Genomic DNA, 72,089 nt, shown 5'->3' with positions numbered 1-72,089 from the left:
GCCATTTATTCTTCCATATACATTAGAATCAGCTTCTCATGTTCTTTGAAAAACTGAGTTGGGATTTTGACTTAATCGATTGAATTACATCTATAGATCAATTTGGAGAAAATTGGTGTGTTTATGACAGACTTCCTGTCCATAAAGATAGTATTTTTGTCCATTTAGATATTCTTTAATGCTTTTTGCTAGTATTTTATAATTTTCTGTGAATAGGTCTTGCACATCTTTTGTTCAATTTTTCTCCCCTAGAACTTTTACAGATTTGTGAAATTGTAAATAGCATATTTTAAAAAAATTAGGTACCTAATTGTGTCTGGCATATATAAATAAAATTGATTCTATTAAGTCTTCATTATATCTAGTCACCTATTTCTAGTTTCTCTGGGTATTTCCATCATGATCTGCAAATAATGACAGTTTTATTTCTCCTTTTCAATCCTTACATGTTTAATTTCTTTTCCTTGATTCATTGTGCTGCATAGACCTCTGCAAATTGCTGAATAGGAGTGATGAGAGCAGACATCTTTACTTGGTCCTTGATTTTCAAAGAACAACTTCTAGTGTGTTTCTATTTAGGATAATTTTTGTTGTAAGGATTTGATTTAAAATTGGATTTTAATGAGGAATAGAATTTTAAATTCTTAGGGAATCCAAACTCTCTGGAGCAATTGAGGCTGGATGAACCCCTGAAAGTATTGCCCTGAGATAATCTTTAAAGCTTAAACCAAAAATATCCCCCGAAGTCTTCTTTAAACCAAACAATAGATTAACTTAATTAGTAGAGAATATCTACCCTGAGCATCATGTTCTTTCAAAGAACTATTTTTATGGGATCAAATTGACAACAATAACTCAAAAGATTATACAGGAAGCTTAGAGGGCAGGGAGTTTACATTAATGAGGGAGGAACAATTTGGAAAAGGAGGGTAGGAATGGTTGCACAACTTGAAGAATGTAGTCAATATCACTGAACTGTACAAGTAGAAATTGTTGAATTGGTGTATATTCAGCTGTGTATATCTTCAACAATAAAAAACAAAATTAAAAAAACTGGATTTTAATAAGACTTTTGATGTTCCATATACATAGCATTCCAATTTTCATTCCAATGGTCAGAATTTAGCCACAAGTAGCTACAAGGGAAGCTGGGAAATACAATCTTTTAGCCAGTGGCAACAGGCAAATGGAGTTCAGTTAACTTGAAATAGAAGGGGAGAATGGATATGTGGTCAATAATGAGTAGCCTCTGCCACATCTTGTGGATGTTGCCCAAAAACAAGACATGCAGTTAGACTACTGTCAAAAATGTCTTAGGGCTTTTCATAAAGTTATAAAAACAAACAAAAATATTATAAAAAATCCTACAAGGGAACTTCCTTACCTACCTACTTACTGATCTCAGGTTGCCATTCTGGGCCAAGCGCCAGACTCTTCACTTGTTGGGAAGAATAAAAACTGTATCACTGATCATTTCTTTAGATTAGATATCCAAAGTGGAGATACCAGGACAAAGGATATGAAGAGTTCCATGGCGGGATGAAAATACGAGGTTTTTACCAGTATATTCTTCACTTTCATCACCCCTACACACATACTTTCTTGTACTCTAAAGGCATCTCACCAACCCAGAAAGCTTAAGGTAGGTTGTTTCCAGAGAAATGTTTTGTTGTTTGCCATTGAGTAGAATCTGACTCATAGCAAACCTATATGACAGAGCAGAACTGCCCCATTGGGCTTCCTAGGCTGAAATTTTTCTGGGAACAGATCGCCAGGTCTTTTCTCCCACAGAGTGGCTCGTGGGTTTGAGCTGCCAACCTTTGCACCACCGAGGCTCCTTCCAAAGAAATGTAAAGGGAATTGAATGAATTAATGCTCAGGTACTGAGTTTCAAAATATGCTTTTGCAGTCCTTGGTAGAGAAAAGGTTTTGAGTTAGAAGAGTATGGGTTTTTAAGCACACTGGGCCTAGGTACTGGTATAAAAAAAAAGAAAAAGAAAAATTAATCAGACTAAGATATCCAGGCCTGGGAGAAGTAAGAAGAGAGACTCAGACACTCCTGGGAGTCTCTAGGAGAGGGCAGCTCTGGTTGACCTCCCTGGCAAGGGCATGTGGGTGAGAGATAATAGAGCTCCAGAGAGTTTTAGGGATCTGAGGGCAGAGAGCACCTGTGTCTGCTTCCTGGGTAAATAGTAGGATAGAAATGCTGGTAAGGTGTATGCAGGCAGTGGGAGCTTGGGATAATTCTCATCTCTCATGGCCTCTCAGTAGTGCAGAAACCTCCAGAAAAAGTGGTTAGGAAAGTGACCAAAAGCAGACAGGCAGACTTGAAGGGGCCTTGAGGAGGTGGTATTGAAAATAACCTAGCTCCCAGTTACTGGCTCCAGGAACTTATGTCAATGTCCTTCAGCAACTATTTACTAAATAGCTACTAAGTGCTCTGCCACGTGCAGAAGTGGGGGTGGGCTGGTGGGAAGTTGGGGGGTAATTTCAACCAAGATCAGATGAGGGACAAGACCATCAGGGACAGATGGTGGCTATTAGGGCTATGATGAAATGCAAACCCCCTTGAATCTAAATGCCACCCTGGGGAGGCCAAACCCACTAAAACTCAAACTCACTGTCATCGAATCGATTCCAACTCACAGTGACCCTATAGAAACCCTATGGAAACCCTAGGGTTGTAGTGGTTAAGTGCTACAGCTGCTAAACAAAAGGTCGGCAGTTCGAATCCATGAGGCACCCCTTGGAAACTCTATGGGGCAATTCTACGCTGTCCTATAGGGTCGCTATGAGAGTTGGGAAGGAGGAAAGGGAAATAAAAACATTGAATTGACTGAGGTCAACCAAAAACAACTGAATTTACCAGAATATTATCTAAGATTATATAGATAAATCCTCAAAATGAAGATTAAGATGAATTATAAAAAATAGGAAGTTATATTTTTACACACCTACCTGTATAGTAAGGAGCACTGGTGGTGCAACAGTTAAGCACCCAGCTGCTAACTGAAAGGTTAGTGGTTAGAACCTACTCAGTGGCTCTACAGGAGAAAGACCTGGTGATTTTGTCTTGTAAAGATTACAGTCTAGAAAACCTTATAGGGTAGTTCTACTCTGTCACATGGGGTCACCGTTGTTGTTATTAGGTGACGTTGAGTCAGTTCTAACTCATAGTGACCCTAAGTAAAACAGAACGAAACACAGCCCAGTCCTGCACTATCCTCCCGATCACTGCTATGTTTGTGCGCACTGTTGCACCCACTATGTCAATCCATCTCATAAGGGTCTTCCTTTCTTTTGCTGAACCTCTACTTTACCAAGAATGATGTCCTTCTTCAGGGACTGGTCCCTCCTGATAACATGTCCAAAGTACATGAAATGAAGTCTCACCACCTTTGCTTCTAAGGAGCATTCTGGCTGTACTTCTTCCAAGACAAAGTTGTTCCTTCTTCAGGCAGTCCATGGTATATTCAATATTCTTTGCCAATGCCATAATTCAAAAGCATCAACTCTTACTCGGTTTTTGTTACTCACTGAAGAGCTTTCAAATGCATATGAAGTGATTGAAAATACCATGGCTTGGGTCAAGTGCACCTTAGTCTTCAAGGTGACATCTTTGCTTTTTAACACTTTAAAGAGCTCTTTTGCAGTAGATTTGCCTAATGCAATACAATGTTTAATTTCTTGACTGCTGTTCCATGGGCTTCTTGTTGTTAGGTGCCGTCGAGTCGATTCCGACTCATAGCGACCCTATGCACAACAGAACGAAACATCACCTGGTCCTGCGCCATCCTCACAATCGTTGTTATGCTTGAGCTCATTGTTGCAGCCACCGTGTCAATCCGCCTCGTTGAGGGTCTTCCTCTTTTCCACTGACCCTGTACCCATGTCCTTCTCCAGGGACTGATCCCTCCTGACAACATGTCCAAAGTATGTAAGACGCAGTCTCACCATCCTTGCTTCTAAGGACCATTCTGGTTGTATTTCTTCTAAGACAGATTTGTTCGTTCTTTTGGCAGTCCATGGTATATTCAATATTCTTCACCAACACCACAATTCAAAGGGGTCAATTCTTCTTTGGTCTTCCCTACTCATTGTCCAGCTTTCACATGTATATGATGTAATTGAGAATACCATGGCTTGGGTCAGGTGCACCTTAGTCTTCAAGGTAACATCTTTGCTCTTCAACACCTTAAAGAGGTCCTTTGCAACAGATTTACCCAATGCAATGCATCTTTTGATTTCTTGACTGCTGATTCCATGGCTGTTGATTGTGGATCCAAGTAAAATGAAATTCCTGAAAACTTCAACAACTGCCTCTTGATCTATGTAAAGTTTCCTCATGAGCACAATTAAGTGTTCTGGAATTCCCATTCTTCACAATGTTATCCATAATTTGTTATGATCCACACAGTCTGTCTTAGTCTGGAAGCCCAGCTGAAACCTGTCCTTTATGCGTGACCCTGCTGGTATCTGAATACCGGTGGCATAGCTTCCAGCATCACAGCAACACGCAAGTCCCCACAGTACGACAAACTGACAGACACGTGGGGGGCTTCATGGGCACTGATTGTGAATCTAAGTAAAATGAAATCCTTGACAACTTCAATCTTTTCTCCGTTTATCATGATGTTGCTTATTGGTCCAGCTGTGAGGATTTTTATTTTTTCATATTGAGGTATAATCCATACTGAAGGCTGCAGTCTTTGTATCTTCATCAGTAAGTGCTTCAAGTCCTCTTTTCTTTCAGCAAGCAAGGTTGTGTCATCTGCATATCACAGGTTGTTAATGAGTCTTCCTCCAATCCTGATGCCATGTTCTTCTTCATATAATCCAGCTTCTTGGATAATTTGCTCAGCATAGAGGTTGAATAAGTATGGTGAAAGGATACAACCCTGATAAACACCTTTCCTGATTTTAAACCACACAGCATTACCTTGTTCTGTTCGAATGCATGCCTCTTGGTCTGTGTACAGGTTCCTCCTGAGCATAATTAAGTATTCTAGAATTCCCATTCTTCACAAAGTTATCCATAATTTGTTGACCCACAAGATTCAATGCCTCTGCAAAGTCAATAGTCAATAGTAAACATCTTTCTGGTATTCTCTCAGCTAAGATCCATCTGAAGTCAGCAATCATAACCCCATTCCCTGTCCTTTTCCAAATCCCACTTGAATTTCTGGTAGTTCCCTGTCAATGTACTGCTGCAACTGTTTTTTAATTATCTGCAGCAAAATTTTACTTCTGTGTGATATTAATGGTATTGTTCAATAACTTCCGCGTTGTGTTGGATCACCTTTCTTTGGAATGGGCACAAATATGGATTTCTTCCAGTTGGTTGCAAGGTAGCTGTCTTCCAAATTTCTTGGCAAAGATGAGTGAGCACTTCTAGCATTGCATCCATTTGTTGAAACATCTCAATTGGTATTCTGTCAATTCCTGGATCCTTGTTTTTTTGCCAATGCGTTTAGTATACGTTGGACTTCTTCCGTCAGTTCCACTGGTTCTTAATCATATGCTACCTCCTGAAATGGTTGAATGTCAATTATTTTTGGTATAGTGACTCTTGTGTATTCCTTCCATCTTCTTTTGAAGCTTTCTGTGTCGTTCAATATTTTGCCCATAGAATCCTTCAACATTGCAACTCAAGACTTGAATTTTTTCTTCAGTTCTTTCAGCTTGAGAAATGCCAAGTGTGTTCTTTCCCTTTGGTTTTCTAACTCCAGGTTTTTGCACATTTCATTATAATACTTTACTTTGCCTTCTCAAGCTACTCTTTGAATTCTTATGTTCAGTTCTTTTACTTCACCATTTCTTCCATTCACTTTAGCTGCTCTATGTTCAAGAGCAAGTTTCAAAGTTTCTTCTGACATCTATTTTGGTCTTTTCTTCCTTTCCTGTCTTTTTAATTACTTTTGCATTCTTTATGTATAATGTCCTTGATGTTGTTCCACAACTTGTCTGGTCCAGTCATTAATGTTCAATGTGTGAAATCTATTCTTGAGACCGTCTCTAAATTCAGGGGCAATATACTCGAGGTTGTACTCTGACTCTAGTGGACTTGTTTTAATTTTCTTCAGCGTCAACTTGAACTTGCATATGAGCAATTGATGGTCTGTTCTGCAGTCGGCCCCTGGCTTTGTTCTGACTGATGATGTTGCTTATTGGTCCAGTTGTGATGATTTTTGTTTTCTTTATGTTGAGGTGTAATCCATACTGAAGGCTGTAGTCTTTGATCTTCATCAGTCTCTTTCCATAAATAGTCGATTTGATTCCTGTGTATTCCATCCAGAGAGGTTCACATGTATAGTTGCCATTTATGTTGGTGAAAAAATGAATTTGCAATGAAGTCATTGGTCTTGCAAAATTCTATAATGGGATCTCCAGCATTGTTTATATTACCAAAGCCGTATTTTCCAGCTACCAATCCTTCCTCTTTGTTTCCAACTTTCACATTCCAATCACCAGTAATTATCAAGGCATCTTGATTCATGTTTGATCAATTTCAGACTGCAGAAGTTGGTAAAAAATTTAAATTTCCTCATCTTTGGCATTAGCGGTTGGTGTGCAAATTTGGATAATAGTCATATTGACTGGTCGTCCTTGTAAAAAAAAAAAATATATATATATATTTTTGTAGGCATATGGAAATTATCCTATCACTGACAATACTGTACTTTAGGATAGCTCTTGAAATGTTCTTTTCGATGATGAATGCAATGTCCTTCCTCTTCGTCATTCCCCACATAGTAGACCATATGATTAATTCATAATGGCCTATAACGGTCCATTTCAGATCACTAATGTCTAGGATATTGATCTTTATGTGTTCCATTTCATTTTTGATGACTACCGGTTTTCCTAGATTCATACTTCATACATTTCATGTTCCAATTACTAATGGATGTTTGCAGCTGTTTCTTCTCATTTTAAGTCATGCCACTTCAGCACATGAAGGTCTCAAAACCATGACTCTATCCATATCATTAAGGTTGACTCTAAGGAGGCAATTCTTCCCCAGTCATATTTTGAGTGCCTTCCAACCTGAGGGGCTCATCTTTCAGCACTATATCGGGCAATGTTCACCTGCTATTCATAAGGTTTTCACTTGCTAAGTTTTTCAGAAGTAGACTGCCAGGTCCTTCTTCCTAATCTTTGCCTGGAAGCTCCACTGAAACCTGTCCCATGGGTGACCTGCCTAGTATTTGAAATACCTGTGGCATAGGTTTCAGCATCACAGCAACGCGCAAGCCACCACAGTAGGACAAACTGACAGACAAGTGGTGGCAGGGAGTCGCTATGAGTTGAAAATCAACTTGACTGGCACCTAACAACAACAATGTGTACAGTGAGAAAAATATTTTACTTTCTATGTTTTCAAGACTCTAGGTATGTATTGCCAAATTACCCATCAAATTATGGGCTCCTCAATTGCAGGAATAGTGTATTAAACATATTTGTATCTCTTGCATCTAGCAGAGTGCTTAGCACTTAGTATATATTTAGTAAATATTTGTTGAATGATATTGTTTTCCAGAAAAGTTACAGCCATTTGTTTCTACTTTGAATGTTGATCTTTACTACTCTTTGAATGTCACTTATTTAATCCTTTGGAATTTATTTTGGCGAATAACATGAGACTCTAGCTTGCTTTTCTCCTAAATGTCCACTTTTCCCAATATGAGTTATTGAGTGATGCAGCCATTATCCATTGAGTTTGGATGTTTTCTTCTGTGTTGTTGTTGTTGGATGCCATTGAGTCAGTTACGACTCATAGCAACCCTGTGTACAATAGAAGGAAACACCGCCTTGTCCTGTGCCACCCTCACAATCATTGTTATGCCTGAGCACAATTGTTGCAGGCACTGTGTCAATCCCTCTCTTTGATGGTCTTCCTCTTTTTTGCTGACCCTCTACTTTACCAAGCTTGATGTCCTTCGCCAGGGACAGGTCCCTCCTGATAACATGGCCAAAGTATGTAGACGAAGTCTCGCCACCCTCGTTTTTAAGAAGCATTCTGGCTGTACTTCTCCCAAGACAGATTTGTTTGTCCTTCTGGCAGTCCATGGTATAGTTAATATTCTTTGCCAATCACCACAACTCAAAGGCATCAATTCTTCTTTGGTCTTCCTTATTGTCCAGCTTTTGCATGCATATGATACAATTAAAAATACCATGATTTGGGTCAGGCACACCTTAGTCCTCAAGATGACATCTTTGCTTTTTAATGCTTTAAAGAGGTTTTGGAGCTGATTTGCCCAAAGCGAGTCGTTATTTATATGAGGGTGTATTTTAGGGCTAGTCAGCCATTAACAAACTGGCTTTTATAAGGAATAATTACTCCTTCGCTCAAAACCCTGCACTAGGCATTAAAAAGCCCAACTCCTTCCAAGACCTCATGTTACCTTGGTCCCAATATACGTCTTTGACTTCATCCCTTGTTACTCCTCCCTACCCACGCTGGCTCCAGTCTGGCCACACTGGCCTCTTTGCTGTTTTGTAATTTTAAAGCGTGTCCATTTAGTTTAGTTGGAACTACGTTTCCCAGAATTCCCTCCCCTTATTGTTGGCAAAGGCCTCAGGAGAACCTGGTGTAAAATTGGGAAGGCAGCAGAGAAGCAGCCAGCATGCTGTGAGTGTAGGTGCAGCGTGCCAGGTGAGGCTGCCTCTCCTGCGTGTTGTTGCTGATCTGCTGGCTCGGTCTGTATTTGTGGGTGTAGGCTGCCAACCTCAAAGCTCTTCCAGCTCCTGTCAGATCCCCTTCATCTTCTGACTCCTAAGCCAGGCATAGGCAGCTCTGTGGCTGCGGGGTGGGGTGGGGGGGTGGGTTCTCATGATTTCCAGTTTGTTCTGGGGAACGGGGTTCCCATTTGGCTCCACAGATTCCAGTTTGTTCTCCTGTTTCCAGTTCCACCTGTTTCATGTGCAGGTTTCCTTCCCTAAAAAAAAAAAAAAATTTTTTTTTTAGTGTGGATCCTGCTGATCTACCCTGACTCAGGTCTACCACCAAACGTAGAGAAGTCTCCTTCAATAGGCTTCTTCACCAGCTCTCATGATTGCAGGAGACCTAACTTAAGAAATAAATTTCTTGTCCTATATTGGTGGTTCTGCTTTCCTAAATGAACTCTGATACACTAATTCCCATGAGACATGCTCCTGTCTCAACGCCTTTGCATTGGCTAATCCTTCTGTCCAGGTGCCCTCCTCCTAGATATCCTCGTGACCAACACCCTCACTTCCTTCAAGTATTCAGCCCAACTTCCAAAGCGGCTTGGCTCAGCCAACAACTTAAAATTTCCATCTCTCCTCCTGACCTCTCTGCCACTTTTGAACCTGATTTCTAGCCTCTCTTTGGTTCCTGTTACAAACCACTACATAATTTTTTTCTAACCCACTACCTACTTTTATTTTTAACCCCAGATTGTATTTGCTTGTTGTCTCTCCCTCTAGAATACAAGCACCATGAGGCTCCTTGTCTGTTTTGTTCAATGATGTATTCCAACTGCTTAACACAATGCCTGGCACAAAGCAGATACTTAAATATTTGTTGAACATATGGATTATTGTATTTCTGTATTTGTACACGATATCAGGGGCATAAAAATACACCCTTTACTACAAAGCAAAAACAGAAAAAACAAAACCCACAAGACATTAAAGAAGACAGCCATATGATTGATTAAACAAATCAATAAGGACTCTTTCTCTGTGTCTATGTTTCTGGCTAGTTGTCTAACCCTTCCAGCCAGGTCACATCATTAATTATTTTGGTTGCCTTCCTCCTGGAGATATGGCAGGGTCAAAAAGTCACATATAAGTAAGCGAGTTCCATTTTTTCTCCAAAGTAAATTATAATGTGTGTGATTGGGGGTGAAAGAATTGAGAGCAGGAGTGATGTTACACCTGAAGGTAGAATTCAACCAGTAGAGAAAGAACAAACAGTATGTGTATATTTGAAGGGGGAGAAGGCAGAGCTGTCTTATGGGCAGCCAGAGAACAACACTGTAACTCAACCCTAATGCCAGGAACAAAGTGGTTTTCATAGTAATGGGGAGGCTGAGATGGAGGTGGGAGAGAATGGAGGCAGGAAAGCAGTAGGAAGACCCATGGGCATAGAAAGGTGGCAAATAAGCATGCACGATGAGCTGGAGGGTGTTAATCAGGCAGCAAACAAAGCGTTACGCTGAGAAGAACCATGGGTGGGCACCATTTCCACTCACAGCCCTTCTCTACAAATCTCATTTGGCACATTACCATATATTTTCATTTAGTTTTCTCATCACCTAAAGATTTTTATTGCATAATTTTTAACCAAATATATGAATGTTTTTGCTTATTTTTGAGCTTAATAAAAGTTTCACATTAGTCTTTAACCAGAAAAACAAACAAACAAACCAGTTATTGTTGATTCCAACTCATGGCAACCCCATGTGTTTCAGAGTAGAACTGTGTTCCATAGGGTTTTCATGGCTGTGATCTCTCAGAAGCTGATTGCCAGGCCTTTCTTCTGATGCATCTCTGGATGGGTTTGAACCACGAAACTTTCAGTTAGTAGCCCAGTGCTTAACCATTTGCACCACCCAGGGACTCCAAAAGATGTATTCATTTTCACTGCAGTATAATAATCCAATGCCATCACTGGACTATTAATACACCTCCTTTGACCCCATGTCCTGCTTTAGATATTCCATTTCTATGCTCCATTTTGTAGCAAAACAGCTCAAGTTATCCATACTTGCTAGTTTTCACTCTCTCACCTCAAATCATTCTCTCTTGAACTACTGTAATTAGGGTATTCTGAAATTCCACTGAAAACAGTCCTTGTTAAGGTCACCAATAACCTCCACATTGTAAATGCAATGGTTGATTATTAGTCCTTATCGTGGTCTCTCAGAAGAATCCAACAGTTGATCTCTTTGTGTGTATGAGTATAAATACATAGGGTGTATGTATTTATTATTTACAATTTTTTTTTTTAAAGAGGCAAAGCATTTGGGTGCACGATAAACTACCTAAATCACCAAACATGTATTTTCTGTTATTTGCAGCCAGATCCATTTCTTACTGATTTATAAGTTTATAGAGCCTTCTTACAAGTCCCAACCACAAACTGGATACCTAGATTAAATGAACAATTTCTTAGAAGCACACAACCTACCCAAACTGGCTCAAGAGGAAATAGAAAGTCTCAACAGACCTGTAACAAGTGAAGAGATCAAATCAGTGATCAAAAACCTCCCAGCAAAAAAAGGTCTTGGACCAGATGGTTTCACTGGAGAATTCTACCAAACATTTAGAGAAGACTTGACGCCAATACTGTGTGAACTCTTCCAAAAGAGAGAGAAGGAAGGAATACTCCATAATTCATTCTATGAAGCAAATCATAACCCTGATACCCAAACTAGACAAAACCACCACAGGGAAAGAAAACTGCAAGCCAGTATCTCTGGAGTTTAAATACAACAATCCTCAATAAAATACTAGTGAAGAGAATCCAACAGCATATTAAAAGTCATTCACCATAAACAAGTGAGATTTATTCCAGGAATGAGGGATAGTTCAACATTAGAAAATCAATGTAATACACCACCATCAGTAGAACAAAGGAAAAGAACTACATGATCATTTCTATGGGTGCAGAAAAAACCTTTGACAAAACCCAATACTCTTTCTTGATGAAAACCCTAAAGAAGACTGGAATAGAAGAGAAATTCCTGAATATGATTTTGGTCATATATTAAAAGCCAACAGCCAACATTATTCTTAATGGAGAAAGACTGAGTTTTCCCCTTGAAATCCAGAACAAGGGTGCCTACTCTCACCACTTCTATTCAATATTGTATTAGAAGTTCTAGCCAGAGGAGTAAGACAAAAAAAAAAAAAGTATCCAGATTGGAAAAGAAGATGTAAAATTATCTCTATTTGTGGATGATATGATCCCATATATAAAAATCCCAAAAAATCTGCAAGAAAACTCATACAGCTAAGACAGAAATTTAAGAAAGTTGGCAGGGTATAACGCCACCAAACAAAAATCAGCTGGGTTTCTATACACACCAGCAATGAGAAATCTGAAAAGGAAATTAGGGAAACAATTCCATTTACAACAGCATGTAGAGAATACCTAGGAATAAATCTAACCAGGAAAGTGAAGGGCTTATATGATGAAAGAGATTAAAGAAGACTTAAACAAATGGAAAGATGGTCTGTGTTTTTGGTTCGAAGACTTAATATTGTTAAGATGTCAATACTACCCAAAGTGATCTACAGATTCAATGAAATCCCAATCAAAATTCCAATAGCCTTCTTCACAGAAATGGAAAAACCAACCTCCATTTCATGTGGAATGGCAAGAGGCCCCAAATAGCTAAAGCAATGTTGAAAGAGAAAAAGTAGGACTCACACTTCCTGACTTTAAAACACATACAGCTACAGTAATCAAAACAGCTTGATACTGATATAATAATAGACACATTGATCAATGGAACAGAATTTGCATCTGAGTGGTGCAAACGGTTAACACCCTCAGCTGCTGACAGAAATGGAGGTTCAAGTCCACTCAGAGGTGCCACAGAAGAAATGCCTGGCGATTTAATTCTGAAAAATCAGCGATGGAAAACCCTATGGAGCAGAGTTCTACTCTGGCACACCTGGGGTCGCCATGAGTTGGAGGCAGCCTGACGGCAACTGGTAAAAAGGTATATACAATAATTAAACGGTGGTGCAGTGGCTAAACGCTCGGCTGCTGAGAGGTTGGCAGTTCAAACCCACTAGCTACTCCATGTGAGAAAGACGTGGCAGTCTGCTTCTGTAAAGGATTATACAGCCTTGGAAACCCTATGGGGCAGTTTTACTCGGCCCTAAAGGGTCACTATGAACCGGAATTGACCTTTTTTTTTTTTTTTTTTGACAGGTATATGGCTAGATATGGTCTTGGAGTAGAGCATACAGAATGGGATACGAGTAATAAAGAACTACAAATAATATGGGAACCTGACATACAACGTAAGTGAATAAAAAATAAAAGATGAACTTTTTAATAAAGCTTAATTTTCTGATGGTTTAATTTTATGTGTCAACTTGGCTTGACTATAGTGCCCAGTTGTTTGGTCAAACACTAGTCTAGATGTTGCCATGAAGGTATTTTGTAGATGTGATTAACATCTATCATCAGTTGACTTTACTGAAGATGACCCCTGATACTGTGGGTGGGCCTCATCCAATCAGCTGAAGATCTTAAGAGGAAAAACTGAGGTTTCCCGGAGGAGGAGTTCTGCCTCAAGATTGTAACATACAATACTTGCTTGAGTTTCCAGCCCACCCTGTGATTTCAGGCATCAGACTGCATCAACTCTTGCCTGAGTTTTGAGCCTACTGGTTTCTCTGAAGAACACTGACTGATGTAAAGGGTATTACGAAAATTAAGTATGACTTACAACATACTTGAATTACGATGAACTGCACTTTTTTTTTGTAATCTTATCATTAGTAATATGTACCACAATGTTGCAGTGTGTAATTTGCTAATGTCATAGCTATAAGTTTATATGTAATGTTTCTGATCCCCAAAGACAAATGAAGACTGAATTTATAAAAGATACCGACAATAAAAGGCAATAATGAAAACAAAAAAAAAGAGGTATTCAATTTACGTCAGAACTGACTTATGATGGAGTTGGAATGCAAGCCTGTCAATAAGTCGGGGACTACTTGTATTGAAAATGATAAAAATTATATCCCTTCTTCAAAATATATACAAAAATACATGGCTTCAATGGCATAAAGATCTAAAAGTGAAAAACAAAACTAATGTATTTAGGAGAAAATGTGCATGAATATCTTTATGACATTGACAAGCACAAACCATGAGGAAGATAGAGAAATCAATTATTAAAATACAAAAACTTTTGTATGACAAAAATCTAAAATGAAAATACAAATTATGGATAGAGAGAAGACATTTGCAACTTATATAAATGTCAGAGGATTAGTGTCTAGAATATGGGAGTACCTCGAATCAATAGGGGAAAAGACAAAACACCACAAATGAAAATTAGCAAAGGATAATAGGCAGTACATAGTAGGGGAAACCTAAACAGACAATAAATATAGACAAAGATCATCAATTTCAACAGCAATCCTAAAAAATACAAATTACAACAATATCAAGGACACGATTTCAAATCCATCAGATTGGCAACAGTCCATTAACATCAAGTATTGGCAAGAATATGAGCAACAGAAACTCTTACATGTTACTGTTGGGAGGCAAAAATGGCACTTTGCTGAACAATTTTGTAATACCGGGGTTAAAACAGAAAATATGAATATCTCACATCCCAATAATCCCACTTCTATCTCCCAGAGAAGCTTTCACACACTACAAGAATGTCTGAGTGCTACTGAAGCTGCCACGGAGGCGTCCTCCACTCCACTGCAGTTTCTGCCCTTGCAGCCCACCAACCTGCTGTTTCTAACTGCAGCTTGGCCCAACCTTGCTGGGGGCCCTAACGGCAGTTTGAATTTGGTGCCGAAATCCCATGCTTGCACAAATTGAGATCTCTGAGCATGAGCAAGACCTGAAGATCCACCCCTGAACTCGACCCCAGACCTGAACTTCACTGATGTTTTCTAGCACAGAGCTGCAACTAACCTCAATTGCAAAGCGGAAATTCCCTTCCTTTGCAAATGACTCAGCACCTGGTTCTCCAAATGTGGACATGGGAGTGATCAGGGTGTTGGATTTTGGGTGCCAATCCCACCCCCTGGGGACTGGACAGCATAAAAGCTCCAAGCTCCCTGGGGCTGGGAGCGAACAGTCTTTCGGCTGCTAGGCCCCACGATGCTTGTTTGCTTGTTTGCGCAAGCAATAATTTCGACTGTCTGTTTCCCTTGCAGGTGGTGGTGTGGTGATCTGTCTTACTTTGATCAGTTACACTATTTGTAATAGTAAAAAAAAAAAAAAAGTAAAAGGTGGGGAAAATCTAACTGGACTTTAATAAGGAAAAGGCTCTACCTGCAATGTTATATTTCCTTAAAAAAAGAAAAAAACTGACACAAATAAAGCAAAATGTTAACATATTTAATCCAGTGGCAAGGACTGCTATATGTCATATTGTTTCCTACACTTTTCTATCTGTAATATATGTAATTATATTACATAATTTAAAATTTATAAATTGGGAAATAAAACTTAAGCAATTATTATCGTTAACATTTACAATAGGTTAAAAATTACTTTTACTTGACCTCAATTTACAAAAACATTAATAATGAGCAGTGATCTGTTTATATAAAACTCTCTACAATCTATCACACAGTAAGCCAAAGCGTTTATTGCTCCTTAGACATGACCTTATAAAATTTCTAAAGGCTGTAATGTTGGCTCAAAGGCAGGGAATGAAAGGCAAAAAAACCCTACTCTTTTCTAAATCTAATCTCAATATGCATTATCTTTTAATGTCATTAACCTTATTAACATCTACTATCAGTATAAAAATAAATAAGCCAAAACATCTGGGACATCTTTGAGGAGTAGAAAGACCCATATAATCCTGAAGTTTGTCTTGTTTTTCTAAACTACACCAGGCTGGCTCCCCCCAAGTCCCATGGACTCCAAGCTAAGAATCTCTACATTAGATGCTCTCAAGTCAGTAATGACAGCTGGCATTTATGAAGTGCCTACTATACGCTGAATACTGTTGGAAGAACTTTACATTTAACTCTTCATCCTCATAAAACACTCTTTGAGGTCAGTACTCTTATTATTCCTATTTTTCAGATAAGGAAATAGAGGCATACAGAGGTTAAATAATTTGCTTAAGGTTAACTAGCTAATGGGGGTGGCAGTGATTCAATGGCAGAATTCTCACCTTCCATGTGGGAGACCGAAGTTCAATTCCTGGTCAATGTACCTCAAGTGTAGCCACCACCTGTCAGTGGAGGCTTGTGTGTTGCTATGATGCTGAACAGATTTCAGTGGAGCTTCCAGACTAAGATGGACTATGAAGGAAGGCCCAAAGGTCTACTTCTGAAAACCAGCCAATGAAAACCCTATGGGATCACAATGGTCCAATCCAACACCATAATGGGGATGGCACAGGGCATGGGGTTGCCATGAGCCAGGGGCTGACCCGACAGCAGCTAACAAGAACAACTAGCTAGTAAGTGCTGAAGCCAAGATTCAAATTTAGGCTGTTTGGCTCCAGAACATATATTCTTAATGAGAAATCTTTGCTGCCTAATCAGACAATCAAAAAAAGTTCATCAGGAAAACCACCTGAAAGTTACAAATGAGTATTTTTAAAATTAGATTGAAAGAAAAAAGGATAGAACCAGGGTCTCCAAAGCATTTTTAGTCTGTTTTATTCCTCTGCTAAACGTTAAAAAATAAACTATTGTAATATTCTATATCTTGCTTTGAAAATCAGTCCCATTTTTCATTGTTCTTGCCTTTTAGAGGAAGGTTTCTTTGTAATATAACAATCAGTGCACTTTTTCTTTCAACTTCTTTATTAAGATGGTTGCATAAAAGATATACATTCTCATATTGACAATTCTTGTCATGAACAAAAGCAACAAAAATAAAGCAATAATAGCGAGATAGCTTCACATATAAACAATCATGTTTTAGGAAAAGGAGATCTGGATCCCTGTACATTAGGAAGCAAAATGTGAATAGGCCCTGTACTCAGAATATACCCAAATGTGTGTGCAAAGACTGTGTACCCATAATATAGCTCATCTAGGTTCCTTTGTTTACAATGCATAATTCCTTAATCATCCATTTGTGAAATAAGAATATGAAGAAATATGAATTCCAAATCGCATTTCATTTCACAATATCAATGCTAAACTCGAAACAGCAACTTCATTGACTCTGACTGTTAAATGCTTCAAAAGTAAAAGGCAATCTTAATTTTTTTTAAAACACTGAATGGGGTCTGCCAAAAATGATGGATTATTTCACTCCACTTGGAAGGAGGCAAGGTCTCAGCCCATGCTTAAGCAGCATGAGCAACAAAGGACAACAAATATCACTAAGATTAATGCCCAAACATATCAAAATACCTAGCTGAGCCATGTTCTTCTACTTACATGGCAAGCCTACTGAGCAAACAGCATAATGGAAGCTTACACCTCATGTGACAGAATTACTAAATTAACTATACATCTATCAGAAATTTCCAAACTCCTGCTCCCAAAACAATTTCAGTACACCTATTAAGTACTGCAGGTCATGGAAAAACAAAGAAATAAAGTATACACCCAGTCTTTGCAATTAAAAAATTTTCATAACATGAACAGTGCTCAGATATAAATTTTGAACTAAAAGTTTTTTCTAAATATGATTTATATCATCAAGGCTTCCTTAAACAAAGACAGGTCTTAGGTATGTGATCTGTACAAACTTACAGTAGTGTTTACTCCAAATAAGGCTTTTCTTCCTATTATATGATGACAATATAACTGTTTTCTGAGTAAAGATACATGCTCAGGCTTAAGGTGTAAACATTTTGGAAGGCAAAGAACTTAGTGAAGAAATTACTGTTCATTTAAAAATGTGTATCATCTCATAATAGGCTGCTGAACTTTCAAATTGACATGAGAATACATTTACATCTTAAATTTCTAGGAAAGGCACAAGCTTCATGAAGAAAGAAAAATTTTAAACCCACCAATTTACTGAAAGATCCATTACTTTTATTATAGAAGCAAATAATTGCTTCTCAAGATGTTGTCAACAGGTCATAACATAGACATATATTTCATACAGTGTATTTCTCCCTTTAATTACATTCCGGCAGGCGATGGGATACCTCCTTGGCCATGTGCAGCAGAAGTACTTGATGGACTGTGTAAGCTGGTCTCCTTGTACACAAACCAAGCATTTCCTCCCCAAAGTATCATATTCAGAAATCCAAAGATCTATGAAAGAGAAAAATAAATATAAAAATCTAAAACCTAATTAAAAATTAATTTCCGTCCCAGTTTTCCTTTACAGATTTGGCATTTCTAGGCAGTATACCATTATTTAAGGCACCCAGGTGATGCAGTGGTTAAAACAATTAGCTACTAAATGAAAGGTCAGCGATTCCAACTCACCAGCTGTCCTAAGGGAGAAAGGTGTGGCAGTCTGCTTCCGTAAAGATTACAGATTTTGAAATCCTATGGGGTAGTTCTACCCTGTCCTATAGGGTCACTATGAGTCAGGATCAACTCGACTGCAGTGGGCTGTTTTAAGTCATTATATCATTTAAAGTTTAACACTACTTACAAAATGGAATAAAAAAAGGAAGGTTTTCTATTTTAATGTACCAAATTTGGACTTATAATGACTTGTTACCAATGAAATAAAGCTAAACCTCTAAGTCTGTAACCTATAAAATGACTAAAAGAAATTTTATTTTTACATGTCAATTATTACCAAAAAGATGGGATAAATTTGAGAAAATGAACACTCTCTAATACTTTTTATTTAGACTGATGCTTCAGGTTGCAGAGAACAACAGGAATCCATATTTCCTTCTTCTGGGGACTTGTACTTTTCTCCCATTCTGAAGGGTTATAAACTGTTCTTGTTTACCTTTTCTTATTTCCCTCCTTTCTCCCTCTAGTACTATATCTCCCCTACTTCAACAGTTGCAGCCAGAAGAGGAATCACAAACTTTGATTCACATCTGCATTAGTCAACCTAAAAGATATTCTTCCCAGATATAAATCTGACAGTATGAAAGTAAGTCTCAGAGATGAATAAATGGAAACTAACCTATTTTAACAGACTATCTTATAAATGTAATAGTGACTTATGAAGAGTGGAGTGAAGACGCTTATAAGAGTATTACCATTATTACTGAAGGCCAAATGCTTCCTATCTTTTTACATATTTGTATACAAAAATAACATTTCTAAAACTGTTCATCTCATACCACTGTCAGTACAAACGCAAAAAACAAAAGTGACTTTTAAATTACAAAGTTATAAAACAAAAATCTGGGTGAACTGCTTTACAAGGCAGTGTTAACTTCATCCACTGAAAAAAATACTTTCTTGAGAAGACAGCAGACCTCTCTAAGCATGTATACTCCGTATTAATGATGTTCTATGCTATATCCTTGAAGTACGTAATTAATAGTACACTTTATTTTGTTACTATTTTGGTAACATGGCAGAGTAAATAATATCTAACACTTCATATAACTAAATTTTATAGATTATTTACAAAACCATAATAGTATTACATTAATTTAGAGAAAAGGCTTTGAAGTCAGATTTGGGTTCAAACCTTGGCTTGCCACTTATTAATTATGTCACCTTGGATGAATTAACTTCCGAGCCACATTTTCTTCCCCAGCTGTAAAATGAAGAACATTAAGACCACCTTCTACACTCCTCTTAGGATTGCTGAATGACAATGCTTGGCACACAGTTTTAATAAATGTTAGCAACTATTATTAGTGCCTTTGGGTAAAAGACCTTCCTAGTCCATTTTAATTAAAGTAAGATTCAATCATGATTTTGTTGAAAACTGTTTACAAGTAATAGCTTACTTAACAATTTTTTCTTAATGTTATAAAGATATTAGCTGTTGTTGTTAGGTGCTGTTGAGTTGGTTCCAAAATCAAAGTCACCCTATCTACAACAGAAGGAACTCAGTCTTGTGCCATCCTCACGATCATGGCTATGCTGTTGCTGCCACTGTGTTAATTCACCTCGTTGAGGGTCTTGCTCTTTTTTTTGATGACCCTCTACTTTACCAAGCATGATGTCCTTCTCCAGGGACTGGTCCTTCCTGATAGCATGTCCAAAGTAAATGAGATGAAATCTCACCATCCTTGCTTCTAAGGAGCATTCTGGCTGTATTTTTTCCAAGACAGATTTGTTCATTTTTCTGGCAGTCATGGTATATTCAGCATTCTTTGCCAACATAACTCAAATGCATCAACCCTTCTTCAGTCCTCCTTATTCATTGTCCAGCTTTCACATGCATATGAGACAGCTGAAAATACCATGGCTTGGGTCAGGCACACCTGACTCTTCAAGATGACATCTTTGCCTTTTAACACTTCAAAGAGGTCTTTTGCAGCAGATTTGCCCAATGCAGTACGTCATCTGATCTCCCAACTGCTGCTTCCATGGGTGTTATAAAGGTAAACACTATATAGTTAGGATTCTGATAGCTTAGTAAAAATAAAAACCAATAGTATATTCACCCAGAAATTTATTAAATATTGCTTTCTTAAATTACTAGTTAGGTTTTTCTAATAAGTGAAATAAATTTTTTTTTTTTTTTTAAGAAATAATGCATACATACCACAGATACATTTAGAGATCCCATACTGGTCACAGAGTGAAAATAACACTTCACTTGTTCCTTAATACAAGGCTCAAGTTCCTGAATAATGTTGTCACCGGTAGCTATTTTAATATCTGTAAGAGCTTTAGCCCAGGCTGAAGTGCTCACCAACCACAAAAAAGTGACACCAAGAGTAACAATAAAGTCCTAAAGCAAAAATAATGAGTTAATAATGAACAGTCAACTTAAAAATACTACATTTCAAAGTCACAATGAAGGAATTGAGATTGTGTTTAAATTTATGGCACTGAAAAAAAAAATGGCCTACATGATATACTTAAAAATAAAAGTCACAGTCAACCTAGTAAATGCTGCTGTTTACTACTAACTAGCATACTGCCTAAGATACAATAGTAAACAAGACTCAATCATCACCTCAAGAGCCTGAGATTATATACTGGAAACCAAAGTTTTAACTAGTCCTAACCACAATCTAAGGAGCCCTGGTGGCGAAGTTGTTAAGTGCTTGGCTGCTAAATGAAAGGGCAGAGGTTCAAACCCACCAGCTGCTCCATGGGAGAAACATGTGGCAATCTGCTTCCATAAAGATTACAGCCTTGGAAACACTATGGGGCAGCTCTACTCTATCCTATAGGGTCACTATGAGTTAGAATCATAATCTTACCTCAGTCACTTACTCCTAGGCTCATACCTTAGACCTTGTCATCACCAATAACTGTACCTGTCCGTAATCTCTATTTCAATCATCTTGCTCTCCAACCATCACCTTTCTTTCCAGCTCACTCTTTGCGGTACCTCAATCCCAAAAATCTTTTGACCCGACCGGACCTACAATCTGATTCTACCACCTTTTCACTCTCAGCCTCATGTGTGTCCTCATTTCCTTCCTTAACCGGTTTATATTCCAAAGTCTTCATTATAATCCCATCCCTGCATACAATCTCGACTCCCTCGTCCTGCTCCTGCTTCCTTATACTGCTCTGGCAAAACTAACGTTAGTTAAATCTTTCTCAGGGAGCTAGATAATGAAATGGCAAAAAGCACACAAACAGGCTGACATGTCTCTCTTTAAATTCATGACAATGAATTTCAACAATGCTCATTATATTAAGAAAAAGACAAAGAAATATTGTCCCTCAAGGCACCTTAGCACTAGTAACTTTCTACTAAATCTTTTGGTATTTAATTTCCAAGAATAGGACTGAAGATTTTAGTATTTGAATAGCTTTTTACTGAACTAAGGAGAAGAGAGGGAAAAAACATTGACTCTCCTTTACCCAATATACCCTTTCGAAGAAAAAACTGTCCAATAACATTAGCTACAAAGACTTAAGTAACACTTTAAGTATGCATTTATATAAAGTATAAGGCCTGCTTTGTTTGACCTTCCCTCAAATTAATGACCAAACTGGGAATAATGCACATTCTAACCATTATTTGATACTCTGAGTGTATGGGTACGCTCAAGGCTATGGCTTCTTACACTTCTCTAGCAAAAAAAATCTCTCACACCTCAGAAATGGGTTTTGGAGCTTATCACAGAAGGGCTCTGTTTCTGAAATAAACCTGATTAGTTTTTAATTAGCTTTGCCAGCAAGTGTTTACTTATTTCTTTAGACAAAAAGAGGGCCCAAAACAATTCTACAGGAATTATTCTGTGACAGAAGTCTAATAAGCTATAAAACTAACTTTGCAAATACGGGGGTACTGGCATTTTACAATTGAGCTCTTTGCTGCCATGGTCCTCTTAAAAAAAACGGATCAAAGAGAAAAGCTTAGGAACATTAAAGCTTAATCTTTTTCACAGTGGGAGTCCTCTCCTTTTGCTGCTGTACTTCTAAACACTTGCTAGATTAAACACAATGACTTCTAGGGAACTGATAAGTAGTATAAGGTTATCACATGTTAAGCAAGTTCTCTCTGGACTAAGGTTCATAACTTTGACCCAATACACGTCAAATCTTCTAGTTTTTCATCCCTCCAAGATCCTAATAAAAACACACTTTTTTTTTTCTGATCATGCTCATGGCTTAAGGTATGACACTCTTTTATTTCAAAAACAGGTACTTTTCTTTGCCCTAAGATAATCTTTAAACCTTTTATCCCCTACAGTCTTCTTAAAACCAAACAAGAGCCGTGCTTAACTTAAAAAAAAAATACCTGCTTTGAGCATTATGCTCTTTTATGAGCTATCTGTACAAGATCAAAGTGATAGCAGCAGCTCGAAAGGTTAGACAGGAACCTGAGGAGGCAGTGAGTTTATATTAATGAGGAAGGAACCACTCAGAAAAGGACGGTGAGAACAGCTGTACAACTCGAATATAATCAACTTAAATATAATCAATGTCTCTGAATCGTACGTGTAGAAACAGTTGAACTGGTATATGTTTTGCTATGTATATTCTCAACAACAACAACAAAAGAAGAAACAAACCCGTTTTCATCAATTCTATTTTGACTCACAGCGACCCTACAGGAAAGGGTAGAACTGCCCCATAGACTTTCCAAGGAGCACCTGGTGGATCTGAACTGCCGACCCTTTGGTTAGCAGCTGTAGCACTTAACCACTAATGGCACCAGGGTTTCCAAAGCAGGTACTTTTCTAAAAATGATCCACAAAGTAACCCAAGGTGAGGGAAAGTAGGGGGAAAGCCTGCTGTCCGAAGATGGTCTGTTTTCCTCAGGACCCTAGGCTCTAGATACATTGCCATCTCTGTGAGCAGCGCTGCCTGGCACTCTGCAATGCATAACCTCGGCGGCCTGTGGCAGCCCTGGGCCCTCCAAGGACATAATCCGTAACAGATTTTTGGAATTTGAGATGCTCAATCTTTGTCTGGGGTAATTTTACAATATTCCTGACTCTGCACATCTCCTACAACCTTTAAGATCCCATTACTAAACACAAAAAAGTGCTATGTTACTTAAAAAAAAAAAAAAGAACTTAAGCAGATTTAAAACTTCACAATGGAAATACTCCTAAAAATACCTCAGCCCAGAATTGAGAATACTTCTAAAAAATCATGTCATCTTTAACAAAGAGTAAAAATTTAGGTATCTCAAAAAAAAATCCAACTTTTTAAAACAACATTTATGTGGTTAAAATTAAAAACAGAATTTAAAATTTAATTTAAAAGCTGGACTTTTTACAGATAAGAAAATATCCATTATATTTCAATAAAACAGTCACTCAAGAAACTAATTCTGTATTCTCTCTCTATATGACCGCTAAATTGATACTCTGAGGTAGGGAAATTACTTTCGACTTTCTGAATGATGCAACTACATCAGTTTTATAGTTTTATTAGAAAAATCCTCTACAAAAATAGATCTAAATGCTGCTTTAAGAAGCACTGTATTCTTAAAGTTTACTGGACAAAATATAAGAAACAACAAGCTCACTGCTAGATTTAATATAAATTTTTTTTTTGTTGGGATAATGACAACATGACAAGAAATGTGTTCACTTAGAACTTAAATTATAAAAAATTTTAACAAAACGTAAGTATCTGTATTATCATCCTACTCCCCTTTTAAACAAGGCTTTTCTTGAGAAGTCTGCAGAAGTTATGGATTCCTAATATATAATTCCTGTTGAATAAGCAAAGCAAGTTAAAGTAATTGATGTCTATCTTTTGAAAGCTACCTAACAACCAAGAAATGCTTTATGAACATCTGGTTTAAGAATCTCTTCTAAGACATAAGAAACTGAACAAACATGAATGAGAAAAGATTGCTGTATTTTATACGTACCATTTGCATGCTTATGATCCAGGCAGCAAAAATTAAAAATAAATAAAGCTTTTTATCTTACTTACTAATTCCTTCACACCTAAGTAACCTTTAAAGTTCCCCTTAAAGCAACTGCACAAATATTCAGCAGAAGTTAATGTTTTCTCATAGACGTAAATGACCAGTATCACAAAACACCTCTGTTCTCCCTTCAAATCAACAGCACTAGAAATGAGTTTGTATTTATTTTGTAGTGAAGGTCCAGCTTAACACTATGGCTTATCTCTGGATTTGCCACCAACAATCGTGAGGAAATTCTACTAACTAAATCTCATAGATTATTTTTTATTTTTAGCTCAACAGACTTGAAGTCAACATGGTACCAGGATTTCAAATTCAAATCCTTTGTTTGTACCTCAAAGACTTAAAATTAGCTCATGGATGCCACTACTGCTGAATATAAGAATTATCTGGGTCAGATTTCAAATTAAGGCGTGTAGGGATTTTTTTTTAGGAATATAGACCAGGAGTCGGCAAACTTTCTGTAAAGGGTCAGAAAAGGCCAAATATTTTGTATCTCTGTCACAATTACTTAACTCTGCCATTATAACACAAAAGCAGTCATAGACAACGTGTAAATGATTGGGTACGACTGTGTTCCAAAAACATTTTATTTTAAAAAAGCAGACAGCAAGCCAGATTTGGCCTGTCAGTCATAGTCTGCTGATGGCTGATATAGACTATGAAGTTCAGTAAAATACTACAGAAGCATGAAGGAGGCCTTCTGAAGAAAAGAGATAAAAGAGAAGTAAGAACACAGTTATGACATTACTGGTATAATCAGCAATTCTTTAAACCAAAGACATTCATTAGGTTAGAAAAAAATCTACTTAATTTCTCTGCTACTTTCAACCTAATATGCTTCATCACATACCTGAGTTTTCTTCTAGGTTAAAACAGAGCTAAAAACAAACCTTTCCTTAAGGACACAAAGTGTTGAAATAGGCTAAAATAATTAGATTCACTGTGATAACAGGAGAAAGCTTGACCTTACGGCAAACACAGGTCACATGTCAAACTGGCTTACATCAAAAATTTTTATTCCCTGTGTAAAAAAACTATATTTGAATTCAAATGTAACTTATACTTAGCTGAAATTGTTTTTGTATCAAAATGGGGTGATTACTTACAATCATTGGAAGCTTTGGACTATCTCGATATAGGTTCGTGTAACCAACATAAAGCAGAAGAGCAGCAATGCAGTACAGGAAGACAAAGACCGCAAATGTAACATAGAACTGTGCAGAGGAAGAGTAATCTCCTATAAGGACATATCTGCTCCATGCTATACCACACACATTTACTCCTGAAGCTGCCTGAAATGATGCGTGATTCAACCTATTAAAAAAAAAAAAAAAAAACTCAAATAAATTCATGAATTACTAGACTCTCCCAACGGAAGAAAAAGCCTAAAATATTTAGATAGAAATATATAAGCAAAGTATTGAAATGGCATTTAAAAACATACTCCCCAAATATAATCAAAACATTATCCTTTTGGAAGGAAAAAGTAAAATTCAAATATTTAAGGACATCGAAATTTTAATAATAAATGTACATAAATTATACTTGGCAATTTGGTTGGCAATAGATTGAGTATAGATTTAATTAAAGACTTTCAAACTCAGAAACTATCTTCCTGCAATAATACCTTAGCAGATTAAGACATATACCAAATAACAATTTATGATATTCTATTCTAGGAGGCAGAGTCTGTGACTAGCCAATTATAACAATGATAGACGTTTTAATGCTAGATTAGTTGCTAACTTTGCACCGTCTTTACTTTTCCCCATCCATAAATGTGAAAGTACTTAACATCAAAGATGCTGGTACGACAGGGAGAACAGAGGGGAGACGAAGATGCACTGATAACCAAGCACTTGCTATCAGACACTATCTTGATATAAGATTTTATTTAATCATCAAAACACCCTTAATAGTTATTATTTCCAATTTACCAGAGAAGAAAATTGAGTCTTAGGGAGGTCAAGTAAGTAGAGTTACATAAGTGGAAGAAGATTCATACTCTGGCTAGTATACAGGACAGATTCAATAAACTTTCTAATGAATACTGAAGTTAAACAGAAGAAAGATTTTGCAAACGAAATATTCATTTTATTTTGATAGTAAGAAAATAAGGTTTTATGCTAATAAAAGAAATACAGGAAATCTTCACTTTTTATAAACACATGTCTTAAAACTATATAAAAAAAACTGTCGCTTAGTCATTACAAAAACGTGAAAAATCTGGATTTTTACAAGTTGTGTTACTTCTGCATCAGGGCTTCTTCTACTAAGATGAGGGAGCAGTCTATGTTTTATCTTTTAATTTCCAATCAATTGTGGGCTGACACAATAAAAATGTCAAGGCAATGTCAAATTGCTCTAAAACTTTCCAAATGCTTACTCTCATTTTCAGTACGTGTATGACCACAGACCAGTCAAACAGTCTGCAGAAGGCACTGGTCCATGTGCCACAGTTTGAGAAGCACTGATCACTTACAAATGAACATGCAACCTAGTATTTTTTATCCCCCGTGATCATTACATTGCTGGGACTCTTAATGAGTCAACATGAAAGTAAAAAGAGTTGTTAAACCATAAAAACAAATAAATAACTCACCTGAATGGATAACCAAAAGCAGCTATAAGAGTTTTATTGTCAGAAACATTAGTACAACGCACTTGAATTTCTGTTTTGCCCTTAAAACCTCCACAGGTGGCAAAAGCAAAGATGGAAGCAACCTACACAAAGTGAGACAAAAGAAAAGGAGAAGCATTACCATACCCACATTAAAACCCAGTGCCATCGAGTCAATTCCGACTCATAGCAACTCTATAGGACAGAGTAGAACTGTCCCATAGAGTTTCCAAGGAGCACCTGGTGGATTCGAACTGCCGACCCTTTGGCTGGCAGCCATAGCGCTTAACTACTACACCACCAGGGTTTCCATACCCACATTATGGGTCATTAAAACTCTAAATATGTTGATTACTCAAAACTGGCTCCACTAACATTCTAGAAATTCTTCCTCATAAATTAAATGTAGATGGCGAAAAACATTTCCAAATGCATTTGCAGCTCTCAACAAATGTGATTTTATTTTCCAGAGCACAACAGAGAAGTTAATATACCAGTCCTCGAATGATAATTTGCTCATGCTCCAGTGTACTCACTAAATTTGCCTGAAATTCAGAGGAAGACTTACTTATTAGTATCAAAATCAAAATGGCTGACGACAAAAAGACAAACCAATCAAAAAATGGGCAAAGGACTTAAACAGACATTTCATCAAAGAGGATATGAAAACAGCCAGCGATCACATAAAAAGATCCTCAAAGTCATTAGCCATTACCCACCCACTGCCATCAAGTCAATTCTGACTCAAAGTGACCCTACAGGACAGAGGAGAACTGCCCTATAGGGTTTCCGAGGCTGTAAATCTTCACAGAAGCAGACTGTCGTATCTTCCAAGGAGCGACTGGTAGAGTCGGACCATCAACCTTTTGGTTAGTAGTCGAGCACTCTAACCACTGCATCACCAGGACGCCTTCATTAACCATTAAAAAAAAAAAAAAAAACCTGCTGCCATCAAGTTGATTCTGACTCACAGAGACCTAAAGAGTTTCCAAGGAGCAGCTGGTGGATCTGAACCGCTGAGGTTTTGGTTAGCAGCCAGCTCGTAACCACTGCACCACTAGGTCTCCTCATTAGCCATTTTGAAGTTGTTAGATGCTGTCCAGGCGATTCTGACTCACAGCGACCCTATGTAACAAACAGAACGAAACACTGCCTGATCCTGCCCCATCCTCACAACTGTTGCTACGCTTGAGCCCACGGTTGTAGCCACTGTGTCAATCCATCTCATTGAGGGTTTTCCTCTTTTTCGATGACCCTCTATTTTACCAAAAATGATGTCCTTCTCTAGGGGTTGATCTGTCCTGATAACATGTCCAAAGTATGTGAGACACAGTCTTGCCATCCGTGCTTCTAAGGTGCATTCTGGTTGTACTTCTTCCAAGACAGATCTGTTTGTTCTTTTGGCAGTCCATAGTATATTCAATATTCTTCGCCAACATCACAGTTCAAAGGCAACAATTCTTCAGTATTCCTTGTTCACTGTCCAGCTTTCACATGAGTACGAGGCGACTGAAAACACCACGCTTACATCAGGTGCACCTTAGTCCAAGGTGACACTTTTGCTTTTCAACACCTTAAAGAGGTCTTCTGCAACCAATCTGCCCAATGCAATGCGTCCCTTGATTTCTTGACTGCTGCTTCCATTAGCCACTGGTGAGCTGCAAATCAAAACTAAATGAGATACCTTACTTCATTAGAATTGCAATGATTTAAAAAAAAAAAAAAAAAACAGAGAAACTGGAGCCCTCATTCACTGCTGGCAAGAATGGAAAATGTTACAAGCAGTATGGAAAAATTTTGCAGTTCCTCAAAAAATTGAACATAGAACCACAGAACCACCATAAGATCCAGAACAAGTGAAGACTGGAATGCAAACAGAAACCTGTACACCAATGTTCACTACAGCACTTCTTACAACACCCAAAATGTGAAAATAACTGAAATGTCCAACAACAGATGAATGGATAAACAAAGGTGGTATATACACATGATGGAATACTACTCAGCCATAAACAGAAATGAAGTCTGATACGTACTAAAACATGGATGAACCCTGAAAACCTGCTGAGCAAAATATGAGTCACAGAAGGACAAATACTGTATGATTTCACTTATATGAAATAAGCAAATATATAGAAACCCATGATTAGTAGTGGTTACAGGGGTGGAAAAGAGGGGGAAAAAGGGAGCTTTTGCTTAGGGGGCACTGAGTTTATGTTAATGGTGGTGGGATGATTTGAAAAAAGATAGCAAGAACGGTACACAACTAAAAGAATGTAATTAAAGTCACTGAATTGGGCGTGTAGAAACTGTTGAGATGACATGTTTTGTAATGCATATTTTCACCACAATTAGAAAAAAAAAAAGGATGATCTAGTGGTACTTTTTTGAAACCTCAGAGTAGACTGTAAAGTCAAGAGGTTGCAAGCAGCAAAAAAGTGCTACTTCATGAATTTTCAAGGCCTCACTCGTGGGTATTTCCAGGTCTCAAAAAAACTGTTAGCAATTTGTTTTCCTGGTCCTTAATATGCTTTAAAAAAACATAATGATGCTCTCTCAAGTCCTATCTATAAGAGAAAAAACCCAGAAGTATCTTAAATGTGATGGGGAAGCAAATAAACTGTAATTCATTCATACAATGGAACATTATGGAACCATTAAAATGTTGGGGAATAGCTAATGATATAGAAAAATGTTCACTACATGTAAAGTTTTTTTTTTTAAAACAAAAACAGTATTTTATTGTGTTTTCAATGAAGGCTTACATAGCATTTTCGGTTTCCATTCAACAACTTCTATACAAATTTTTCAGTGACACTGGTTACATCCTTCACAAAGTGTCAATGTTCTCATTATTTCCATTCTGGTTGTTTGGCATCCTTACCTTCTCATGTTTGTTTTAAAGTAACTGTTGACTGTTTGGTCTCACACAGATGATTTTTTAAAGGAGCACACTACTCATGGGCAACACATACTTTATTTGGTGAGGCAATTTGTTATGTAGCTAAAAGGTGACCCCAGGGGCTAATTTTGGCTCAAGGTTTAAAGAGTACCTCAGGTAAATAGCCCCAGGGAGTCCTCCAGTCTCAGCCAGTACAGTAAGTCTAGATTTTTAAAGAATCTGAGGTTCTGTTTCACATTTTTCTCCCATTCTATCAGGATCCATCATTGTGGCCCTGATCAGAATGACTGGTGGTGGTAGCTGAGCACTATCTAGTCCTTCTGGTCTCAGAGTACATGAGGCTGTGGTTTGTGTAGACTAGTTTCTTATTTGAGTCTCTGGCTTCCTTCTTTCTCTTTTGTTTTTAAGATCTCCGACATTACTCACCAAACTAGGATGTAGAACATAAACTTATGAATTATATTACGGCAACGGACCAAGCTGTCCCAAGAGACTTTGGTCCTAAGCCTTCAAACAGAAAACCAATTCTGCGAGGTGGTTGTTTATGTGTAAGAAGTATTTGTAACTGTGCCCCCTATGTGCTGTATTATATACAAGAATATATATGTATACATACACATACACACACAGGCGTGTTTCCTTACTTTGTAGAAGAGAATTTTCCAAATATTTAAGTCATGGTTTCATTTTGTGCAGTTCACCTTTTTTTAATTCTTATTTTTTATTGGGCTTTAGATGAAGGCTTACAGAGCAATTTAGTTTCTCGTTAAACAATTTACATTTTATTTTGTGACACTGGTTGCCAACCTCAGTACATAAACATTAAAAAATGCACTGTGTATGTTTCTAAATTTATGTATACACACAGAACAAAAATTACAAAGGTTATACACCAAAACTTGAACAGTGGTCACCTCTTAATGGAAAACAAAGGATAATTTCTTTTTCAGCTTATACCTTCAAAGTTTTCAACAAAACGAAACCCAGCTATGTTGTAGTGACCCAGAGCACAATCCTTTAGCAAATCCTGATGACTGGTTTTAAAACATATTTGGAATCTGACCACTTCTTAACATTACCCTCACCTCTCTCCTGGACTATGCACCAAGAGCCTTCTAACTGGTCCTCCTGCCTCTGTTCTTGCTCCCACTTCAGTCTACTGTTAATAAGACAGCCAGGGTGATCGTTTAAAAATGTAAGGCAGAAAGCATTAGCTTCTGCTTAAAATCTTCCAATAGCTTGCTTCTGAGCTCTCTTTGGATAAAAATCAAAGTTCACACTAGGCAACAGGAAAACGGGTAAAACATACTGGTGTATTCTTACAATGGGAAGTTATACAGCAATAGTACTATACTAACTACAGAACTAGTTACCCAGATCAACACAGGTGAGTGGAAAAAAAAAAAAAAAACACACACTGCATGAGATTACATAAAGTATGAGATCACATACAAATATTGTATAAGACCACTATTATAACTATTATAAGATCCTGAGAAATAGTTTAAACTGAGAAGAACACCCTCTTTTGCGGTTACGAGAGGGGGGAAGGAGGGAGGGTGGAAGAGGGGTATTTACTAAATAGACAGTAGACGAGAACTACTTGTCTGTGAAGGGAAGGACAACATTCAACACAGTGGAGGTCAGCACAACTGGACTAATCCAAAGCAAAGCAGTTTCCTGAATAAACTGAATGCTTCGAAGGTCAGCGAAGCAGGGGCAGGGGTTTGGGGATCACGGTTTCGGGGGACATCTAAGTCAACTGGCATAATAAAATCTATTAAGAAAACATTCTTCATTCCACTTTGAAGAGTGGCATCTGGGATCTTAAATGCTAGCGACAGCCATCTAAGATGCATCAATGAGTCTCAACCCACCTGGATCAAACAAGAATGAAGAACACCAAGAACACAAGATAATAATGAGCCCAAGAGACAGAAAGGGCTACATGAACCAGAGAGTACATCGTCCTGAGACCAGAAGAACTAGATGGTGCCCAGTCACAACCGATGACTGCCCTGACAGGGAACACAACAGAGAACCCCTGAGGGAGCAGGAGAACAGTGGGATGCAGACCACAAATTCTCATAAAAAGACCAGACTTAATGGTCTGACTGAGACTGGAAGGACCCCAGTGATCATGGCCCCCAGACCTTCTACTGGCCCACTACAGGAACCATCCCTGAAGCCAGCTCGTCAGACATGGATTGGACTGGACAATGGGTTAGAGAGGGATGCTGGTGAGGAGTGAGCTACTTGGTTCGGGTGGACACTTGAGACAATGCTGGCATCTCCTGCCTGGAGGGGAGATGCAAGGGTAGGGGGGCTTAGAAGCTGACAAAATGGTCACAAAAAGACAGAGTGGAAAGAGGAAGCGGGCTGTCTCATGGGGGCGGGGGGGGAAGTAATTGGGAGTATGTAGCAAGTTGTTTATGGGTTTTTGTGTGAGAGACTGACTTGATTTGTAAACTTTCACTTAAAGCACAGTAAAAATTATCAAAAAAAAAAAATTTTTTTAAAGTGGTTTCCAGTGGAACAGAATTGAGAATTCAGACATAAATTCATCTGCCTATGAGCAGCTGATACTTGACAAAGGCCCTAAGTCCATTAAATGAGATAAGACAGTCTCTTTAATAAATGAAGCTGGCGTAACTAGATACCCATTTGCAAAAAACCAAAGCAACACCCATACCTCAAACCATGCACAAAAACTAACTCAAAATGGATCAAAGACCTAAATATAAAATCTAAAACGATAAAGATATGAAAGAAAAAATAGGGACTTTTTTTTCTAGGAGCCCTAATACATGGCATAAACAGAATATTAAATACAAAACAATGCACAAACACCAGAAGATAAACTATGTAACTGTCAGCTCCTAAAAATTAAACACTTATGCTCAGCAAAAGACTTTATCAAAAATTAAAAACACAACCTACACAATGGGAAAAAAAATTTAGCTACAACATATGCGATCAGGGTCTAATTTCTAAAATCTACAAGATATTGCAAAACTTTAACCACAAAAAGACAACCCAATTAAAAAACAGGCAAAGGATATAAACAGGCGCTTCACCATAGAAGACATTCAGGTGGCTAACAGATACCCAAGGAAACGCTCATGATCATTAGCCATTACAGAAATGCAAATCAAAGCTACAATAAGATACCATTTCACCCCAACAAGGCTACAAAAAAAAAAAGAAACCAACAAGGCTAGCATCCAAAAAAATACAAAATAAATAAAATAAATGCTGGAGAGGTTGAGGAGAGACTGGAACACTTACACACTGCTGGTGGGATGTAAAATGGTACAACCACTTTGGAAATCGCTTTGGTGCTTCCTTAAAAAGGCAGAAATAGAAGTACCACACGATCCAGCAATCCCACTTCTTGGAATATATCCTAGAGAACAGCTGTCACACGAATAGATATGTGAACACCCATGTTCACTACAGCACTGTTTACAACAGCAAAAAGATGGAAACAACCTAGGTGCCCATCAATGGTGCCCATGAATGGATAAACAATTTAGGGTATATTCACAGAATGGAATTCTACACAACGATAAAGAACAATGACGAACCTGTGAAACATCTAGAAGGCATTATGCTGAGTGAAATTAGTCAGCTGTAAAAAGACAAATATTGTGTGAGACCACTATTATAAGAACTCAAGAAAAGGTTTAAACCAGAAGAAAACATTCTTTGATGGCTAAGAGGGTGGGCAGGGAGGGAGAGGGAAATTCACCAACTAAACAGTAGACAAAGAATGATCCTAGATGAAGGGAAGGACAACATACAGTACAGGGGAAGTCAACACCACTGGACTAAATCAAAAGCTAAGAAATTTCCTGAACACAAACGAACACTTCAGGGAACACTGTAGCATGAGCAAGGGTGTAGGGACCATGGTTTCCGGAGATAACCTGGGTCAATTGGCATAACAAAGTTTACTACGAAAATGTTCTGCATCCCACTTTGCTGAGTGACATCTGGGGTCTTAAAAGCTAGCGAGTGTCCATCTAAGATGCATGAATTTGTCCCAACCCACCTGGAGCAAAGGAGAATGAAGAACACCAGAGACACATGGAAAACATTAGCCCAAGAGACAAAAGGGGCCACATAAAACAGAGACTCCATCAGCCTGAGACCAGAGGAACTACATGGTGCCTGGCTACCACCAATGACCGCCTTGACAGGGAACACATAGACAGTCCCTGACAGAACAGGAGAAAAGTGGGATGCAGAACTCAAATGCTAGTAAAAAGACCAAACTTAGTGCTCTGACTGAGACTGGAGGAACCCCAGAGGACATGGCCCCTGGACTCTGTTAACCCAGAACAAAAACCAGTCCCAAAGCCAACTCTTCAGACAAAGAGTAGACCAGATGATAAGATATAAAATGATACTCGTGAAGAGTGTGCTTCTTAATTCAAGTAGATACAGGAGACTAAATGGGCAGCTCCTGTCTGGAGGCGAGATGAGATGGCAGAAAGGGACAGGAGCTGGTTGAATGGACACGGGAAACCAGGGGGGGAAAGGAGGAATGTACGGTCATGTTATAGGGATGGCAACTAGGGTCACATAACAATGTGTGTATAAATCTTTGTACGAGAAACTAACTCGAGCTGTAAACTTTCACCTAAAGCACAATTAAAAAAAAATAAAGTGGTCTCATACTGTAATCCATTTTTACTTGTCTACTATCACTCCTGATACTATTTTTGTTCAGGCCTTCACCATTTTCCCCTGGACTAACTGAACAGACTCTTCTCTCATTTTTAATCTCATTCCAATCACCACTCATCTTCTATAGTGTAGACTGTAGAAATGCACTACCAATAAGATGGCCATGAGCCACACGTGGCTACTGGGCACTTTAAAAGTGGCTAGTCTGAATGGAGATGTAGCGTAAGTGTAAAATACACACTGGATTTTAAATATTTAGTATGAAAAAAAGAATGTTAAATAATTCATTGGTAATTTTATATACTGATTATGTGTTGAAATTGTTATATTCTGAATATGCCAGGTTAAGTAAAATATATTACAACAAATTTCACCTGTTTTTTCCTTTTTTAGTGTAGTAGAACATTTAAAATTATATTATGTGACTTACATTATATTTTTATTGGATACAGTTGCTCTAGAGTGATGTCACACTAATCTAAAATAAAAACCTGATCATGTCGGGTTTAAAGAAGATTCAAAGGGATTTCCTCAATGATTTTCCAAACATAAAAAAAAAAAAAGAGCTGAAACTTCTTACCTTGGCATAAAAGGCACGACTGATACAGCCTCAACTTTATCTTCCTTGATTTAGCTACACTACACTTCCTGCCCGGTACCATACGATTCTGTCACATTGCATTACTTACTGTTCCTGTAACATACCAGGTATTAACTCTTGGATGTACATGAGATGCCCCCCATTGTCTAATAAGCTCATCCTTTAAGGCCTTACCCAATTCCTTGTGGTAGAACTCATTATCGTTTCAGCTGGGCTGCCACAGGCTTGGGTATATTAACTCTACAATAGGTATTGTGTGTGTGTGTGTGTGTTGCTTTATTTAAAAAATAAGTTTCTCAATTAATCAAAAATTAATAAATGGGAGGTGGAGCCAAGATAGCAGAATAGACAGATGCTTCCAGTGAGCCCTCTTTACAACAAAGACCCGAAAAAACAAGTGAAACCAATATATTTGTGACAAACTGGGAGCCCTGAGCATCAAAGGCAAGCTTAGACAACGAATGAGGGGCAGGGGGAGGAAGAGACCGTTTAGAAGTGGAGAGGAGTTACCGGACCTGAATCGCGGAGATCCCTCAGGCACCATTCCCAGAGCTGCAGCAGCAGGCTGGTACTAGTGTTCAACCGCAGTTTCCTCAGGGAGAAGCAGCCAGCCACACAGCCTACTCACACCTCTGGAACCTGAGGAGAACGGCACTCTCGGCAAAAGCTAAGTACATGTGTATATTTTACCACCCGCAAGCTGGCTTCAGCGGCTGAACCCCTGGGCCTGAGATAGACCCTGGTGAGCACCTAGAGCCATCCTCCCAGCCTTGGGGAAGGAAAAAATTAGCAATTGGGGGAAAAAGATATTTGCTAGCTCCGTTAACCAGGGGAGCTCAGGACAGAAGCGGCTCCTGGCCAGGCATAAACCATCCATGGACCTTGAGCACCTTTCCCTGCTGCATGGACCTGTGTGGGCCTATTTCGGGAGCCAGGGGTCCAAAGGTAACTGATACCTCCCAGTTCTTACAACCAAAAACCTTGGGTGCCTATGGTCCCTCTGCAGAACCCACCCACCAGCATGCTCTATGCAACAGAGACGTGTTTTCCTCACAGACACTTGGGGGGTCAGTTCTCAGCCCCCTGCCTTGTTCAGAGTGTGATCCCCTGCTGCAATCAGATACCAGTATATACACCATTCACCCCTACCCCTCTAAGACTGTAGGACAGAGCCTGTACCACACACTTGATGATCAGCTACCTGGACACCTGAGCTGAACTCATACAAGAAAACTGAATGGACTCCTAGACTGATATACCTGGTAACAGCTCTAGCCAGCTGGGGACAGGACACCAGAGCTCCAAAGGAGAAAATAATCAAGCTCGCTCACTCAAGCAACCCATCGGGGTATACCAAAACAACACAAAGCAAGCAGCTACAACACAGTAAGCGAGCATAAACTAATACAATAACTTATAGATGGCTCGGAGACAACAGTCAATATCAAGTCACATAAAGAAACAGGCGATGATCACCTCAACAGGCTCTCAAAACAAAGAATCCAAGAATCTTCTAAATGAAAGTGCATTCCTGGAATTGTTAGATGCACAACATGAAAGTTTAATTTACAGAACCCTTCAGGACATCAGGAAGGAAATGAGGCAATACGCAGAACAAGCCAAGGAACACACAGATAAAGCAACTGAAGAAATCAGAAAGATTATTCAGGAACATAATGAAAAGTTTAATAAGCTGGAAAAATCCACAGACAGCAATCAGAAATTCAGAAGATTAACAATAAAATTACAGAATTAGACAACCCAACAGAAAGTCAGAGGAGCAGAATTGAGCAAGTAGAAGCCAGAATTTCTGAACTCGAAGATAAATCACTTGGCACTGATATATTTAAAGAAAAATCAGATAAAAGAATTAAAAAAAATCAAGAAACCTTAAGAATCATGTGGGACTCCATCAAGAGAAATAGCCTACGAGTGATTGGGGTACCAGAATAGGGAGGGATAACAGAAAATACAGTGAAAATTGTTGAAGATTTGTTGGCAGAAAACTTCCCTGATATCGTGAAAGATGAGAAGATATCTATCCAAGATGCTCATCGAACTCCACATAAGGTAGATGTTAAAAGAAAGTCACCAAGACATATTACAATCAAACTTGCCAAAACCAAAGATAAAGAGAGAATTATAAGAGTGGCAAGGGATAAACGAAAAGTCACCTACAAGGAGAGTCAGTAAGAATAAACTCAGACCACGTAGCACAAACCACGTAGGCAACAAGGAAATGGGATGACATATTAAAAAAACTGAAGGAAAAAAATTGCCTGCGAAGAATCACATATCCAGCAAAACTGTCTCTTAAATATGAAGGTGAAATTAAGACACTTCCAGATAAACACAAGTTGAAGGAATTCGTAAAAACCAAACCAAAACTACAAGAAATACTAAAGGGAGTTCTTTGGTTAGAAAATCAATAATATCAGGTACCAACCCAAGACTAGAACACTGGGCAGAGCAACCAGAAGTCAAACCAGACAAGGAAATCCAAAAAACACAGCAAGATTATTTAAAAAAAAAAAAAGCTGAAAACAGGGTAACAGTGATGTTATTATATAAAAGACAACATTAAAATAATAAAGAGGGACTGAGAAATGTAATCATACACCTTCCATATGGAGAGGAAGATACACCAATACAAAGAAATAAAAGTTAGTTTTAAATTTAGAAAAATAGGGGTAAATAATAAGGTAACCACAAAGGACACAAACTATCCTACTCATCAAAATAAAATACAAGGGAAAAATACAGACTCAGCAGAAACAAAATCAACAACAACAAATATGAGAAAAGGGAAATATATAAAGAAAATCTACTCAGCACATAAAATCAAGTGGGAAAAAGAAACTGTCAACAACACACACAAAAAGACATCAAAATGATAGCACTAAATTCATACCTATCCATAATTACCCTGAACGTAAATGGACTAAATGCACCAATCAAGAGACAGAGAGTGGCAGAATGGATTAAAAAACAAGATCCGTCTATATGCTGCCTATAAGAGACACACCTTAGGCTTAGAGACACAAACAAACAAAAACTCAAAGGATGGGAAAAAAATATATCAAGCAAAAAACAATCAAAAAAGAGCAGGAGTGGCAATATTAATTTCTGACAAAATAGGCTTTAAAGTTAAATCCATCAGAAAGGATAAGGAAGGACACTATATAATGATTAAAGGGACAATACACCAAGAAGATATAACCATATTAAATATTTATGCACCCAATGACAGGGCTGCAAGATACATAAAGCAAACTCTATCAGCATTGAAAAGTGAGACAGACAACTCCACAATAATAGTAGGAGACTTCAACACACCACTTTTGGTGAAGAACAGAACATTCAGAAAGGAGCTCAATAAAGACACGTAAGATCTAAATGCCACAATCAACCAACTTGACCTCGTAGACATATACAGAACACTCCACCCAACAGCAACCAACTATACTTTCTTTTCTAATACACATGCAACATTCTCTAGAATAGACCACATGTTAGGGCATAAAGCAAGCCTTAGCAGAATCCAAAACACTGAAATATTACAAAGCATCTTCTCTGACCATAAGGGCATAAAAGTGGAAATCAGTAACAGAAAAAGCAGGGAAAAGAAATCAAACACTTGGAAACTGAACAATACCCTGCTCAAAAAAGACTGGATTATAGAAGACATTAAGGATGGAATAAAGAAATTCAGCGAATCCAATGAGAATGAAAACACTTCCTATCAGAACCTTTGAGACACAGCAAAAGCGGTGCTCAGAGGCCAATTTATATCAATAAATGCACACATACAAAAAGAAGGGCCAAAATCAAAGAATTATCCCTACAACTTGAACAAATAGGAAGAGAGCAACAAAAGAAACCCACAGGGACCAGAAGAAAACAAATAATAAAAATTAGAGCTAAATGAAATAGAAAACAGAAAAACAATTGAAAGAATTAACAAGACCAAAAGCTGGCTTTTGGAAAAAATCAACAAAATTGATAAACCATTGGCCAAACTGACAAAAGAAAAACAGGAGAGGAAGCAAATAACCAGAATAAGAAATGAGATTGGTGATATTCCAACAGACCCAGCTGAAATTAAAAGAATCATATCAGACTACTACGAAAACCTATACTCAAACAAATTTGAAAACCTAAAAGAAAGCAATGAATTCCTAGAAACACACCACCTACCTAAACTAACACAAACAGAGGTATAACAAAAGAAGAGACTGAAAAAGTAATCAAAAAACTCCCAACAAAAAAAAAGCCCTGGTCCAGACGGCTTCACTGCAGAGTTCTAAGAGTTAACACCACTGCTACTGAAGGTATTTCAGAGCATACAAAAGGACAGAATACTATCAAACTCATTCTATGAAGCCACCATATCCCTGATACCAAAACCAGGTAAAGACACCATAAGAAAAGAAAATTATAGACCTATATCCCTCATGAATGTAGATGCAAAAATCCTCAACAAAATTCTAGCCAATAGAATTCAACAACATATCAAAAAAACAATTCATCATGACCAAGTGGGATTCATACCAGGTATGCAGGGATGGTTTGACATTAGAAAAACAATTAATGTAATCTACCACATAAATAAAACAAATGACAAGAATCACATGATTTTATCAGTTGATGCAGAAAAGGCATTTGACAATGTTCAACACTCATTCATGATAAAAACTCTCAGCAAAATAGTAATAGAAGGAAAATTCCTCAACATAATAAAGGGCATTTATACAAAGCCAACAGCCAACATCACCCTAAATAGAGAGAGCATGAAAACATTCCCATTGAGATCGGCAACCAGACAAGGATGCCCTTTATCATTACTCTTATTCAACATTGTGCTGGAAGTCCTAGCCAGAGCAATTAGGCTAGATAAAGAAATAAAGGGCATCCAGATTAGCAAGGAAGAAGGAAAAGTATCTCTACTTGCAGATGACATGATCTTATACACAGAACACCCTAAGGAATCCTCCAGAAAACTACTGAAACTAATAGAAGAGTTCAGCAGAGTATCGGGATACAAGATAGACATACAAAAATCAGTTGGATTCCTCTACACCAACAAAAAGAACATCGAAGAGGAAATTACCAAATCAATGCCATTTACAGTAGCCCCCAAGAAGATAAAATACTTAGGAATAAATCTTACCAGAGATGTAAAAGACATATACAAAGACAACTACAGTACACTTCTGCAAGAAACCAAAAGAGACTTATGTTAAGTGGAAGAACATACCTTGCTAGTCAATAGGAAGACTTAACATTATAAAAATGTCTGTTCTACCAAAAGCGATCTATACATTTAATGCAATTCCGATCCAAATCCCAGCGACATTCTTTAATGAGATGGAGAAACAAATCACCAACTTCATATGGAAGGGAAAGTGGCCCCGGATAAATAAGGCATTACTGAAAAAGAAGAACAAAGTGGGAGGCCTTACTTTACCTGATTTTAGAACCTATCATACCGCCACAGTAGTCAAAACAGCCCGGTACTGGTACAACAACAGATACATGGACCAATGGAACAGGATTGAGAATCTAGACGTAAATCCATCCACATATGAGCAGCTGATATTTGACAAAGGCCCCAAAACAGTTAAATGGGGAAAAGACAGTCTTTTTAACAAAAGGTGCTGGCATAACTGGATATCCATCTGCAAAAAATGAAACAAGGCCCATACCTCACTCCATGCACAAAAACTAACTCAAAATGGATCAAAGACCTAAATATAAAATCTAAAATGATAAAGGTCATGGAAGAAAAAATACGAACGTTAGGAGCCCTAATACATGGCATAAACAGTATACAAAACATTATAAAGAATGTAGAAGAAAAACTGGATAACTGGGAGCTCCTAAAAATCAAACACCTATGCTCATCCAAAGACGTCACCCAAAGAGTAAAAAGACTACCTACAGACGGGGAAAAAGTTTTTAGGTATGACGTTTCCGATCAGTGCCTGTTCTCTAAAATCTACATGATACTGCAAAAACTCAACTACAAAAAGACAAACAACCCAATTAAAAAATGGGCAAAAGATATGAATGGACACTTCACTACAGAAGACATTCAGGTAGCTAACAGATATATGAGGAAATGTTCATGATCATTAGCCATTAGAGAAATGCAGATCAAAACTACAATGAGATAATGAGATTTCATCTCACTCCAACAAGGCTGGCATTAATCCAAAAAACACAAAATAATAAATGTTGGAGAGGCTGTGGAGAGATTGGAACACTTCTACACTGCTGGTGGGAATGTCAAGTGGTACAACCACTTTGGAAATTGATTTGGTGCTTCCTTAAAAAGCTATATATAGAACTACCATACGATCCAGCAATCCCACTCCTTGGAATATTTCCTAGAGAAATAAGAGCCTTTACACAAACAGATATATGCACACCCATGTTTGTTGCAGCACTGTTTACAACAGCAAAAACATGGAAGCAACCAAGGTGCCCATCAACGGATGAATGGATAAATAAATTATGGTATATTCACACAATGGAATACTACGCATCAATGAAGAACAGTGAGGAATCTGTGAAACATTTCGTAACATGGAGGAACCTGGAAGGCATTATACTGAGTGAAATTAGTTGCAAAAGGACAAATATTGTGTAAGACCACTACTATAGGAACTTGAGAAATAGTTTAAACTGAGAAGAAAACATTCTTAAGGTGGTTATGAGAGGGGGAGGGGGGAGGGAGGATGGGGGGGCATTCACTAATTAGATAGTAGATAAGAACTACTTTAGGTGAAGGGAAAGACAGCACAAAATACAGGGGAGGTCAGCACAATTGGACTAAACCAAAAGCAAAGCAGTTTCCTGAATAAACTGAATGCTTTGAAGGCCAGTGTAGCAGGGGCAGGGGTTTGGGGACCACGGTTTCAGGAGACATCTAAGTCAACTGGCATAACAAAATCTATTAAGAAAACATTCTGCATCCCACTTTGAAGAGCAGCGTCTGGGGTCTTAAACGCTAGCAAGCAGCCATCTAAGACGCATCAGTTGGTCTCAACCCACCTGGATCAAAGGAGAATGAAGAACACCAAGGACATAAGGTGATTACGAGCCCAAGAGACAGAAAGTGCCACATGAACCAGAGTCTACATCATCCTGAGACCAGAAGAACTGATGGTGCCCAGCTACAACTGATGACTGCCCTGACAGGGAACACAACAAAGAACCCCTGAGGGAGCAGGAGCACAGTGGGATGCAGATTCCAAATTCTCATAAGACCAGACTTAATGATATGACTGAGACCAGAAGGACCCTGGTGATCATGGCCCCCAGACCTTCTGTTGGCCCAGGACAGGAAGCATTCCCGAAGCCAACTCTTCAGACATGGACTGGACTGGACAATGGGTTGGAGAAGGATGCTGGTGAGGAGTGAGCTTCTTGGATCAGGTGGACAACTGAGACTATGTTGGCATCTCCTGCCTGGAGGGGAGATGAGAGGGTGGAGGGGGTTAGAAGCTGGCAAAATGGACATGAAAATAGAGTGTGGAGGGAGAGAGTGGGCTGTCTCATTAGGGGGAGAATGATTGGGAGTGTGTAGCAAGGTGTATATGGGTTTTTGTGTGAGAGACTGACTCGATTTGTAAACTTTCACTTAAAGCACAATAAAAATTATTTTTAAAAAATTAATAAATGACACTCTGCACCATAGCTTGTTGCTTTCAAGACTATTGCCTTTACCTCCTCCCTTGCCACATGTCTTTACACCTGGTCTCATTCAGGATTTTCAGTGGTAAAGCCGGACACATAGCAAGTGCTCACTAAATAACTGCTTCATTAACATAACATCAATTTCCAATGACCTACAAATAAAACCGCATTTCTAATCTTAACATAACCATTTCAAAGCTGTTTTTGTTACGAGGATAAATCTTACGTTAGTGATTCTGGTCTTATAGAAAAAAGGGATAAAGTACACACTCTAGGTCCTAAAAAAAAAAACGAAGTACAAAATAATCTGAGGGCAATGTATCCAATCATCTCACCTCTCCTTATAGTCTACTACTATTCTGATCTGGCATTAGAAGTTATAAACTTGTAGTCCATGGGTGAAACCTGGCCTGCAAATAAATTTATAAGGTCTTCCCAGTATTTATTTAAAAATATGTGAATTTGTTGCCAATATTTTAGTATCAGGAGAGTGCACATTAAAATTCAGATTTCTTGATCTTCTAGGGGAGAGGAGAGCTATGGTAACATAGGCTCACACTCCCTTAAGGCAGCAATCACATGGAATTGAATGACAGGTGTCACTTAGGACAGGGCATGTGCTTTCTAGACTCCTCCTACTCTCTATTGTTTCAACAACCCTCGGCAATCAATGAATTTCAATTATTCTTTTTCTTCCCAACGGTCTGCTTCATTCACTTACTTTACAAGGATGGTTTCTATAAGCATTTTGATTTGTACCCTTAGTCTAAAATGAGGTTCCCTGGGCCCTCCCGGCTGGGGACAACAACAGGGGTGGGGGAAGGGGGAGTGGCACCCCCCTTTTCAGCAACAGTGGCTCCTCTGCCCTGCTGCAGGCTGAGATGATAGATTTGGATCAGGATGAGGACAGGCTGCGGGTGTTCAGTAAGGATGCCTCATTGATGGACATGAATTCCTTCAGCCCTATGTTATCAACATTCCCTTTACCAATGATGAACCAAATCAAATTTGAAGCTGAGCCAGATTTGAAGGATCTCTTCATTATAGTTGATTATCCTGAAAGCCATGTTTCTACAATTGAAACTTTGATTACTTATAGGATTATTACTAAGACATCTCATGGTGAAATGTGACTCTAGTGCAAAAGAAGTTAGAAGACGTCACCAAGATTTCCTGTGGTTAAAGGGAAAACTTAAAGAAGCGCATCCCATCTGATTGTTCCTCCACTGCCAATTTATATTTCCTTGCCATTTGTGAAATTCGCTGCCCCATCCCCTCCTACCTCATGAAGAACGACTCTAACTACTGCCATTGAATTCTATCTACAGAGTGAGTAGTAAGGATGACCACCCCAGCAGACGCCTCACTTATGTAGAAAGCTGTAACTTCAGGGTCAAGAAGTGGTAGTACAATGGTTAAGTGTTTGGCTGCTAGGCAAAAGGTCGGCAGCTTTTGGGAGAAAAGACCCAGCAAACTGCTCCCATAAAGATGACAGGGTAGGAAACCCTATGAGGCAGTTCTACTCTGTCCTATAGGGTCACTATGAGTTGGAATTGACTCGAGAGCACAAAATAGCAACGACAACCTCGGAGTTAATATTAAGCCTGATTCCCTAGAACACTGGTCTCCAAAATATAATTTTATGAGTTCCTACAATATAACCCATGGTGTTTTCAATCATCTCATATGCATGTGAAAGCTGCACGATGAATAAGGAAGCCCAAAGAAGAACTGATTTCTTGAATTGTGGTGTTGAAGAATATTGAATATACCACGGACTGCCAAAAGAACGAACAAATCTGTCTTGGCAGAAGTACAGCCAGAATGCTCCTTAGAAGCAAGGGTGGCAAGGCTTCGTCTGACATACTTTGGATTTGTTGTCAGGAGGGATCAGTCCCTGGAGAAGGGTATCATGCTTAATAAAGCAGAGGGTCAGCGAAAACAAGGAAGATCTTCAATGAGATGGGTTGATAATGTGGCTTCAACGATAGGCTCAAACATAACAATTGTGAGGATGGCGCAGGATCAGGCAGTGTTATCATTCGTTGTACGTACGGTTGCTATGAGTCAGAACTGACTCGATGGTATCTAACAACAGAGTAGAAGTAGTCTCCGACTTATGACGGGGTTTCGGTCCAATGACTAAGTCAGTTCTGATGCATGTCAGGTATTTTTTTTTTTTTTAGTTTTCCTTTTATTATCAGTATTTTTATAAATCCTAATGTTGAACATCTGCAAATGAACATCTGAGAATATCAGCAAATCATACGCTGCAGCGTTGTATGTAGTACATGTTAATGATAAGATGTACCAAAAAGAAAAAAAAAGACGGTCATAAGTGTGGTTCATAGTAACTCAAATAGTCGTTAAGTTGGGAGCTACCTGTACTCAATCAGCTGATGAATAAGAAGAAAATATGTGAACTTCTATTTATATCTACTTTTAGATCTAAAAAAGAAAATAAAGCTTTACTGTAATAAATATACCACTGAAACCCACGCTGGGCCCCTATGTCAGGTGGCTGTATGTCAGTACAATACGCTGGGCATCCTGAAGATAAGGAGAGTCATGTAATATGGAAGGGCACAAAGTGAGACCCTCGCCTATTCTATCACTTTCAGTGTTAAGGCATTACAATGTGAGCATGTCTGGCTAAGAGGGCTTACAGGATAAATTACCAAGTTTTAACCAAACCTTCACAAAATGTACTGGTGGCTTAAAATCATGTCTTCAAAGAAATTACAAATTGTTAACGTTAACACTCATGTCTAAAAAAGAAAATGGCAGCATTAACACTCTATCTGAGCTATATTCATCAGCCGCGTTACAAGGTAAAAACTTAACAGGTGTCTACGTAATAGATGGGAACCCTGGTGGCGAAGTGGTTAAGAGCTCAGGCTTCTAACCAAAAGGTCAGCAGTTTGAATCCACCAGCCGCTCCTTGGAAACCCTATGGGGCAGTTCTATTCTGTCCCACAGTGTCACTATGAGTCAGAATTGACTCAACAGCACACAACAACTGAATAGATGACAAAAAGTTGGCCAAAAAAAGAGAGAAGTTATCAAGAAGACTGTCTGACATATGGATGTAAAAATGTGAATGAAATTTGTCCCAAGTATATAATATGCCTTATATTAACTAACACAGTAAAATTTACATAGTAACACAGAATGTTTTATATATGACTGTATGTGTTAGATTTTACACTGATGGGGATTCATGCTATAAAAAATTGGGACACCAATGGTATTTTCAATGAGTCATCTATTCTACACCTAGACCCAGTCTTAGCCCCTATTCCTAGACCCTGCTCACTCTGATGGTTCTACTGGGGAACACTTGTACTCCTCTAACTTACAGGTGTCTTTTACATGTTTCTAGTTGCAAGATCCATCGGTTTCATCATTAATCTGATGTCATCTATTTTAATTATTTTCCTGTTCAAGGCTTAGTTTATAAAAATGATATAACTGAAATCTTCAAAATATACCTGAAAGTGTATTATGAAAAAATGTTTATGTGCAAAACCAAATGTGTGCTGTTTTTTATTAAATCAAATGATCACTCAATACTTAAAAGAAACGATCACAGTGTGTTTCCCTTTACAATCATAAGAACCGATGCCTAGGGCCAAAGTATTCATTTTTTGTGAGTCAAAATCGGAAGCATTTACTAAAGATATTAATTTTAAAAAAGGTTTTGTTATTGATGTCAATATTTCAGTTTACTCTCACTGCCTACTGAGCACTGAAATCAGTTACAAAATGTTTCAGTTTCACTCTTCTATGTCCCTTCTGGAAAGAAACTCTGGTGGTGTAGTGGTTAAGGGCTAGGCTGCTAACCAAAAAGTCAGTAGCTTGAATCCACCATGTGCTCCTTGGAAACTCGATGGGGTGATTCTACTCTGTCCTATAGGGTAGCTATGAGTCGGAATTGACTCGACGGCAAAGGTTTTTTTTTTTTTTAAATGTCTTCTTTTCCTTCTAAAAACAATCATAGGAAAACTAGGCCAGCTAGAAGAGTTCCATAACCCTTAAGAATTTGGCTTATGAGATGTAAACTCTAGATTGCCTGCTGAAATAAACAGGGAAAGGTTTTTTTTTTTCCCCCTGAACTCTTAATCATCATATATTGAAAACATCTTTATGTCACCTTCATTCTTAGACAATTGCTAAGCTGGGTATAGAATTATAACTGAAGAACCCTAAATATTCCTATTTTAAAGTGATTTTTAGATTTTTCTGTTATTGTCATGTCTTTTGGAATGTATCAATAACCTGATTGTTGATCTGGCTGGTTGTCTTCAAGTGAGCCTGTCTCTTCAAGGAAAACTGACAGTTTTTGTTGTCACTGATAAGACTTGAGCTTTCAGGTGAGAATTATTTATTCATGTGTTTTGGGATATTTGGCTTAGGCTTAACTCAGCAATTTGGTAATTATCCCCTCTCTATGACTGTCCAGTGGTCTCATGGTCATTTCTACCTGGTCTTCCGAGCCCTTAGTCAAGAAACACCACATCTTATAATGGTCCTCCCAAATCACCAACATATGGGAGTACTGGCTTATCACAAATCCAGCTCTTAGCCAGCAGGTAGATTGGTCCAGGTCTTAGTTAGAAGGCTATACCCTTTCTAACCCAGCGCTGCGTAACTCACAGATCTAGACAGTAAGTTGAAGCTTACATATTCTAAATTTATTTTCCAGATCTGGGGACAGTCCTCCTTTCTCTGTCCCTATTTTCTGTTCCATTTCTGGTCTCCATTGATGTTTACCATGTATCAGAACAGCAGTTCTCAATGTGTAATCGATCTCTGGATCCCTGGAAGTCCTCAAGATTCTTTCAGGAAAACTATCTTACACTAAGACATCATTTGCCCTTTGCACTGCACTGATGTTGCACTGATTGAACAAAAGCCTAAGTGGGTAAAACTATTGGGCTTTAGCATGAAGGCAATGACATCAAACTGTGTTTCAATGTCACATACTTGGAGTTAAAAAAACAAAAACCAAAGCCAATTTCATTAAAGAATGTCTTTGATGAAGCAACAAAAACTACTACTTTTATTAAATTTCCCCACTTGGGTATGCATCTTTTTAATATTCTGTAAAACAAACAGAAGAAATGATGAAGTAAAAGAGCTGAAAACAAGATTTCAAAAAGTGGCTCAAGAAGACAAGGTGAAATATTATAATGAAATGTGCAAAGACCTAGAGTTAGAGAACAAAAAGGGAAGAACACAATTGGCATTTTTCAAGCTGAAAGAGCTGAAGAGAAAATTTAAGCCTCAAATTGCATTACTGAAGGATTCTATGGACAAAAACTGAATGATGCAGGAAGCATCAAAAGAAGGCAGAAGGAATATAGAGTCAATGTACCAAGAAGAATAAGTCAACACTCAACCATTTCAGGAGGCTGCATATGATCAAGAACTGAAGGTAGTGATAGAAGAAGTTCAATCTGCACTAAAGGCACTGGCGAAAAGCAAGGCTTCAGGAATTGAGAGAATACCAACTGCTTCAACAAACAATGCAACGTTGGAGAGGGCTCACTGGTCTGTGTCAAGAAATTCAGAAGACAGCTACCTGGCCAACCAACTGGAGGGTATCCATATGCGTGCCCATTCCAAAGAAAATTAAATGGAAAGCAGAAATTACTGAGCAACATCATACGTCAGCAAAATTTTGCTGAAGACCATTCAAAAACGACTACAGCAGTACATCAAGAGGGAACTGCCAAAAGTCAAGCCAGATTCAGAACAGAACATGAATGAAGGACATTACTGCAGATGTCAGATGGCTCTTGGCTAAAAGCAGAGAATACAAGAACGATGTTTACCTGTGTTTTACTGACTGTGTGATGGCATTCAACTGTGTGGACAGTAACAAATTATGATTAACACTGGAAGAATGGGAATACCAGAACACTTTGTTCATGCAGAACCTGTATACATATCAAGAGGCAGTCGTTAAACAGAACAAGGTTTGAACCTTGCATGGTTCAAGATTGGAAAAGGTGCGCAGGAGGACTGTATCCTTTCACCTTACCTATTTCCATCTGTATGCTAATAGTGGTGCGGGACTGTATGAAGAATGTGCCATCAAAATCGGAGGAAGACTCATGAACAACCTGCACTGTCCAGCTGACACAACCTTTGCTTGATGAAAATGAGGAAGATTTGAAGAACTTACTGATGAAGGTCAAAAGTTACAGTATGGACGCAGTATAAATTACATCTGAATGTGAAGAAAACCAAAATCCTAACAATTGGACAAATAAGCAACATTACGATAAATGGAGAAAAAAGTGAGGTTGTCAATAATTTCATTTTACCTGGATCAACAATCAAGGTTCACGGAAACAAGAGACAAGAAATCAAATGATGTATTTGCCTTGGGCAAATTTGCTAGAAAAGACCTCTTTTAATTTTTAAAAAAGCAAAGATGTCACTTTGATGACTAAGGCACATCTGACCCAAGCCACAGTCTTTTCAATTGCATCATATGCATGCAAAAGCTGGGCAATGAAAATGAAGACAGAAGAGGAATTGATGCATTCAAATTACTATATCAGTGAAGAATACTAACTATACTGTGGACTGCTAGAAGAACAAATCAGTTTTAGAAGAAATACAACCAAAATGCTCCTTAAAAGTGAGGATGACAAGACTTTGGCTTGCTTACTTTGGACACGTTATCAGCAAAGACCATCACTAGAAAAGGACATGTCTGGCAAAGCAGAAGATCAGTGAAAATGAGGAAACTCCTCAATGAGATGGATGACAGAACAGCCACAACAAAAGACTCAAACATATCAATGATCATGAAGATAACACAGGACCAGGCAACATTTAGTTGCATTATACATAAAGTCACCATGAGTTGGAGCAGACTCCATGGGAATTAACAACAACAATGATGAAACCGGAAGTACAAATAAAGCACTACTGCCCCATACCAAAATAAAATGGTTGTTTCCAGGGAAAGCATTTAAGCAATCGAGTTGCTAGCTGAACTAGTCACTTTTTTTCATGGAACACCATTTTTACTTGAAAAAATAAGTAACAGGGCCAACCCAAAGCAAATTCGAGTCAAATCTGACTTACAGCAACTCTACAGGACAGAGCAGAACTGTCCCATAGGGTTTCCAAAGCTGTAAAGCTTTACGGAAGCAGACTGCCACATCTCTCCAGTGGAGTGGCTGGTGGGTTCGAATCGTCAACCTTTGGTTTAGCAGCCAAGCACTTAAGCACTGTGCCACCAGGGCTCCAAAGTAAGACAAGCTATAGTCATTCAGATACTCAACATACATTTTTCTCAAAAATTAATGAAATAAGCCTGTTACTTCAAGAAAACTGATGACATTTGTTGTCACTGATACGATTTAAGCTTTCAAGTGGCTTATTACTGTTATACTTAAATAAACAAGTATTTTTAAAATTTGTTTTCATTTCTAATATAGTAAATATTGATAGATATAACCCAGATAGGAAGCCCTCATGGTGCAATGGTTAAATGGCTCAGTTAGGCTCAGCTGTTAACCAAAAGGTTGGTGGTATGAACCCACCATCGGCTCCATGGGAGAAAAGACCTGGAGATCTGCTCCCATAAAGATTAAAGCCTAGGAAATTCTACTCTGTCCTACAGGATCACTGTTGAGTCGAATCAACCCAAGAGCACATAACAACAACATAATCGACATAAAAGCTCTCTGAGGTTCTCAATTCTTAAGAGCATAAAGGGGTCCTGAGATCTAAGAGTTTGAGAATCATTATATTAGAGCCCTGTTATCTTAATTTTCCCCTTTATATTTTATCAGAGATTACCATATGTGTGTGGGAGGATTGTCCAGGGGAGAGATGTGTTCTGAAAATAATGACAACATATATATATTGCCTATGAAAATCACATCTGATGTACTCCACGAAGGTGGTCATGGTGAATATTTAGAGGATTCCAGGTAGAAGTGAGCAAAGACATTTTAAAAAAAAAACAAAACCCATTGCTGTCGAGTTGATTCCAACTCATAGCGACCCTATAGGACAGAGCAGAACTGCCCCACAGGGTTTCCAAGGAGTAGGTGATGAATTCAAACTGCTGACCTTTTGGTTAGCCGCCAAACACTTAACCACTGAGCCACCAGGGCTCTGAGCAAATAAAGCAAAGGCATAGGGGTGAGTAAATAAGTCTACTAGTAAACTTTAAGTTCTCCTTGAATATAGAGAGCCCATTTTTTTTTTTTTTGTAGTAGATAGAAAATGCTTAAGTTGAGACTATTCAATGAACACCCCAAAATGGCAAATAAAATTTTGTACCATGTACGGATATATTTTCCCAAGGAAAGGTCCAGACTCTCAAAGGGATCAACCAACTCCAGAAAGTTAAGAACTGATCCACTGGATAAACTCCAAACTATTCTGCAAACCCCCTGAAACCTTTCAGAATCATCTCGAATCACTTCCTCTCTCCCAGTTTATGCTCCAGCCAAACCCAATTGCTTTAGGTTCTCAAACAGATGCTTCAACTCTTTACACCACTGGACATAAAACTTCCTTTGCCTGGGAATCCACTCCCCAAGTCAACAACTACTCCATATGGCATTTTGTTATGTCTTCATGTACTTCCTTAATAGATCATGAGGAAAAGATCACATTTTATTCATGTTTATAGCCCCTAGTGCCTGGCACAGTAGATACTCAAATATTTCTATAATAAATATGCACTAAAAAAAAATTTTTTTTTATACCAATAGCAATGAAGGAAATACTTTTTTCATTTTCAACAACTTGTTTTACGAAACGACTCTCCTATGTAACAAGTTGTTTAAAATAGTATTTCCTTAAAAAGCTTAAACAAGATATTTTTCAAAATCTATCAGAACTTTTTGGGTTTTTTTTGATCAGACCTTTCTTGGATCAGGTGGACACTTGAGACTATGTTGGCATCTCCTGCCTGGAGGGGAGATGAGAGGGTGGAGGGGTTTAGAAGCTGGCAAAATGGGCATGAAAAGACAGAGTGGACTGAGAGAGCAGGCTGTCTCGTTAGGGGGCGAGTAACTGGGAGTGTGTAGCAAGGTGTATATGGGTTTTTGTGTGAGAGACTAACTTGCTTTGTAAACTTTCATTTAAAGCACAATAAAAATTATTTAAAAAAAATCTATCAGACTTATAACCAGTAATGAACTTATCTCCGTAAACAAAAACCAAATCTAACCTGCTGCCATCAATTCCAACTCATAGCCACCATAAAAAACCAGTGCCATAGATGGTTTAAAATGTTAAGAAATTTAGGCAATGTCACAAAACAATGTGTATTATTTAATGAAAAACCGATTTGCTTTGTAAACCTTCACCAAAGCATAGTAAAAAAAGTTATGAAAAGTTGCTTACAATTTTTTAAAGGAAAACACTGACAACATAAGGACAAATAAAAACTGCCTTTTCATCAAAGTGAAAATTTAAATTATTATCTCTAAATTTAATTATAATTCAACTATACTAAATCTACTAGGTACAAGATTTTTTCTTAACGTTTACATTTGTTTAGCCTACTTAAATGTGATTTTCAACCTGCAAGCACTTTTACATGCCTTAATAATTATTCTATTTAATTCCGGACCCAAGTTTTAAAAACTCTAGGTATACACATTTATATGCCTTTAAGGTAGATATTTGTGTGAAATTAGCAATATTTCAGTTTTCAGAAAACACTAAGCAAAGCTTTAGGGAGATGGTGGAGGTTGGATTGAGTACCCAAGGAGAATTTGAGTTTCTGTGTCATTTATCTAAAACAGGAACTCGAAAGTTCTCATTCTTCACCATCACTAAAATATAACGTCAAGCAGTTATGGATGTAAATGTTGCTGGCTATAAACACAACGTGCCTGCACAGTGGAGGGATGACAGCTTCCAATTAATAAAAGCCTAAAAATCAGAGCTGAAATACGTACTAGGCCACGAAGTCTGAAACAAGTTTACAAGAAACCCGCACTGCCTGGAATATTCACTAACACCTCCAAGCGAGCGATCATTGCCAAGGTCGAATTAATAAGTCTCCTTTGATGTTAATGATTGAGCGTTCCCAGGAAAGGCCTAAAAGCTGACTGCAGACTGTTGCTCGGAAATACCTAAAACAAACGTGGGATGTCGACTTCTGTTACTAAGTGTAGGGAACTGACCAGATGCGGTTTCTTAAAAGACCTTTCCCTCGCTCCCCTAACCCACAGTTTATTTTTAACTCTAACTGGAGCCAATCTTAAAAGTAAATTGAGAACTGAATCCTTCTCTGATTACTTAGGCAAGGAAAAAAAGAAAAAACAAAAACAGCTTTCGAAGGAGCATGAGCTCAAGTCAGCAGAGGGCGGAGGTGGCCGCGCCGCTCTTTCCGCACAGCGCGGGGAGCGCACGGCCGGCGCGCGTCGGGTCTCCGGGATTCGGTTAGACCGCGACAGGAAGTTTTCTCTTCCCTTGCGGGAGGGAGTGGGGCCAAAGGGAAATGAGAACTCTCACTCTCCCAGACGGCACCCAGAGATAAGCTTCGAAGAGCGAGGGCGGCTCCGCGCGGGACCGAAGTGGCCGAGGGACGGCGTGGCGCGGGAACCCGTGATTCCACGCCGACGCGGCGTCTCTGCCCGCGCGGCGGAGGCAGCGGCCTGCCCTTCCTTCTTCCTTCCCTCGAGGCGGCGGTGGCCTCGGGGTCAGCGGGCCGGGCCTCGCCCCCCGCCCGGGGACCCTCCGCCTCCCCGGTCGGGGGCGCCTAAGCGAGCGGGCCGCGGGTGCGGGCGCGGCGGCGGAACTACGGGCTTCCCCGGCGGCACTCACCCACTCGAGGACCTTGATGAAGCCGAGCGGCTCCTTGAGTGGGGTGAAGTTGATCTGGAAGGCAGACATCCTCTGAGGGAAGGAGGGAGAGAGAGTCAGGCGGCGGGCTGAGGAGGAGGGGAACACACCGTGACCCGAGCAGCCCGGCGGGAGGAAGGGTAGGCGGGGCGGGTGGGCAGGCTCCGGGGCGGGCCGAGCTGCCGCGGGCCGGGGTGGGCGGCGGTTGAGCCGCTCCGCCCAGGCGCTGGGGCGGGGACGGAAAGGGGCTGGCGTGGGAAGCCAGGGGCGGGCAGGGTCTGGGAAGGGGAGGCTCCTCCCGGGGCCGCACCTGCCCGAGCCGGCTGATTCGCTGGCGAACCAAGTACATGTTGGATGCCATGCTGCGTGCGCCGCGCCCCCTTCCTCTTAAGTTCAGCCTCAGCGCTCTGTCTCCTCTTGCGCACGCGCGCGCCTGGGGCGGGCGCCTCGCGCCACGCTTCGTACCGCGTGCGGCGGCCGCGCACTCTCGCCCTGGGGCGCAAGAACGGCTTCCGGCGCACCCAGGTTTCGCGTGTGCCCGCGCCTGCGCAGTAGGGCAGCCCTTCCCTGATGAGGATTGCCGTTCTCACTCATCCAGGTCAAGCATCTTGTAACTACAACTTTCTTCCCTACCTTCGGCGCACCTCAGTTCTCTCAAACGTTTCCATTTTCATCCATTTCCTTTCACATTTCTTAACTTTTAGATAGTTCCTTAAAATGCTGACACACAGCACAACTGGACTAAACCAATATCAAAAAAGTTTCCTGAATAAACAACGCTTCCAAGACCAGAGTAGCAGGGGCAGGGGGATTGGGGACCATGGTTTTAGGGGACATCTAGGTCAATTGGCATAGTAAAATGTATTAAGAAAATGTTCTGCATTCCACTTTGGTGAGAGGTGTCTGGGGTCTTCAATGCTGGTAAGTGGCCATCTAAGATGCATCAATGGGTCTAAACTCACCTGGAGGAAAGGAGAAGGAAGAACAAACACAGAAGGTAATTATGAGCCCAAAAGACAGAAAGGGCCAAATAAATCAGAGACTACATCAGCCCGAGACCAGGAAAACTAGATGGTGCCCAGCTACAACTGATGACTGACCTGACAGAGAACACAACAGAGAATCCCTGATGGAGCAGGACAGCAGTGGGATGCAGACCTCAAATTCTCTAAAGAGACCAGACTCAATGGTCTTACTGAGACTAGAAGAACCCCTGAGGTCATGGTTCCCAGACCTTCTGTTAGCCCAAGACTGGAACCATTCCCAAAGCCAACTCTTCAGACAGGGATTGGACTCAACTATAAGATAGAAAATGATGCTGGTGAGGAGTGAGCTTCTTGGCTCAAGTAGCCATGTGAGACTATGTGGGCAGCTCCCGCCTGGAGGAGAGATGAGAAGGCAGAGGGGGACAGAAGCTGGCTGAATGGATATGGGAATACAGGTTGGAGGGAAGGAGTGTGCTGTCTCATTAGGGGGAGAGCAACTAGGAGTATATAGCAAGGTGTATATAAATTTTTGTATGAGAGACTGACTTGATTTGTAAACTTTCACTTAAAGCATGATAAAGATTTTTAAAAAATTAAAATACTGACACAGATGAAGTGTTAAACCCATTGCCAGAGATGATTCCAACTCATGGTGATCCCATGTTTTACAATGTAGAACTGCCTCATACGATTTTCTTGGCTGTAATCTTTATGAAAGCAGATTGCCAGGCCTTTCTTCCAGGGTGCCGCTGGGTGGGTTCCAAGCACACACCTTTTGGTTCGTAGTCCAGCGCAAACTGTTTGTGCCACCCAGAGATCCGTAAGACAGTATGTTGTTGTGTGCCATAGAGTGGATTCCAACTCAGTGACCCTATAGGCCAGAGTAGAACTGCCCCACAGGGTTTCCTAGGCTGTAATCTTTACAGGAACAGGTTGCTCTGGGATCCACTTGTAAGTTTGAACCACTGATCTTTAGGTTAGCAGCCAAGCACTTTAACCACTGTACCACCAGGGCTTCTTCTAACACAGTACACTCAGTAAATAAGGAAGAAAAGAATTTAGCACAGTAGGATCCCAATACTACCTTCCAAGAACTTATATATACTAACTGAATTTCCAAGCCCTTCCCAATGAATTGACAGGTTAGCTGGCATTGAAGTTATTCTATGAGGGTTTGACAACTGTTATTGGGCATCTATCTAGTAAGCTAACTATTCTTTTGAATCCTATTTACTTCCTTGTTTGCTAACCAGAGAGTGCAAAGAGTGTATTTCTATTTCCTTGTTGACAGAGACAATCCTATTCTTTCTATCCTGGCTCCCATTCCTCAGTCCCCAGCTCAGTCCATGCCATATGCTCATTGGCTCCTAATGTATAATTGGAGTCCCTGGGGTGCAAACAGTTAACACACTCAGCTGCTAACTGAAAGGTTGGAGGTTCAAGTACACCTAGAAGAAAGGCCTGGCTACCTACTTCCAAAAATCAGTTATTGAAAACCCTAATCCGCACAGTCCTACTCTGACACACATGGGGTTGCCATGAGTCAGAAATTCATTCACTGGCAATGGATTTTTCTTACTAAATAAGAAGGCATCACTGATGCCCCTCATTACTAAATCAGTGCAACGGTGACCACACCTTGGTACCTGGTGTACCTGAGACAATTGTGAGCAGTACTCCAGGTCTTCCTGCTTCCTTTTTTTTTTTTAGTTAATACTTTGCTTTTTCCTTTCAGTGCTCTTCTCTTTTTATTCTCTTTAACCTATTTTTCTAAACTTTTACACCTGTTGAGGTCTTTTGGGTGGACGCCTGGTGGTGGGGTAGTGGATAATAGGGCTATTTGGCTTGGGCCTCATATTCATAGAGATTCAAATTAGACTTTTAATGTTATTTCAAAATGAGATATACATTGACAGACTAGGAAGAAGATGCTCACCTTGCTGCTTTAATTATTAACTTTAAAAATACAGAACTTACTATAATTTAGTAACCCAATTTTGATGTTTCTTCATTTTTTCTTTAAATTTATTAAAGGTTTCAGAAATTGGAATTGGCTGAGCGCTTTCTCAACTTCCAGGAAGCTTAGCTTTCTGTTGCCAGCTTTTGTCTCTTGTTGCTTTCTCTCCTGTTGCTGCTTCAAGTCCACCAGTGAAAGGCATGGTTGTTGCTTCACCTCAGAAAAATTTTGGTGCTAGAGTACACACCTTGAACTTTAAGAAATTCTCTTTCTTGACCATTGTCCACTAGTGTTGTAAAGATAGAGACCACTTAGTGCTAGCAGAAGAACAGTATCACCGAGATGACTGGACGGAAGGAAGCAGGAGAGAGCCAGCTATTACCGTCACTCACCTACAGCCCAGCACTGCCTCTGCACGTCAGCTGAGCCCAGGGGAGATCCTACCTTCCAGAGAAGGAACCGGCAGTGGCTCCTCAGGCAACAAGATAGTCGTGAATTTTTAAAATTGTTTAAACAAGAGTGTTTAAACAATAGCATCTCATTGAAAGAGCACCTGTTCGAAATCTGGGAAGATTGTTCAGATGACTATATCACATTGATTACAACACTGGTCATTTTCTGATTTGCTCCTCAAATCTGAGGAAAGCGCCAGAGGCTCTGAGCACATAACGTTCCAGGTTTCTACCCTATCGAGGTCATTGTTGAAAAAAATACTTCTAATGCAAAATTGTACATTTTTATGAGGTAGTATGTTGAGCTCTATCTGTCATATAATTATGGCAAAGTTACCTAAATAATTTGCCATGTTTCACTGTTTTCTGTTTGTAAAACGTGCCAGGTTGTGACACTTGGGATTTAGGAATTCTCAAAAGGCCAGAAAGGAAGTTATTTTTAGATAAATCATATCATTGGCTAACTATATATAACATTCTTCTGTTTTTCTCAATTGAAATACAAAGTTCTGGTCATTTAATTGACAAGGTGAGACTTTGAAACTCATTCTCAAAATACATGCCCTTTTTTCTGAAAAGATAGTCTTTAATACTGACAAGATCAAAACCTAACTTTTGCTTACAAACAAAACAGATCCTCTCTATTCATTGAGGGATTCAACAATTATTTTAGAAAATATTTAGATTTATTTAAAATATGCAATAGACTGACTCAATGGACCCAATAAATTAATCTCAAAATAATTAAACTGACGTCTTTTTTTTTTATGTACCTTTTATTTTCGAATAATTTTAGATTTACAGAAAAGGTGAAAATACAAAGAATTTCTGTGTACACTTCACCCAGTTTCTCCTAATCTTAACATCTTATATGACAATGATACATTTGTCAAAATGAAGAGATTCACATTGGTGAATTGTTATTAACTAAACTACAAGATTTAAAAAATTTTGCCAGTTTTGCACTAATGTCCTGTCACTGCTTCAGGATCCAATCCAGGAAACCATGTTTAACCTAATGACGTCCAGGAGTGGAGGGAGTATGACATTTTCCATTCTATTGGAAAGGAAACAAAATACATGAGAAGGATTCAATATATGGCAAATTGCCTTGACCCCAGTGGCCCTCGTTCCTGGCTGCTGCCTGCTGGTTTGGCTCTCCGCCTCTGTTCACCTAGGCTCCATGGGCCTTGGTGTCCAAACTTGTGGTCATGACCCGCTGTCGCCTGTGATCAATCCTGGGCACACCTGAAGCCTGGCGTCTGCTTTCATATTCCCTTGCCAGCACCCAATGTACTAAGTGTGAGCTCGGAGGGCAGGCAGCCCTCTCCCTGCTCTGACTCCCTTACAGCAGTGCTACAAATCAACAGTTAACAGTGGGCTGTGTTTTCAGACTCCTGGGTTCAAACCCTGCCTCTTCTTTATGACCTTCAGCAAGGGTTTGACCTTGCCAAGTTTCCATTTCCTCATCCCCCTTTTGCAGAGAGGAAATGAGAGTTGTAGAAGGCATAACTTTTATAATCTTCAGTGTTCATTTAGGAGAGTGCTTGGTACATAGGGAAAAAACAGTTGTTGTCAAGTCGATCCGGACTCATGGCAACCCCACGTGTGTCCAGTTTTCAGTAGCTGATCGCTAGGCCTTTCTTCCCAGGTGCCTCAGGGTGGACTCGAATCTCCAACCTTTCAGTTAGCAGCTGAGTGCATTAACTATTTACACCACTTCAGGGACTCCTATTTACTGGCTACAAAAGAATTAGAGCTACGAGAAAAATTGTTCCATTGATCAAAGGAAAGAAATGTAAAACTCGCAAATAGAATTCTAGAAAGCAAAGAAAATGCAAGTTTTCACTACTGAAAATCATGTGGGGGCAAAGGTCATGCTAAATCTCTGTGTATCAGTCCAATTTTAATGTATTTGTGGCTGAACTGAGCACAGTTTTTGTCACCATTTTAAGTTTAGCTCACACTTAAGCAGTGAATTGTTTTTGTTAGTTGCCGTTAAGTAGATGCTGACTCGTGACAACCCCATGTGTGCTTAGCAGAATTGCTCCATATCATTTTCAAAGCCATAACCTTTCAGAAGCAGATTGCCAGGCCTGCCTTCTGAGGCACCTCTGGGTGGGTTTGAACTGACAACCTTTCAGCTAGAAGTTGAGTACTTAACCATTTGTACCACCCAGGGACGGCAAGCAATGAATAAACAGGAAAAATATTTTAATCAGTAAAGGCTAATTTTGTAATAATCATCATAAGTACTGCAATTAGATTTCTAGAGGAAAAAGGCTTATTGTATAACTACTTGATAATAACATAACTTGGCATTTGTATAATGTTTTCTATTTTTCAGAGACCTTTTGTATAATCATTTTATAGATGATTCTTGAATTAAGGGTCAGTGGAGTGGGGGGCTTGTAGGAATTACAATCTACATTCTGCTCCTGCAAAAACTGAAGCTCAGAGGAAAGAATGCATGCCAGGAAAGGCTTCATAGAGGAGGTGACACAGTACTGAAGCTTGACAGATGTGTAGGGGGTTCCTCAGGCAGATGGGGGTTGGCGAATTCCAGACAGAGGTGTTGCAGAAGGAAGGGCATCGGGAACCAAATACTTCCATGTGTCTGATGCTTTGGGTAAGGGGAGAAGTGGAGGGAGATAGAGGAGCCTGGAGATAGAGAGAGGCAGGGCCCTATATTGCAGACCAGGGGCTTGGACTTTATTCTCTAGCAGTGAGTTACTCATAGGCGCAGGAGAGCAACATGATCAGATTTCACTTTGAGGGAAATCATTATGGCAGCAGTATAGAGGATGAACTGTAGGTTCAACATAGCTAATATTTTCTAAGCCTGTGCGTGAGATCTCCAGGTCGCAGCTAAGTGACAAGAAGCTCAAGTGGACACAGCACAATACTGTCTGCAAACAAAAACGTAAGGTTTAGACACAGAAACCACTGGTTCCTGGCCTGGCTTTGCCAGATGTACAAATTTTCCTGGAGCGTAACTTTTGCCTCCTCTGTATAATAAGAGTAATTATATGACACCAATTTTGCATGTGGCAATTAACATCAATGAGTACTTCCCATAACAAATCAGGACTTGGAATAAAGACAAATGTGAAAATGTCATAGGCTAGTCCAAGAATCATGTTCAGGGTGGCAGGTTCAGTGGTCTGCCCAAACTATGTAGCAAAGATTTATATGGAGATTTCAGGATCCAATTTTGAGCACCTCTATTTTTTATTATAATTAATTATTCAAAGGGTTTCCATGTTTTATTGTCTTCCTTGAAAGCAGAATGCCCCCCAAAGATTTACATGAAGTTTGCAAGTTTAATATTGTATCATGCCTAGGGCTCTGTCTTGAAATCAGGTGGGAAGTCTATGACTTCTGTATGGAGGGTTTGTTTATCCTATTTGCAAGTAGCACAGAGAACTGACTTCCTGCCAGGGAGAGGACAAGTTGTTAGAGATATTCTGGGACAGTAAACTGAGCAGATAAAGTGCTTCGTTTTTAGCATGCTGGACAGGATCCTCCAGGATCTGAACTTTCTGTAGCTAAGATGGGAAACCAAGAGAAACACACAGCAGCCTTCCCTCCTTATCCTGGCCTTGAAGAACTTGGGATAGACCCACGATGATCTTCTGAGGAAATATTGAGAACAGATCACCAAAGATGACAACTTTCAACGCTGGTCAATCTCATGTCCAGGAAGCCTAATCTTATCAACAACAAAAATCAGTCTTCTGACATGACATAAAGATGGGAAGTACAGAAATGCCTGAGTGGAAGCTGGCCAGGAAAATTCTGATGCTGATGAAACTGCGGCAATGGGAGTTTGTTTATAATTTCTCTACGAGGCAGAAGAAAGTACTTTAAACAGTAGCTGGGTTTCTAGAAAGTCAACTATAAGTGTAGTTTTTGCAAATGGAATTTTACTTTAAATGTACTTTAAGAGCTGGCCATTTAAAGGAGTCTTTCGGAGAATGTACTTGTGATCATTCTTTATATGAAACAGGTTTCGTAGGTTTATATTGTTAATATCCTCTACCCATCCTGTTTTTTTTTTTTCTTAAAGAAGCAATCATCTGTAATTCTTTTACAAGCTAAATAAATCAGTCTCTGCTTTCTGAAACAATTTATTTAGTTACTCGTTATTTTCCTTAATGCAAAAGCAAAGATTTATGTTTATATTTAAACCCCTCTGCTATCTTATTTCTCTTCATTGTTTTACTGATCTTCTAGAATGACCAAAGAGGGCAGTGGTGGTTCAGTGGTAGAATTCTCAGCTTCCATGAAAGAGGGCCCAGGTTCAATTCCCAGCCAACCCACCTCAAGCCCAGCCACCACCTGTCTGTCATTGGAGGATTGTGTGTTGCTGAAAGGTCTCAGCAGAGTTTAGAGACTAGGAAGAAAGGCCTAGCAATCCACTTCCAAAAAATCAGCCAGTGAAAATCCTATAGATTACAACAGTCCACTTTCATTGTGCATGCGGTCGCCGTGAGCCAGGACCCAACTTTGTGGCAGCTAACAACAACAACAGTATGACCAAATGATGAGAAGTCCAGGAATTTATTGACTTTGTTATTGGGCAGGTGACCACCTATATGATGAGGCCTGAAGGGATGAGGAAACCACCAACTGTCAGATCTCCTGCCTATGGAAATATATATCCCACTGCCTGTCATATGATCCTGAAATGCCCTAATACATTTTCTATCTTGGGTTAACAGCTTCATGTTTTCACATACAAACACCCTGGAGAATTATTGCATTAAGTGGTCTATTACAGAGTAACACATTAATGTGAAATTGTCTGGTTATTTTTCTCCTGGCTATGAGAAAAATCGGAGTTTTAATGGAAGTGTAGGAAGGAAGAGGTAACCCTAGAATCTGGGGCACCATCCCAAGAGAGCAAGTATAGCTAAAGGGAAAAGTTCTAGGCTGCCAAGAAGCTGCAAAAGATACTGGATGCCTGGAAGTATGGTGGAAAAGCTGCCAAGTACTGAAGAAAAGGAAATGGGAAGCAAAACTAAAGGTAAACTTGATTTCCTGTACAGTTTAGCTTACACAGAACTGAATTTTCTTAGCATATTTAATTTCAACTATTGCCAATCATGTAGAAGAGAGACCTGAGCAATTCATACGTTCCTTCCAATATTTATTGCTCACCCACTTTGCTAAGTGCTGGTCACACAGGACATTCCTGTCCTCAAAGAGTTTCCATTCTAAAGGGAAAGATAGGCCAATAAATAATAATAATTTTTAAAAAATTAATCAAAATACATTATCAAGTTGCGATAAGTGCAATGAAGAACAAAAAATGTATGCTTTTTATATTTTTTGTTTTCTGCTCTACTTTTGACTACTCTGCAAAATTCATGGTAAACAGTTAATTTGGCAATGGCAGCAGTCTTGATAATCTACATAATCAACCACTATTGCTTCAGGTCCTGTGTAAGCAAGTTTATAGGGATACTCCTGTGACATTTGGGGCTCATCAGTGCCAATTCTACTAAGCAGGTGAGGCCGGCTGCTGCCTGTGTCACTTGACTTCAGGATCCACCTTCTATTTGCTATTCCCACTCCCAACACCATGCCTGCAGTCCTGCTACATTTCCGAAATCCTGGGTTGAGAATTCTAATAGGTTTCCCTAAGGAGAACGAAAGTGAGAAGGGTTGTTCATCGTGGAGTTGCTGGTGACACAAGGGAGAAGAGGAGAATAAGGAGTATGCCCAGAGCCCCAGAAAACTGGTAACCTGAAAATGCTCATGGAGGAAAGAGAACGCACAACTGCCCAAGATCAGTAAGCCAGGTGAAGGAAAGAAGGACAATGGGAAGAGGATTCCTCATAAACTTAAGGGTACAGTGTGGGGAGCCCCTGTACCACGCTACAAAACAGGCACCTGAGGTAATACTTGCTCAGCAGTTATCGGGGGCTATGAACAAATACTCTGATAGGCCGAGTGTACAGTCCTAGATGTTCTTGTGGTAAAGCATGTGATTACTAAAGTCATTCAAAACAGGAAGTCAGGAAGATGACTTATGTCATTTTTATATTACAATGATAATTGTAATATAGTTAATAGAATACTGAGGGACAATGTTAAGTACATTTATGTCTTGTTCTCATATACCTACTCGTGAAAGAGGCAATAAAAGGAAGATGAACCAGAGCAATTAAGTAAAACCACTGTCTTTACGGACCTTTTAGCGGTCACACATTTTTTTGTCTGCCCAGCATCTCTCTGGAGAGTACCACCCTCTACCCCTCAATTCCAAACATTCTTGGTCATGTGGTTTGGCTCAGGCATGGGTATGTGATTCAGGCTCAGTCAATTAGAGTATTTTATCCCCCTAGTCACAATGAGGAGTCCTGGGGGTATAGCGATTAAGAGCTCAGGCTGTTAACCAAAAGGTCAGCAGTTCCAGTCACTCAGCCACTCCTTGGAAACCCTATGTGGCAGTTCTACTCTGTCTTATAGGGTCACTATGAGTTGGACTTGACAGCAATGGGTTTTTTAAAAAATTTTTTTAGTCGCAATGAAAGTCTGTCAAGGATTGAATTGTGTCCACCAAAAATATCTGTCACCTTGTTTAGGTCACGATTCCCAGTATTGTATGATTATCTACCATTTTGGCCTCTGATGTAATTTCCCCATGTGTTGCAAATTCTATCACTGTGATATACTTAGATGGATTAGTAGCAGTTATATTGATGAGATCTACAAGATTAGATAGTGGCTTAAGCCAATCTCTTTTGAAATATAAAAGAGAGAAGCAAGCAGAGAGACATGGGGACCTCATACCACCAAGAAAGCAGTGCTGGGAGCAGAGCACGTCCTTTGGACCTGAGGTTCCTGCACTGAGATGCTCTCAGACCAAGGGAAGGCTGATGACGAGAACCTTTCTCTAGAGCCAGCAGAGAGAGAAAGCCTTCCCCTGGAGCTGGCACCCTGAATTCAGACTTCTAGCCTACTGGACTGTGAGAGAATAAACCTCACTTTGTTAAAGCCATCCACTTGTGGAATTTCTATTATAGCAGCACTAGATGACCAAGACAGAGTCCCTGGGTGATGCAAATGGTTAGGCACTTGGCTACTAGCCTACCCAGAGGCACCTCAGAAGAAAGGCCTCACGATCTGCTTCCAAAAGGTCACATCCTTGAAAATCCTATAGAGCAATCCTACTCTGCAACACATGGGGTGACCCTGAGTTGGAATTGACTCAACAGCAACTGGTTTGTTTTTTTGTTTGGTATACTTGCCCACTCTCCCTGAAGCCTTCCTATGCCCCCCAGCTGAACTTGTGCCAACTTGAGTTACCCAAGTCATCCGGGAAAAAGAGTGAAGAAGAGATAGGAAGGCTGAGACAATGTTTGAGTCAAACATAATAGGATTCCTTTTCTTTCTCAGCCATCAGACTTTAAGACACATGAAGGCAGGGCCTGTATCTCCTCCTACTGGATCTTCAGGCATAGTACAGCCCAGAGCTCAGTAAGCATGTCAGTGATGCACTGACTGAATGAATGTGATGTGGCATATAGAAATAGAGGCTCTGAAATACTCAGCATGAGAAATTCATTGCTTTGGATTAAAGTATTGCCTCTCCAAACATTCTCTTAAAAAATATAAATACCCAGAGGAGACACAACATATTTAGCTGTCAGCCAGCAATTCTCACTTTTGACAGCTATCAGAACAAGGGGAACTATACAAATTGGATTTTAGAGAACACACTTAGTGTAATAGCAGGGGCATGAATTTGTGTAACCAATTTAGAAAAACGGTTTGGCTTTGTCTCCTAAAGTTGAACATGTACATTCATATGATCCAACAATTCCATTCCTAGGTAACTCAGGGGCAACTCTTGCAGATGTACAACAGGAGACATGTACAAGAACATTCACAGCTGCACTGTTCACAATATGAACACCTGGAAGCAACCTCAATGCCCATTAACAGGAGAGTAGATAGATAAACTGTGATGTGTTCACACAATCTATATATGGCAATAAAAACAAATGAACTACACTTATTCACAATACTGTGGCTAAATCCTGGCAATAATACAACATTAAGCAAAGAAAGTAAATCCCAATAATTTACATTTGATTTTTTAAATAGAGCTGAAAACTACAAATATAAAAATACACTTTATATAAATACATACAGATGCAATAAAACTATATAAAAAAGAAAGTAAAGGGATTATGGATGAAGTTCCCTTATTTTGGGGTATGTAGGGGTTGGAATGGGGGACCATATGGTCAGATACAAGTTGTGTCAAGGTTCTAGCTTTTGTTTTGTGTGGTAGGCTCGTAGGTGCATATTATATTATTAAAAATAATTAAATAAACAACTAAGTAAAAACAAAACCAGCAAGCCTAGGTCCCTAGGAAACAATCTGAGACAAGGATTAAGCGCTGATGCATTAGTTGTAAAGTGCCATCACAGAGCAACGAGTGAGGGAAGGCTCGGGAGCACTGCCAGGGGGTGCCTTAGCATTGCTTCACAAAAAGCCCTGAAGAGACAGAGCTGGTAAGTCAGCAGGCGTGTCTATTCCGCCACCTGGGATGTCTTCAGGTAGGATCTTCAGAAAAACTGTGCATTGGAACAATTCTCGTGAGCGAGGAGGAAGAGGAAATTTCTCAGACTGACTCTCTCCATAGGTAGGTAACTTCCCCTGGGCACTAATTTTGGGTTGCTTACCTGCCCTCCCTTTTTTGTTTTAACCTGAAATACTTTCACTTTTAACCCGAAATACTTCCACTTTTTTGGGGGGGTATTTTAGATGAAGGTTTGGAAACCCTGGTAGCGTAGTGGTTAAGTGCTACTACTGCTGCTCACCAAAATGTAGGCAGTTCAGATCTACCAGGCACTGCTTGGAAACTCTATGGGGCAGTTCTACTCTGACCTACAGGGTTGCTATGAGTCAGAATCGACTCAATGGCAACGGGTTTTTGGTTTTAGATGGTTTACAGAACAAATTAGTTTCTCATTAAACAGCACACATATTGTTTTATGACATTGGTTAACAACCCCTGGACATGTCAACACTCTCCCTTCTCAACCTTGGGTTCTCTATTACCAGCTTTCCTGTTCCCTCCTGCCCTCTAGTCCTTGTATCTGGCCCCTTTTGATGGGAGAAAGGCCTGGCGATCTGTTTCCGTAAAGATTACAGCTAAGAAAACCCTATGAGGAAGTTCTGCTCTGTCACATAGAATCACTATGAGTCTGAATCAACTAAACGGCAGCCAGCAACAACAATGAGGGAAACCAGACATCACACCCTGTGCATGGTCAAGTCTGGAAGTGGTGGGAGAAGCCAAAAACTCAGGGTGCATTGCTGGCTGGACTAGTTGCCTAGTAACAGCAAAGGGAAGGTCCTGGCCTTTCCAGATAAGACTGGTTGGCTGCAGGTAATGTAATAAGATTGGCTGTGGTGGCAACTGAGCCAGAGCTAGTGGCCTAGGGTCTAGGTAATAGTGGCACTGAGGGATTCCGAAGAGGTGGATAAGATGTGTCCCATTGCAGCAGGCGCTGGGGAGTCAGACTCAGGTTTGAACCCTTGTGTGAATTTGGATAAGGTCCTTAACTTTCCTAAAGCCTCATGAAACCTGTTGCCATTGAGTCAATTCCGACTCACAACAACTCTATAGGACAGAGTAGAACTGCTCCACAGGGTTTCCAAGGCTGTAAATCTTTACAGCCTGTTTAGACTGCCACATATTTCTCCCATGGCGCAGCTGCTGGGTTCGAACGTCCAACCTTTTGGTTAGCAGCCAGGCACTTGAGCACTGCACAACCAGGACTCCTCAAGCCTCATATAGAATATGGGAATAGTCTACCTCCAAGGGTCACTTTGAGGACTCAAAGGAAACAATATATATAAAGCAAACAATACCTAATAATTGCTCAGAAAATCTTATTTCCCTTCGCTCTCTCCTCTGCCATGAAGCACTATTGAGACAGAATTGGAGAGAGCAGGCCTGGCTTCATTTCCCTTCTCTTCTCACCTTCACTCTTTTCTTGACCCATGCAGCCCCAGGGTATTGGGCACCGGGCACCTGTATTAGATGAAAGAGAGAAGACAAATTTACTTCCTTCCCAATGTCGCTAGTCCTGGGGCTTTCCCTTTCCTCTATGTTCTCCGTTTGAAAAGCTAATGGGTTTAAAGAGGCCTCTCAAATGAAGATGGGCGCCCAAAGCAGGTAAATAATTTGCCACTCCTTCAACTTGATATTCTTCAAATATTTGTCTAATATTTACTTTGGTTGGGGAAAGACCTGACACCAGCTGGACCAAGGCATATTTCACCAATATGGCAGGAGCTGGTCATGGAGATCCGAGGTAAGAGATGGTGGATTTCCAATTCATTTCAGGGATGTCTTTGTCCCCTTATGGCTGCTGGCCTGGCCATTCTCTATAAAGGTAAATAGGCAAGCTGGGCCTCTTTGTAGCTGATAAACTTCACTTTACTTCAGGATTCCTCTCCCTTTTGGTCATTTAAGAATCTCCCTTTCCTAATTTGCCTGTCTTAAACATTTAAGCATCTGTGCCTTTCACAACACCGCCATAAGTTCTTGCGTTTGAATACTTACCAGAGATGAAAATAAGTCCACATTGCTGTTTTGCTGGTGAATGTAGTATCGTATAAAATCGTATACATGGGATTTTTAAAAAATTTTGTTGATTTAGACGAGTAACTTAAAAATTTCCTTTCTTCTTCTTCATGCATTTTCCAATTGAAAAAATGTAGTTATGATTCATAAAAGAGTAAGAAGGCAGTTGCTTGGATAAGTTCCTTAACTTTGCTCACATAAAATACGAGACTAGCAGTTACCTGGAAACCCTGGTGGTGTAGTGGTTCAATGCTACAGCTGCTAACCAAAAAAAAAAAAAAAAGGTCAGCAGTTCAAATCTACCAGGAGCTCCTTGGAAACTCTATAGGGCAGTTGTACTCTGTCCTACAGGGTTGCTGTGAGTCGAAATCAACACCATGGCAACAGGTAGTAGATACCTGGGGGTGGGGGAGCTGAAAACTCTAAAAAGGGACTCTCCTTATCATTAATGTATATTTTACACAGGCCCAAACTCCCAGGCACTCTTCCTCCCCAGAGCCATTTCCAGGACAGAAAACATTCCTAATCGCTAGATTGCCCCTCTTCGCTTTGAGTTAATCTCAAGGCCTCCACAAACATGCAAAAAATTCTGGAGGAGTGGTGCTCCTACATGCTTTTCACAAACTTTCTTTGGCCTCCCCTTCCTGGCTTGCTTGCTATGTCCATGGAGCCATTTGGCCCCAGTTTTTAGTTGGCAGTGGTCAAGGGTGTAGGGAATCATGTAAGAATTTTGCCCTGCTGACTTTAAGTATTACTCTAGGAAATACCTTCTGCCTGTTCCCTGTAACACCTCTTGGGTCCCCAAGGACAACACCTAGAACTCTACTATCAGGACTTGTTTCTCAAGATTTCTTTCCTAAAGATTTTGATTGTTCCTAAAGGATAGCTATGCTGGAGGAACAGCATCATAAGCTGTCATAAGTCAGCTATATCTTGAACCGAAATGGCAGGGAAAGGTTCTCCTCAGAGCAGCCTGTCTGGGGAGAGACTGTGAGGGCAGCTGAGGGACAGAGCGGGGAGGGCATGCAAAGAGATAGCCCAGGACCCAGAGAGAATTTCAGTTTAGCTAAGAGCCATTCTGATCCTGCTTACAGGTGGAAAGTAATATTTTAACCAAGAATTCCCACTTTCCTACTGATGTAGCTGCTCCCAGTTTTTAACTTTCAAATTCTTATTTATAGTTTATTGTTGTTAGTGGCCATCCAGTCAATTCTGACTCCTGGCAACCTAATTTGTGTCAGAGTAGAACTGAGCCATAGGGTTTTCAAGGTTGTTACCTTTTGCTAGTAAATTGCCAGGTCTGTCTTCCAAGGCACCTCTGGGTGGGTTGGAACTGCCAGCCTTTAGGCTAGTAGTTGAACGCTTAACCATTTGCACCACCCAGGGGCTCCTTTTATTTATGGTAGCAATGAAAAATACAGTGTAAGGTAGAGAAGTCAGCAGATGTTGGAGAAGATATAAAATACCAGAAGAGTGTCACCCAAAATGCAATATTAAAAAAATAACTAAACAAACATTAAAAAACAAGATCTTGAGAAAGAAGAAAAGAAAGTATCAAGGAGAGAAACATGAGTCACGATACTTTCTCCACTCTCTTTTTGAGCCTCCAATATTGGGCCACATTTTATGAAGGTCATTGCCTTAGTTAACTAATGCTGCTGTAACAGAAATACCACAAGTGGATGGCTTTAACAAACAGAAATTTGTTTTCTCACAGTTTAGGAGGCTAGAAGTCTGAATTCAGGGTGCTGGGTCTAGGGGAGGGCTTTCTCTGTCTGTCAGCTCTGGAGGAAGGTCCTTGTCTCTTTGAGCTTCTTTCCTGGGTGATATTCATTTGGCTTGGCATCTCTCTTCCCCATCTCTGCTCTGCCCACTTGTTTAATCTCTTTTCTATCTCAAAAGAGGTTGACTTAAGATACACCCTACAGTAATCCTGCCTCATTAGCATAATAAAGACAACCCATTCCCAAATGGGATTATAACCACAGGCATTAAAAAAAAAAAACCCGTTGCTGTCAAGTTGGTTCCGACTCACAGCGACCCTATAGGACAGAGTAGAACTGCTCCGTAGGGTTCCCAAGGAGCGGCTGGTGGATTCAAACTGCAAACTTTTGGTTAGCAGTCAAGCTCCTAATGTTAGGATTTACAACACATATTTGTAGTCGGAACTGACTTGATGGCAACGAGTTTGGTTTTTGGTTTATTTTTGAGGAACATAATTCAGACCATAACAGTCATCTTTTATGGAAGTCAATAACTTTAACTAATGTTGAGATGTCTCTTGAAGCAGTGTGATACTGTACGTTAAGTAAGCAATAATATATAGGCGGTTGCTAAGTTAAAGGAAAACCAAAAAAAACCAAACCAAACCCAGTGCCGTCGAGTCGATTCCAACTCATAGTGACCCTATAGTACAGACTAGAACTGCCCCACAGAGTTTCCAAGGAGCACCTGGTGGATTCAAACTGCCAACCCTTGGGTTAGCAGCCTTAGCACTTAACCATTATGCCACCAGGGTTTCCAAAGGGTGGTTTAATTACATAATTAGCCCAGCATGCAGTGCTTCCTTTTAACCAGATTCCTCACTCTCGGTGGGGCTCACTCTTTGACCTGGACTTTACTGAGCTGCTGCCTTAAAGGCATGAGAGTTGAGCCTCATTTTTTTCCATTTATAATTTTAGAGACTTCATTTATTCCTTTTGTCAATTGTTATGGCCCTTCCCAGACAGTACAGAGAATTGGTTGCAAGTAATACTAATATAGTTCGTTGTAGTTTGCAAAGCACTTTTACGTGCATTATTGCATTTCATCTCTCAACAACATTATGAAGTAGGTATTATTTTATTGTTGCAATTTTACAATTATGGAAACCGAAGCTTAAAGAGAAGATGTAACTTGCCTAAGCGCACAGAGCGGGAATTGCTCTAAACTCAGGTTTTCTGGTTCCAAGTCCTGTTCCTTTACAGTTCCCTTTGATTTGGAGACGGTGCCAGTTGTCCACAATGCTCCCCTCACTCTTTTATTTCATTAGTCATAGCAATGGTAATTATGGCCAACATTTTGGGGTATTCATATAATGCCAGGTACGTCCCATTTAATCCTCATACTTATCCTATGATATAGACTTTATGTTGTTCTTAGGTGCCGTTGTAACCAAGCGAGGGTTCTTGTCCTGTGCTATTAGCCAATTGAAATAAGACGTATGCCACACCACCAGTTGCAAGGGAAAAAGAGAGTGGAAATTTATTATTTGGGCAAACAAGGAACAACATGGGGCTTAGCAGCCAAAAGACCATGTACTTGCAGTTTGAGGGAGTTGGGGAGCTTTTTATTTCCAATAGCGTCTGGGGGTTGGGTTTGGTGCCCAGAACTCTCCACCCTTAGCCCTCCCATGTCCACATTTGGAGGTCCGGATGTTGAATCATGTTGGTGATGCTCAGGTCCAAGGACAGGCAGAGGATACAGCTCTTCAGGTCCTGCGCATGTTCCAAAATTCTGGTGAGCGCATGCACAGGATTCTGGCACCAAATTCAAACTGCAGTTAGGGCCACAGTGTGGTCGGGCCAAACCACAGTTAGAAGCCCTGGCTTGGCGGGCTGCAAGGGGGGGTACCTATGGGGGAGAGGGGGTAGGCGGAGGCTTCACCGTTGAGTCGGTGTCAATTCGTAGCAACACTATGTACAACAGAATAACACTGCCCGGTCCCGCGCCATCCTCACAATGGTTATGCTTGAGCCCATTGTTGCAGCTACTGTGTCAATTCATCTCTTTGAAGTCCTCCCTCTTTTTCGCTGACGGTCTACTTTACCAAGCATGATGTCCTTCCCCATGGTACTGGCTGTACTTCCTCAAGACAGATTTGTTTGTTCTTTTGGCAGTCCGTGGTATATTCAATGTTCTTCGCCAACACCGTAATTTAAAGGCATCTATTCTTCTTCTATGAGTCGGAATAGACTCGATGGCAACAGATTTGGTTTTGGTTTTTTATTCTTCTTCAGTCTTCCTTATTCATCGTTCAGCTTTCAAACGCATATGAGGCAATTGAAAACACCATGGCTTGGGTCAGGCACACCTTAGTCTTCAAGGTGACATCTTTGCTTTTTAACACTTAAAAGAGGTGCGCAGCAGATTTGACCAATGCAATGCGTTGTTTGATTTCTTGACTGCTTGCATGGGCGTTGATTGTGGATCCGAGTAAAATAAGATCATTTGCAACTTTAATCTTTTCTCTGTTTATCATGCTATTGCTTATTCGTCCAGTTGTGAGGATTTTTGTTTTCTTTATGTTGAGGTGTAATCCATACTGAGGGCTGTGGTCTTTGATCTTCATCAGTAAATGCTTCAAGTCCTCTTCACTTTCAGCCAGCAAGGTTGTGTCATCTGCATATCTCAGGTTGTTAATGAGTCTTCCTCCAATCCTGATACCTGGCTCTTCTTCATATAGTCCAGCTTCTCAAATTATTTGCTCAGCATACAGATTGAATAGGTATGGTGAAAGGATACAACCCTGATGCACACTTTTCCTGACTTTAATCTGCACAGAATCCGCTTGTTCTGTTCAAATGACTGCCTCTTGGTCTATGTACAGGTTCA

The 72,089-nt window shown here is 39.6% G+C and overlaps 1 protein-coding gene across 1 annotated transcript; it reads right to left on the bottom strand.

Moving 5' to 3' along the window:
- Positions 1-16,832: 16,832 nt before the first annotated feature.
- SYPL1 (synaptophysin like 1) lies at positions 16,833-53,631 on the bottom strand. The gene is made up of 5 exons (XM_049893755.1): positions 53,468-53,631; positions 26,736-26,857; positions 25,240-25,447; positions 20,318-20,506; positions 16,833-17,931 (listed from the first exon to the last, which is right to left on the bottom strand). Exons 1-5 carry the CDS (start codon positions 53,534-53,536, stop codon positions 17,797-17,799), a joined length of 723 nt encoding a protein of 240 aa, XP_049749712.1. The 5' UTR covers positions 53,537-53,631; the 3' UTR covers positions 16,833-17,796.
- Between the last annotated feature and the right edge of the window lie 18,458 nt (positions 53,632-72,089).

This window comes from Elephas maximus, chromosome 8 (assembly GCF_024166365.1).
Source record: "Elephas maximus indicus isolate mEleMax1 chromosome 8, mEleMax1 primary haplotype, whole genome shotgun sequence".
Lineage (NCBI taxonomy): Eukaryota > Metazoa > Chordata > Mammalia > Proboscidea > Elephantidae > Elephas > Elephas maximus.
The sequence above is the reverse complement of the archived record's forward strand: the minus strand, read 5'-3'. Positions and strand labels throughout refer to the sequence as shown.

Excerpts from the sequence above, each read along its gene's own strand:
- SYPL1 (XM_049893755.1), bottom strand. The coding sequence starts at position 53,536 with ATGTCTGCCTTCCAGATCAACTTCACCCCACTCAAGGAGCCGCTCGGC. Across the intron at positions 26,858-53,467 it reads TCATCAAGGTCCTCGAGTGG|GTTGCTTCCATCTTTGCTTT; the intron begins GTGAGTGCCGCC and ends CACTTTGTGTAG. Across the intron at positions 17,932-20,317 it reads GATCTCTAAATGTATCTGTG|ATCTTTGGATTTCTGAATAT; the intron begins GTATGTATGCAT and ends TCTCTTTCATAG.